The following is a 72,089-nucleotide window of genomic DNA, read 5'->3' on the forward strand; positions in this document are numbered from 1 at the left end:
TTTTATAAAATATTTTTAAAAAAAAAAATTATGGTTCACCTCCTCCCCCACCCCTTCCTAAAAAATGTTATTATTTTTTAAAAAAAATAGTTATTATTTTATTTTTTAAAAACAAAGGTTATTATTTTATTTTTTAAAATAAATTATTCCCACCCCATCTAACCTTCTGCTCTTAATTTTATTTTATTTTATTTTTTTACATTTTTCTCATTTTCTTTTAGATATGTACATATATTTTTAGAAAAATATTTTTTCTACTTACATACCGAATATAACAACAATAAAAGTCTTGCGGTAAGTAAAAAGTATTTTCCTAAAATCATGTGTATATATCTATGTGTATATATCTATCATAAAACGAGAAAAAAATTTGGAAGTAGAGGGTTAGGTGATTTGGGGTAGAATTGTTTTTAAAATATTTAAAATAATATCTAAATTATTATTTGAGAGGGGGGAAGATGAAGTAAAAATATTTTTTCAAATAAAAAACTTTTATTTTTTTAAAAACAAAAACTAAAAAATTTGGGGGGAGGGGGGAGGCTACGGTGAGAGAAAGTGGTGGAATGGGAGAAAAAAATATTTTGTATTTTATTTTATAATTTTTTTTTGGGGGGGTGGGGGGTGGGGGAGGTGGAATAATAATATAATCTTTAATTTTAACTAATTCTAATAATTTATTTAATTTTTGTTTTTGTCCATGTAGAGTGTGATGTCACAAAAAAAATTACATGAAAGAGAAAGTGTAGTAATACACACACCATGATGAGAGTAAGAGAGGTGTGTTTCTCATACTTTTAATAATTTAGGTATGAAATTCAAAAAACAATATAGTTTAAATGTATCTTTGATATTTATCTCTTAAAAAATCATGGATCAGTCCAAATCTTATTGTTGTTTCCATCTCTAACTCTTCACCTAGTTCCTAGTTTCATTAAATCACTTTTCCAAATAATGCCTTTTCAAATCTAAAAACTCGAACGGGGACACCCCGCATTAAGAAAAAAAAACAATTTCTTTTTAGCATCTTAAGAATTAATTCTTTTTCTTGTGTTAAATTTCTTCACGCACATTTAGCTAGTATAGGCCTTGATTAATTATTATATTTTAGATCTCTAAAAATGAAGACCTTTCTTAGATTTCGTCTCACAAAGCTTCTATCTATTTTTATAACATACTAGTGTCCATGAACGCGATTTGCACGTTACTTTCTATCAATTATCATATAAAAAAACAAAACTTTGATGACTAATTTGGAGTCCCATCCCGACACCCAATTTCAAACTCGACCTTGACATCTGACCTCGACACCTGAATTTGGACTCTACTTCCGAATCAAGATTTGACCCTGACTCCCAATCCATTTCCCTGTTCAACACTTTTTCCAAAACTCGACCCGAGACCCGACTTCTGACTCGAGATTTGATCTCGATATTCGACTCTGGACCCGACTCAAAACTCGACTCCGATATTTGACCTCGTCACCTTACACCCGACACTGATTCGAAACCGCATTTTCGACACTAACTCCTGATCTAAGACCCAATTTGAATCTCAGATCGGGATCCGACCTCCAACCTGAGAATCGACTCTACACCCGATTTTCAAATTGGGATCTGACCCGACCAGACTCTAACATCCGACACAAGATCGATCCTGACTTTCGACTTGAGATTCGAACCCGATATCATACCCCGAATCTGACTTGCAAATTAGGATCTAACCCCGAATCTAACCTAGGACCCGATCCCGACTTTCAACATTGGACTCGACTCCAACTTTTTATTTGGGGCCTGATTTTTGAATTAGGACCCGACCACGAGATCCAACTTTCGAACCAAGATTTGATCCCGACACTTGACCCCGATGATCAATTAAGAACCCACTCTGATACTTGACCTGGATCTGACCTCGACTCTCGATCTGAAAGACGACTCCGACACCCGACATGAAACCCTCACACTGACACCTAACTCGGGATCCAACCTTGACACTCGGGATCCAACCTTGACACGCCAAAATCCTACCTCGATTTCTGATTTGGAATCCGATACTCAAATTGAGATCCAACCCGGGATTCAGAAGTTAGGTCTCGAATCATCTTGAATTTAGGAAAAAAAATTAATGACAGAAGGTTGTATCTCATTGAGTTGTTGATTGAACATTACATTTAATAGATAAAATTATCATTTACTATTTTTCTACAAGATACAAAATTGTCATTTATTTTTTTAAAAAATAATTTTTATTTAATTATTATGCAAATATGTTGAACTTTAAAATTAATTAAAGTTATAACTATTAAATATTTACTACTTAAGGATATAAAATTCATTCAATATTTTAATGAATATTTTGGTAGACCAGTATTATTAAATGTGTAGAAATTTTTTACTCATAGTTTATTTGAAATAGATTTAATGTTAAGATCCTAGTATTAATAGGATAATATGTATCCTATAATAAACTTAGTCATAATAGAAATACTAGTAAAACTATTCCCGCTTTGCGCGGTTATACGAAAAATATTAAATTAATATATTTCATTGTTTATATACATACATACATGTGTGTGTGTTGATAGTTTTTATTTTAAATGAAGTATTATGCAATATTTATATTTAGGTTAGTGGCAGAAAATACAATATAGATCTTTGTCTTCATTCTTGAATATGATAGTTCACTCATTTTGTGTGTGTGTGTGTGTGTGTATTGATAGTTTTTATTTTTAAATGAAGTATTATGCAATATTTATATTTAGGTTAGTGGCAGAAAATACAATATAGATCTTTATCTTCATTCTTGAATATGATAGTTCACTCATTTTGTGTGTGTGTGTGTATTGATAGTTTTTATTTTAAATGAAGTATTATGCAATATTTATATTTAGGTTAGTGGCAGAAAATACAATATAGATCTTTGTCTTCATGCTTGAATATGATAGTTCACTCATTTTTCTTTAATATGTAAAATATAATTTTTTTTGATTTTTTTTGTAGTATAAATCTTTCATATGTACATAATAAAATAAAAAATTAGAATATGTGAGTGGTGAAGTAAATGAAATAATTAGAGGTTATATTTTGTAATAATAATCTACTGTATTAAGTTGAAAATATTATTTTTTATTTTCATTTTTTGGAAAAATTACCTACAAATACTACTTTATTTACCATATCTTCAAATAATTTCTACCATTTCAAAATATTTCAAAAATTTCTTCTTTTACACCCAAAATTTATTTTTTCAGATACATAATTTCTACTCTCTTTATCCGAATTAATGTATCTGGATACCACAGAATGTATCCGGATGGTCTATTTTTCCAAATTAATGTATTCAAAATAATTTTTTCAGATACATAATTGCTACTCTCTTTATCCAAATTAATGTATCCGGATACCACAAGATGTATATGTACTATTTTTTGAATTAATGTATCTGAATTAATATATCCAGATAATTGCTACTCTCTTTTCTTTTTTTGGCTCAACTGATTTGTTAATTAATGTATCCGAATTAATGTATCCGGATACATAAGATGTATCCGGATACATAATTCTTTTTTTAGCTCAACTGATTTGTTAATTATTGTATCTGAATTTATCAGAATATATGTCATTTGCTGCCTACACTATATAATTTATGTAAGTTATACTATATTTTTTTTTATCTTTTGTAGGAGTATGATCCTTTATGCAAACATTAAAAAAATCCTCTATGCAAACACTGATTCTTTTTTAAAAAAAAACTTTTGAACTTTTACATTGTGACTTTATTAATACATATGTTTACTATAGTCTTTTACACACTAAATAAATATTTTTAAAATTTATGAAAATAAAATAAATAGGAGTTATGAATAATATTTAAGAGTAGAAGTTATAAAGAAGATAAATAGATATGAATTACTAACAACTTGAACGTATAATATTATTAGACATTAAATACATTAATTATTATGTATTAATATTTTTTGTAAAAATAAATATGGACAACAAAAATAATGGAGGAAATTAAATAAAACAAAAAAAGGATAAACAATTTGTTTGTACAAGAGATGTGTTACATGGCTACAATAATCACAATTAAATAATATATAAACATAGATTCTTATAGTTACGTAGTTAAGACATACAAAAAAACAATCTATACTATTACATTCATAACGTAATAAAAAGGAAAAAAATAACATTACAAATACATTTCAACCAAGAAAAGAATAGCTATAAAAATAAATTACATACGTAAAAGAATACACAGTGATATTATAGAATAAATTATTTCATCTTTAATTTTTTTAATGAGAAATATAAATATAAAACTGATCATCATAATTCTTTTGGTTGAAATAAGATAATTATATAAATTATGCTTCATAATAAAAATAGGATTGATGAGAACTAAAAAAGTAGTGTTGTCGTTAGGTGTAGCTATATTACTATTATAAGCCAAAGTAAAAAAAATGTCTAGAAAAAATAATATAATTTTTAATTATGCTTCAAAAAAAATTCTTCTTCCAGATCGCATCATCTTTCTCTCTCTACAATATCTCTCTAGCAAAAAGCTCCCAATAAGGGCACTTAAGTCACAAATACGAAAATGGGGGGGGGGACCCACCTCCCAATGCTGAAACATTTCGTTCGAAAGATAGGATCGTAGATCCTGTCGATACGAACGTAACGCAAGTTACGACGACCCGAGGGTCCAAACACAGCTCCTCCAATTCACCAAACACTGATGCGATCACTGTACACATATCTGAGGAGGAGCTGCGAGCAGCACACAAAATCATTGCTTTGCACAAAGATGGATTGATTCGAGTCTCAAGAGTGGGTGCAAATGATTCATCATCACTTGGACTACATATAATCGAAAAATTAGAACAAATTACATCACCAGTTGTGAGCACTGAATTTTCAAAATTTGAGCTGAAGAACACAGTCTCGCCGGACAAGCGAATTGAAATTATGCTTCATAATAAAAATAGGATTGATGAAAACTAAAAAAGTAGTGTTGTCGTTAGGTGTAGCTATATTACTATTACAAGCCAAAGTAAAAAAATGTCTAGAAAAAATAATATAATTTTTAATGATGCTTCAAAAAAAATTCTTCTTCCAGATCGCATCATCTTTCTCTCTCTACAATATCTCTCTAGAAAAAAGCTCCCAATAAGGGCACTTAAGTCATAAATACAAAAATGGAGGAGGACCCACCTCCCAATGCTAAAACATTTCGTTCGAAAAATAGGATCGTAGATCCTGTCGATACGAACGTAACGCAAGTTACGATGACCCGAGGGTCCAAACACAACTCCTCCAATTCACCAAACACTGATGCGATCACTGTACACATATTTGAGGAGGAGCTGCGAGCAGCACACAAAATCATTGCTTTGCACAAAGATGGATTGATTCGAGTCTCAAGAGTGGGTGCAAATGATTCATCATCACTTGGACTACATACAATCGAAAAATTAGAACAAATTACATCACTAGTTGTGAGCACTGAATTTTCAAAATTTGAGCTGAAGAACACAGTCTCGCCGGACAAGTGAATTGAAATTTGAACAAGTTCCGGCGATATTCGAGACGTCGGACCCACTGGGGTTTGTTCTCCTGGTCAAGACGTGTCTAATGGTACAAGTTTCACCGACGATTGAATCGCCGGCGAAAACTTTGATGTCGGCGCCGGAGCTCCAGCAAGTATATCCCATCAAAATCAATGCCAACATGCTAAGCTCGATGAGGAGAACCTTTCAGGCATCAAGAACCAGCTCGAATTTCAACCACATGCTTCGAATATCCATTTCGCTACTGAACGAGAAGAGGTCGCCGGACCTCCGGTTAACCAATTGAGCCAAGACCAATGCCAAAAGGTGCGCGACAGTGTAGAGAAGCTTCCTAGCTATATGGCTAGTCTCGAATCACTACCAAAAGATTCAAATTTGAAAAGTCGTCAAGGTGACAATCGTGATAAGACTGCCGGAGCTCCGGTGAACAAAATGCTGAGACACCAATGCCAAAATGTTCCCAAGGATGTTGTGACGCTTCCTACACAAACCACTGACCCCAAATTATCTTTAAAAAGTTCAAATTCAAAAAGTCGTCAAGACTTTTCCGAAGGAGATTATCACAATCACAGTGGTATTCGAATTGAGGAACCTACATTGGCTAATGATCACCATCAGTACCTTGATGATTGTAGTCAATCCCACAATAATCAAATAACTTGCAATGATCCAATGCCAAAACACTTAAACCATATCTGCAGCACTAGTTCGATCACAGGAGCACAAGGTAAGTTTTCTCCTTCTCTTGATTTCAATATGCAGGGTCAGTATGTGTGTTCTCCTAATGACATTCAACTATCTCCTAATCATATTGATCTTCCTAATAATCGTGGGCAAGGTTTGGAAAATAATTTGGTGCCTAGTGCTGATGTGCATCATTATCATACTAATAAGAATAGTACAGCTGGGCATAATTCTACTTCTATGAATGTTGATGTTAATTTGTTGAAATCCAATGGAGTAAATACACTCCTTGGTACTGCTTCTAACAATCTTATGCAGGGTAATGAGCATAACACTACCAAGCCTAATTCTAATGCTGAGACCCTGACCACCACCATACTCCAAACTCACAAAACTACAAGTACTCCAAGTACCTTCCCAAAAATATCCTCCAACTTTGATAAGCCTAGCCCCAACAATCAAGTCCCTAAACCTGTTAGTACCCAACCTTAACAACCTGAAAACAATAATAGAAATCCTCAGAGAAATCAGTTCCCCAATAGAAAGGAACAGGTCCCTCACCCTGCCCCCTACACTGTGATCCAAACCTTTGCGTCTAAGCTTAGATTAAACCAAGCTAAGAATGACACCCCTCTTGAACTATCTACTCCTATCTATACTACTAGACAAGGGTTACCAGTTGTGATATATGACAATGATGACTTCATGATTAAATTGGCTCAAAGATGCAAATATACTCTTGTTGGGAAATTTAGTAACACCATGCCAAAGGTGGAACTCATAAGGAGAAGTTTCATCCTCCAAACACAGCTTGTGGGATGTGTTAAAATTGCCCATTTTAATACAAGGCATGTATACATTGACCTTGACAATGAAATGGATTACACAATTGTGTGGACCAGGCAAAGGATGACCATTGAAGGGCAAGTTATGAGGATACAAACTTGGACACCAACCTTTAGGCCTGAGGAGGAAACTCTTATAGTTCCTGTGTGGGTAGCACTGCCAGAACTCCCATGGCATTGCTATGAAAAGGAGTTTGTTACTACACTATTGTCCCCTGTTGGAAAAGTCCTCTTTATGGATGCTGCCTCTATCCAAAAGACAAGAGGAAGTACTGCCAAGGTGAGAATTCAAATCAACCTTACCCAAGAGAGGCCTCATCATGTCTGGCTTGGCTATGACAAAAGAGATCCAACTATTGGAAGATGGCAAGAACTACTATATGAGAATGTCCCTGAATATTGCATGTATTACAAGCATCAGGGGCATATGGTGCATGTCTACAACATAAGAAAAAGAGATGAAGAACAAAAGAACAGGAAAGAAGCAGAAAATGAAAAGAAAACCAAGATCCATGATGAGAAAGACAAAAGAGAACAAGTTCATCCACCACCTGCCAACCTATAGATGCACAACAATCCTTCAACAACCAAAGTACCACAACAGCCACAAAACACTATGACTAGCAAGGAGGACAATGGCTGGCAAACTCAAAGAAGAAAACAGAACAAAGGACCTACCAATGTGCAGCAGCACCAGGACATCAGAACCACAAGAGCACTACTCAAAGGTAAGTATGTACCAGTGCAGCAAGTCAATGCTGATTCAGGTAAGAATGCTACTCCTACTACTATTTCCAATGTTCATGTTGATCTTGTTATGCAAGATCAACCCACTAACCAAGGTGCAGGAGATACAAACAACCAAAGGAACCCAATAGTGAAGAGTTCATCAGTAAGGCAAGCAAGTACTACAACTCAGAGACAAGGTATTGACTTATCTCTCCCACAAACCCATTCCCCTCATATTGGATGTACAAGTAATATCTTAACAGGTACTACTCAAAGGACCAATGTTGCAAAGGACTCAGGTATTGACTCTACTAGCCCAATCCCCAGGATGCCCCTAATTTTTAATGTTGTTGATATTATTGATACTGAAGTTGTTGGGGGGCAGGATGGAAGTGAAAAGGAGGCACACTCTAACCTGCAGGAAGGGATAACCATAAGGGGAAGGGATTTGTCTCATGTTTTGCATGAGAACCAAAGAACTGACCCTAGGAGTGACTCTAGAGCCACTGCAACCACTGAGCACAACAATATCAATGATCCAGCCCAGCCTGAAAATGCTAAAGGAAATGGTACTGCACAAGATTCTACTTTGCCAACTCCTAAAGGCTCTATGGCTAAAGACTTGGGGTCACTTGCTAGCACCAGTGCCAAGTACTCTACTGCAAAGAGGAACAAGTTAAGTAAGAAAAGAAGGGATGCTATCAAGAAGAAAATTGATGAAAAAAATCATGCTGAGGGAGTTCCTAAGTTTTGTCACAGCATGACTATGCAACAAACTCATCAGCCTTGCCAACAATTTATAATTGATGATGATCAAGTGGGAATGGATATCACTACCCTCCAAGCCCATTGTATTCTCACAACTCCCATTCAGTCAGCAGGTGTCAATACTGAAACACATACTAATGTAGCCAAGGCCAACTATACTCTCAACACTGAGGTTGATGAATATACAGTGTGTGTATCTGAGAATGAAGAAGATAGTGATTATCAACCAATGACTGACTATGAGGATGAGGATGCTGTGAGTGAACAATTGATTAAGGCTTTAAGCCCATCCAGGGACAAGGTGTATGAGGATGAAGTCCCATAGGTTGCTAAGTCCCAGGGATTCTCTGATGAATATAGGGTCACTCATTCTGAAGATGAGGAAGACTATGACCATTGGAAAAAGTCACAAAAAGAAGATCAACCGGAGGCATTCAGATCCACAATGACAGCTTTATTGCAGAGGAAAAGTCAGCAAGACAAGGAGGAGAATGATCCACCCTCTAAAAGTAAGCAAACAAAGAAGAAGACTAAGAAAAGTATCATCAGCAGTTCTGATAAGGTTGTTCTCAACAGCAACATCAACACTAGGTCCAAAGCTCACAAACCTTAATGATTAGTACAATTTGCTGGAATGCAAGGAGTATTAATACTCAAAGGGCCCTTGACAGGCTACAAAAGTTGAAAGATCTCCATAAGTTGTCTATTATAGCAGTCCTGGAACCATTCTCCAACAAATCCCAAATTGAATTCCACAGAATTCAACTAGGTATGGATAATGTTATGTCCAACTCCAACAGCAAAATCTGGTTATTCTGGAACAAAGATATTGTATACAATATTATTGACCAGGATGAACAGCAAATGACTTGTGACATTACTCATGTGGCTTGTCCTAATACCTACCTCATTGCCTTTGTATATGCAAAATGCAAGGACTATATGAGAAGAGACTTATGGGATAAGATGCTGCAATTCTCCAGTAAGGAGAAGCCTTGGTGCACCATTGGAGACTTCAATATTATTACAGATGTTGAAGAAAAGATGGGGGGCCAGCCATACAATGTGACCAAGAGCTTTGAGTTTATTAGTGTGATAGAAGCTTGTGGACTCACTGATCTGGGGTTCTGTGGGCAGAAGTTCACCTGGTGCAACAATAGAGACAAAGATGCTAGGATTTGGAAAAGACTTGACAGGGCCATGGTTAATGAATCTTGGTTAGAAGTCATGCCTGTAACAACTTTCAATCACTTGGCCTCCACAGTATCTGACCATTGTCCTCTACTACTTGAAAGCATGGCAAAATAAGGTAATGTTATAAAGTATTTCAAATTTCTAAACTGCTGGACAGACAATGTTAATTTCCTTAACACTGTAAAAGCATGTTGGGACAATCCTGTGGAAGGAAATCCAATGAGAACCTTCAAACAAAGGCTGAAAAGAGTTTCTAATACTCTTAGTAAGTGGTCAAGAAATGAGTTTGGGGACATCTTTGCTTCAGTAAAAGAATATGAAGAGCAGGTGAGACAAGCTGAAGAAAAAATAATCAGTGACAATACTGAAGAGAACAGGTCCAAGCTACATCAGATCAATGCTCAGTACATCAAATACCTGAAGATGGAGAAGGCTATCTTAAAGCAAAAAACTCAACTTCATTGGTTCAAAGATAGAGATGTCAATACCAGCTATTTTCATGCTATTATCAGAGGAAGAATAAGAAAGTTATTCATCCATCAGATTAGTGATGAACATGGCAATACTATTCAAGGTGAAGATAATATTGCAAGAGCATCCACATCACACTTTGAAAAAATATTCAGTGGATAAGAGAGACTGATCAGGGAAGATGTTCTTAAATGCATTCCAAAGATGGTTACAGAGGATCAGAATGAGAGCCTGCAATCCTTACCTACTATAGATGAGCTGAAGAAAGTTGTATTGTCTATGAGACCTACATCAGCTGCTGGACCAGATGGAATGAATGGGAAATTCTTTCATTCATGCTGGGATATTATCTGTGAAGACCTACTGAGATTAGTCCAGTATTTCTTCAATGGACATGGTATTCCCAAGTTTATTTCTCATGCATGCTTAGCTCTACTTCCTAAGAATGAGCATCCTAACAGCCTCTCAGAATACAGGCCTATTTCTCTCAGCAATTTCAATAATAAGATCATTTCTAAGTTGATAAGCCTCAGAATTGCTCCAATATTGCCTCAGCTAATCTCAGATAATCAATCTGGATTTGTTAAAGGTAGGAGTATTTCTGAGAACATAATGTTAGCTCAAGAAATCATCCACAATATTAAGAGACCAAAGGCTGGGGATAATGTGGTGATAAAGCTAGATATGGCCAAGGCCTATGATAGGGTCTCTTGGTCATTCATTTGTATGGTCATGAGGAAAATGAGGTTTGGAGAAGTGTTGATTGATATGGTTTGGAGGATTATGTCAAACAATTGGTACTCAGTCATCATTAATGGTGCAAGGCATGGCTTCTTCCACTCTACAAGAGGACTCAAGCAAGGAGACCCTCTATCCCCTACTTTATTCATCATTGGAGCTGAAGTTTTGTCTAGACTTCTCAACAATCTTCATCACCATTATTTATATATAGGATTCCAGATGGAAAGAAGAGGTCCTCAAGTAAATCACTTGAGCTTTGCAGATGATGTGATCATTTTCACATCTACCAGTAACTTCTCACTTACATTGATTACCAAAACTCTTAAACTGTATGAAGCTATTTCAGGACAACTTATCAATAAAGATAAGAGTCAAACCATGATGCCACTAAATACTCCCTCTGATGTGGTGGAAAGGGTCAGCAAGATCACAGGATACAATTACACTCATGGCCCAATCACTTACTTAGGCTGTCCCCTATATATAGGAAGACAAAGGATCATATATTTCTCTAGTATGGTTTCTAAGGTTCTAAGCACGATTAGGGGATGGCAGACTAAAATGTTAAGCTATGGAGGTAGAGTCACCTAGGTGAAATCAGTGCTGCAATCCATTCCTATACACCTGCTGTCAGCTATCAGTCCTACCAAGACCACCATGAATCAAATCAAAAGACTAATTGCTGACTTCTTTTAGGGATGGGAAACTGAAAGAAGAAAATATCACTGGGCCTCTTGGGATACTCTCAGTTATCCTTATGAGGAGGGTGGTATAGGTGTTAAAAAATTAGAGGATGTGTGCTTATCCTTCCAATATAAACAGTGGTGGACTTTTAGATCAAAGAAGACACTATGGGGGGAATTCCTTAAAGTAAAATACTGCCAAAGGGCTCATCCAGTCATAAAGAAGTGGAACACAGGACAGTCCCTCATGTGGAAGTACATAATGAGCAATAAAAGATATATTGAGCCTCATATACAATGGAGAATTAAGTCTGGAACAAGCAGCTTTTGGTGGGATGATTGGCTAGGGGTAGGTCCATTAGCTTACCACAATGAAAGTCTCCCTAGATTGAATAACACTACTGTCTCTGAACTAATGGAGAATGGAGGATGGAAGGCAGAGGAAGTAAGGAAACATGCACCCCCTCAGCTGGTGTGTAAAATTCTCAGCACTCTCATCAGCTATATTCCAAATATGCAAGTGGAAGCCTAACTCTCATGGAAACTTCACTTGTGCATCAGCTTGGGAGTTAGTAAGAAAGAAAAAGACAAGATCTCTCACTAACAGCAACATATGGCACAATAACATTCCTTTCAAGGTCTCTTTTCTTTTGTGGAGAGCTTTCAGACTTAAGCTACCCACAAATGACAGAATTGTGGCCTTTGGACAGGAGCCTGCTGCATGCTCTTGCTGCTATAGAGCAGGTCTTGATGATGTAGACCATATCCTTGTTTCAGGCTACTTTGCACAACATATTTGGAAGCACTTCTCAGGGTACTGGGATCTACAACGCAACAACACTCCTCTAAAAAACCTATTGATGAGGTGGTGGCTAATCAAAACTAACAATGAGCTTCATAAGTTAGTAATTCAAGCCATCCCCATTTTTGTGTGCTGGAATCTATGGAAGAATAGATGTGCATGCAAGTATGGAGGCAAGAAGTCTAATGCTACTAGAGTAATATTCTCAATATCCAAAGATCTATATATGCTTATCTCTATTTTGTATCCATATATTGATTTGGGAAGTAAGTGGGCAGATTTGGTTACCATGGTTGAAAAAAACCAACATGAGTTGAGAATAACGAAAGTATGTTGGACTAAACCACAGCCTACAATGATCAAGCTCAACACAGATGGGAGTGCCCTTAACAATCTAGGAAAGATAGGGGCAGGGGGCATTCTTAGGGACCATAATGGAGTGCTGATATATGCCTTTGCATCTCCACTAGGCTTTGGTTCTAATAACCAAGCTGAAGTACAAGCAGCTCTTATTGGTATTCAATGGTGTCTACAACATGGCCACAGTAGGGTAGCCCTGGAAGTAGACTCTGAGCTACTGATCAAGTGGCTCAAACAAGAGATGAAACCACCATGGAATATTCACACCTATCTCACTAAGCTGCAGTTATTGATTAGTAAGATGGAAAGCTTCCACTGTAGACATATCTTTAGGGAAGCTAATTTCCCTGCAGATACACTCTCAAAAGAAAGCCACATGAAGGACCATACACAACACTACTACAGTTTTCAACAACTTCCAAGAGAGACCAAGGGATATTACAAAATGGACAAAGCTGGCATGGCTAGCTTTAGGAGAACAAAGATGAAGAAGATCCACCAACCACCTTGAAGGATATCACTAATCATGCTCTAGTGTTAGTTTCCATTCAAGTACATTTATTCACACTTTTTTAATACTGGCTGATATATATAATGATATCGAGGACCATTGTAAAAGGGAGAGTCTCCCTAGTTTACTGCTTTCCTAGAATAATTACCATACCACTAGATATAAGGGATAGAGTAGCTATCTTCTCTTCTATTGTCCTTTTGTTTATGCAGGTAGTTGTAGATATGGAAAATGTCAACTAGCAATATAACAGCATACAAGAATCCACAGCAATAACTGTCCAAACCAGCAACACAACATCCACCACATGGAACTCCATTCAACAGCAATCAAAAAGGAAACTCTGGTTCTATTATTGTTTTCTGTTGTGTGTCTCATTGTGCAGGTTTAATGCTACTTTGAGCCTGGGGTTGGAGTTGCAGCAGCTGAGTTTGAAGTTCTTGCACCAGCATATCAACAACATCATATATAGATGCTACAGCAGTAGCAACTACATTACAGAGATGCAACAACAACAACATAAGAATGCTGTAGAGATGCAGCACAGGAATCAGCAATGGGATTTCTTCTTTTGTTTGTCTATCTTGTGCAGGTACTCTGAAGAGCTGATCCTGATCATAAGGAAGGGTCTCTTCTTAGGAGTAGCTTGCAACAATAAGCATCTTAACCCCCTCTACTATGGAAGTAACATGGAGATACCCAAGGACCTGCAGCAGACTATGACCAAAATGCAGCAGGGTATGATGTGCAGGGTGATTTGGACCATGTGGACCTGCACCAAGGTCTCCAAAATTTACAGGAATGCATCAAATACTATAGGAGCAAGACCCAATAAGTCTCATCTCAAACGGATAATTGGAGATGTTAGGCGAGCGACCTTGAAAAAGTCAGCTGTCTTAAGCTTAAAGAGGGAGCATTTTGCTATTTGGAAGTTCCAAACTGTGCAAAATGCCTCAAAATCTTGCAGGACAAAAGAAAAGCATGTTTTTTCAAGTCTCGAGGAGTTTCAGCTCAATTGGATAATTAGAGACGTTAGGGGAGCGACCTTGAAAAAGCAAACAAGCTCCAAAATACTATTAGAGGAGTTCTTTCTTTCTTTTGTTTGTTTGTTGTATTGTTGCAGGTTGCTGGAGTGCTACATCAACATGAATTGACAACAACTATATGGAGGACATCAAAGATACAACCACCAAATCAAATAGAAACTCCAAGACTGCTACACAAGGCCCATCCTGGTTTTTCTGTCTGGTTGGCTGTTCGTTTTTCTTTGATGGTTTTTATGTACACCCCTGATCAGCTTCGACAGCACTGGAACTATGCAAAATGCAAGGCACACAATGGTGCACATCCAATCAGCTGCTCAAGTCAGGGAGGCATCACATACAAGTTGCACTACACAACTTCTCTATCTTTCATGATCCTCAATAACAACCCCAAGGCTACTGGCTGCTATAGCTCCATTTACTTCCTATCCTTTCATCCTACTTAACTACTCATCCTTATATTGATGTTGTTGCATATTTCCTTGAACTTACGTGGTATGACAAGACTAAAAAGGGCAAAGATGAAAAGAATTTTCCCATCCCATGCGAGATAGAAGTTTCATATACTTTTTCTTCTTCAATTTAGCTATGTCTGATACGTAGCATAGTTGAATAGGAATAGTGTAGGTTACTCTCTTTTTTCTCATAGAAGGGGAGAGTCTCCCTCATTTATGCTTTCCTAGTCGATTTGTATCGGGAGGAGTCCTCTTATAGGTTTACTTCTTTCTAGTTATAGTTAGCCTCTCTTTTGTATCGGGGATGAGTTAGCTGACCTTAATAGGTTAGCCGACTTATGAACCAACATAGGATCGGAGGTAAGGTTTATGTCCCCCTCCTTGTATTTTCATTTTGTTTATTTATGTTAAGGCTTGGGGTGCTGCTCAACCCCTGACTGTGCACGAGTGGTGGGAGCCTCGTGTAGGGTCTGTTCCCTAAAAAAAAAAAATCTTCTAGGCCTTCCTTTACAAGTAGATCCACCATCATGTTCCACTCCCTACAGTTATATCAAAGTCCTGATCATATGCTACTACTTAAAGAATTTATAAAATATAATTATGAATAAATAAAAAAAATTATATAATGATAATAACATAAAACACAAGAGAACTATATATAATTGTTAATATGATATTGCATTATATATGATATTTATAATATTTCTATTACAATCATACAATTCAAAAATAATTATATCAAAAAGAGGAAAGAAATTTAAACTATACAATACATCTGCAAAATAAAAATAAAAATCGAGTCTACTAACAATTCAAAATCATAATCTCTTGAAATATAACAAATATTATAATCGCTACACTTTATAATTATTAAATTAGTGTTAGAGAAAAATTGACTTTTCGACCAACCACACAAAAATAATGTATTAAAATTATCACCACTATCAAAATTACCTTAGTATGATTGTCATGAAGATTTTCTTGATCATATATACATACTTGCTTGGATGAGAATAAGTACAACCAAATACATAAAAATAAAAATAAAATTGAGAACGAAATATTTTTTTGTCTTCATATACTTTTTTCATGTTACATGTTATAATTCACAAGCCAAAGTGATTAGAAAAGAAAGACTAACTTTGAATGAGAGTCTTCATGAAACAAAATATGAGTTAAAATAAAATATAAGTTTATATAGGCATAATAGAGGAATACCATAAGGTATTACAAATTAAAGTTTAGGGGTTATGAATATGAAAATTATGGGAGTTATGAATATAATTAAGAGTAGAAATTGAAGAGATATGAGTTATGAGTGATTACTCCTTATAAATACATTAAATAAAAAACAAAGAAATGCTTAAAATGTAAAAAAAAATTGCCAATTTATAATTAGAAGAAGCCCAATAAAATAAAATAATTTTTTTGACCTAAAAAGATGTCACATCATTTTTTTTAATTTTAGTGTATATATCAGAAAAAATAAAATAGAAAGTGGAAAATTAAATAAAAAGTGTTGAAAGAAATTAGAAAAGGAGAAGACATGGAGTGGCCTTTTCAATTCTTTAATAATTTATATAATAATTAATATAATAACTTATTCACAATTAATTAATATGATTGTTAAAAAAATTGATGAAACTTCACAAATAGGATAGAATATGATTAATTCTTTAATTAAAAAATAAAAAAAATAGAGAAAAATGTCAAAAAAGGAGAAAAAAATAAATATGAATGGTGGTCTTAGAGAGATTCCACATCACTTTGTTTATATTTGGCTTTATATTATATATAGATGTTTTGTTTAGTTCTAGTACAAAGTTACATTTATACCCATTAGTAATTTTTTAGATGGAGGAAATTTTAACTTAAAAAGGCGAATAAGTAAATCAATTTTTAGTGAATATTTTTGTCAATCAACATTTATATTCGTGCTTTTATAATCATATCGATAGATATTCCCCCCACCCCCACCCCCATCCCACCCCACCCCATTTCGTCCCAACCAAAAATTAAAGAGAATAAAAGTAGGCTAATCTCCTTACATAAGCTATCTGAGACTTTTTTGGGTTAAATTTTGGTATTTTATTGATGAAGTAATGAGTATAAACATCATCTTACATCACTTCAGGCAAAGCTCATTCCCTATTAGGCCCAATCGACTAGGAAATAAATAAACAAACAACCAAAAAACAAAACACCTAACACTTTGAGCTTCCTTGTCCCCTCTATCCCTTTGCTGAAGTTACTCTCAAATAGGGACATTTTAGTTTATCATTGTTATGATATTTCTTCTTGCTACTTCCAAACTGCTGAAATCTTGGTAGTTGCACCCTTCTTTATCGATTGCACTATTTGCTAAGTAGTCTGCTAGTTGATTTCCTTTCCTGAGAATGTGTTGTAATGTATGTTGTTTGTCTTGTAAGGCTATTTTAATTTCTTTCACCATCTTTGTGATTATCCGGGACATGACCATTTTCCTTTTAGAATCTTGTACAATAGCATAGAGCCTGTTTGAATGATTATATTATTGTGTTGTTCCTGTCTGCTATGTTTATATGCTTCTAGAATCGCCTTCGCCTCTGCTATGGTGTTAGTGGTATTTTCAATAATAGCTTCCTCTACATACAATAAATCCCCTTCTTCATTCCTCAACAAAAGGCATAGGAGCTTATACCTAGATTTCCCCTCGAAGCCCCATATGTATTGTATTTTAGCCAGCCTACTGGTAGAAAATCCCACAATACTCTTGTTACCTTCATCTTAGGAATGTAACTTTCCAATTCTTTAATCATATCTGGCCAATTACTAGGACATTTCATATTAGGCTTCCTCATTTGTATCATCATGAAAATGTTCCTGGTAATATTATGAATAACTCTCTGAATTGATGTTTTCTTTCCCTTATGCTTCATTCATTCCTCCTTCTCCAAAGTTCTCATATTATAAAGCTAGGCATAGCTCTATAGTATGGTTTCATTCTTTTTTTAACATCTGTCTCCCACCATAGCATTATTGCTTCCCTCAAGTGCAGTCTTTCAATGTTAAAACCTGCAAAAGAATAAAAATAGGACCAAGTTCTGTTAGCTAAAAAAGATCTCAAGAACACATGAGCAAGTGTCTCCTAAGTAGGTTTTTCACAACATCAGCACCTAGATGGACCTTCCAGTCCCCATCTTCTCACTCTGTCATCTACAAGTAGTTTAAATTTTCATAATCTTTACAGTGTAAATGCCACTTTAAAAGGGATGCCTTTTGTCCAGATCCACTTGTATATTTTATTTTCTCCTTCTTTATGCCTTATATACTGCCAAACTGATTTCATAGAAAGGGTTCCTTTATTGTCCATCATCCATACTGATTTATCTGACTCAATCATTTGTCCAGGAGGTTGAATATTATGACTAATATACTCTACTAGCTTCTATGGCAGTATATCATTCAAAACTTCTATGTCTCATTTTTCCCTCTTTACTGATTCATCAACTCTTTTGTAATTGTCTTCCCATTCATAGTCTTCTCCTATAATAGTGTACAAGTTCTCCATTCATGTTCAGTTATCATGCCACATTGATGATGATTCCTTTCTTATTAGCCAAAAGATTTGATACTCAATAAGATCTCTGGCCTGTAGCATTTTCTTCCACGCTCCTCTATTTCCTATTCTCCACACAACTTCATTTGCATGCTCCTTTCGACAATACTTATTTCTAATGTACTCACTCCTTAATGATGTCGTTGTTCAAAAATTCCACCATATTTTACAAAATAGGACATTGATACATCTTTCATTAGTCTGAATCCTAGTCCCCCTTTCTTCTCTGACAAGCATAAATTACTCCACTTTGTCCAATATCTTCCTCTCTCTCCAACATAACTTCTTCAAAAAAATTGTGTCATCATTTTTTTTGAGCTTGATTCAGTACATTCATGGGAGGATTCATGACTGATATGCAATGAATGGGAGTGCTTTGGAGCACATGTTTTATTAGAATAACTCTTCCTTCATAGGATAATAATTTTCCTTTCCATGCCTAAATTTTTGAATCAATCCTTTGTAAAATCTGCTGATAATATGCTTTCTGCTTCCTTTTATAGAACATAGGGCATCCCATGTAAGTGAAAGGGAATTTCTTTCTTAGGATGCCTGTTACTACCTCAGCTATCACTACTTCTCCTCCTGCTACAGAATGATGCATATAAATAGCACTCTTCTCCTTGTTTATTTTTTGCCCAGAAGTATTTTTATATCTTTTCAAAGTATCTGTAATCATCTGCATTGTTCTCACTTCTTTCTTGCACATTATAATAATATCATCTGCAATTGCTAAATGATTCACTTTGAGACTACCTCTTGACATTCCAAACCTCTTAAAGTCCTTCTTCATAAGAGCATTTAGGAATCTAGACATAACTTCAGCTGCCAATATAAATAGGATAGGTGAGAGAGAATCACCCTGTTTAAGTCCTCTAGATGATTTAAAGAATCCCTTTGGTTGTCCATTTAGTAGAACCGAGTACCAGTTGTTACTGATTAGTCTGAACACCATATCAATAACCCTTTTCCCAAAACCTATTCTTCTTAATACCTTAGTCATGAATATCCATTCTACCCTGTCATAAGCTTTCATCATACCCAGTTTTATAACTAGATTTGGTGGCTTTCCTCTCTTTCTAATTTCAACAATGATTTCTTGAACTATTAACACATTCTCTTCTACACTTCTTTCTTGCACAAATCCTGCTTTTTCCGGAGAAATAATCTTAGGTAACACTGCCTTAAGTCGTTCATGAATAATTCTTGAAAAGATTTTATTTACGAAATTACTTAAAGAGATAAGTCTAAGATATGAGAAAGTATTCACATTAACTTTCTTAGGAACGAGCACTAAATTCGTATGGGTTATAAACCTCAACAGCTCTGCCCCTCCAAAGAAATCCCTAACCATACTGTAAATGTTCTCTCCAGTGACGTTCCATGTTTGCTGATAGAAAGCTCTTGTCATTCCATCCGGCCCTCCTGTACTATCCTTATTTAGTCCCATGACTTCCTCTTTGACTTCGTCTACTAAAAACATTCCCTGAAGTTGCTCTTTTTCTTCCTCACTAATCACCATTGGTAGTTCAATCAACATTTCAAATTTATCCCTATTTGCTTGTTTTGTAAACTGCTTTATGTAGAACTCTTCAACTGCCTTTGTATTGTCTTTTTGATCCTCTAACCATTTCCCATCATCATTATGGATTTTGTTCACTCTAAGTCTGTTTCTTTTCCCCTTAACTATTGTATGGAAGAACTTTGTGTTTCTCTCCCTGTCCTTGAACCATTCCATCCCTGCTTTCTATTTCCAGAATTCCTCCTCCCTAGAAAGTTGTTTTTTAAGCTCCACTTGAGTTTTGTGAAGCTTTTCTCTGTTGGCTTCGAATGGGTCTATCTCAAATTGAGTTTTCTGAACTTTAATGACTTCCTCCAAAGTAATTATCTCCTAAAATATATTTTCAAAAGCATCTTTACTCCATTTGGCCAAAGCTTTCTTTAATTTTTTTAGTTTATGATGCGATAAAATAAAAGGATACCCTTCAAAATTTGCTTTCCAGTGTTGGTTTACCACCTCCTTAAAAGAACTCTTAACCAGAAATTAAGAAATTTAAACGGTCTCACTATTATATCCTCAGTGGTTTTGAGGGTAATTAGAAGAGGTGTGTGATCTAATCCATTTCTCACTAAGTGCTCCATCTCCAGTACTTGGAAGAGATCTTGTATTTTTTCATTGCCCATTGCCCTATCTAGCTTTTAAAAAATGCACTCTGCATCTGTTCTACTATTCCACCAAGTGTATTTACCTTATTTAAATCCCTTATCCTTCAAATTACACACATTAATACAATGATTGAAGTTCCTAACTTTCCTTTCGAAAACTGGTAGACCCCCTAGCTTCTCCTCATCATTGCTTATTACATTGAAATCTCCCCCTATCAGCCAAGGGGCATTGATACTATCTGCCAACTCCTTCATGGATTTTCATAGTCTTTGTCGTTCACCTTGCGTATATTTAGCATATACAATTGATATTTTATGCCTAACTCTTGATTCGGAAGTTTGAGTGTTAGCATTTGCTCTTCATCTCCTTCTATAGAGTATTCCAGTGCTTCATCAATGAATACCCAAATTTTGCCATTCATATTTTCCACTGCATTTTCATCCCTAGCCTCTTACTAAAAACCTCTAGTTCTTGCCTCTCCTCAAATGGTTCTGAAAGACCCACAAAGTAAAATTAGTTTCTTTTATGAAGATTAATAAGCCTAGTAAACGCCTTTTGAGTGTTTACTGATCTAATGTTCCAAATTAGAGCTCTTATTGATATTTAGTAGTTTTGATAATCGTTCTCTTAGATCTTGAATAAGGTTGTGCCGCATTGAGTTCTCCTCCCTCTTGCTTCTTTGGCTTGGTATGTGATCCTTTTAGCTTGCTTATCTGTTTAGGGAATAAATTCCCTTCTATAGCTACCTTCTTTATGTTTTGTACCATATCTTCCTTTTCATTATTCAACTATGTTGATTCATTATGTCCCTCCTAATTATCCTTCTAGATTTCTAGGGACATTACTTCCTCATTACTTGGTTCATAAATCACCATGGTTCCAGCCATTTCCTCTTTTTCATTGTTTTGTCCCTCTTTTACATCTTATTCTTCTTTATTTTGTTTTACATCAACTTCCCCTTCCTCTTGTTCCTCTACAATTATCTCTTTGTCATTTTAATTTTCTGATTGTGTCTCAGTCTGCCTTGTATCAGATTCCTCTTCCTCTTGTTCCTTTGTAGTTATCACCTGTTGCCCCTCATGTCACCCATACTTTCGTTCTTCCGTCAAACTTATTTGTATTATCAGTTTCATCGTGCTGTTCTTTCTCTTCTCTCAATGCAGCAAAAGAATTGTCATCTTATATGTCCTTCCTCCCTTCTATATGCCCATATTTATCCTTCTTATATTTGTTCCTCCTTCGAACCAACCACTCCTGTTTGTTGTGTTTTAACCCCACAATCTTTCCACTTGTCAACGTTCTTCTTTCTTCCCCTTTCGCTCCTTGCTTATTTCTGAGTTCTTTTTTCCTCCTGATTCTGCTCTTCTTCATTTCTTGAATCATATAATTCTAGATGGATTGACCAACAACTATATTTGTCATATCCTTGTAAGCAACATTCCTTACAGTATTTGGGCATATAGTCATATTGCACTTTAATCCACTAAAATGTTATAACCCCTGTCACATCATCTTCTTTCATTATTATAACCCTTTGTGGCAACTTCGCAGTCAAATCTACCTCTATTTTGACTTTAGCATAACTAGGTCTCGTCTGATTCCTTGTTTCCATATCTACCATTAGTGGCTTACCTATTGCTGCAGCTAGGGCTGTACAGGGAAAACCGATAAACCGCACCAAACCGACAAATCGAATCAAACCGGAAAAAAAACCCGACTAGTGGTTTGGTTTGACTTGGTTTGGTGTTTGAAAAAAACCCGACCATTATAGGGTTGGTTTGGTTTTAACTAAAAAAAGTCAAACCGAACCCAAACCAACCCGATTATAGATATACTACTTTTAAATTATGTTATACATAAAAATATTTATTAAAATGTAATTTATAAATATTTTTTTAATTTTTTTCATAATTTGGTTTTTTTTCTTACATTTAGATTTGGACTTGAGAAGCTCATCTAAATAATATACAAAAAAAGCCCATCTTATAAAGTTATATTATAAAGTTAAAACTTCAAACAGTGTTCTGCCTCCATCTTTTATGTTGATATTTTGTATTAGAACTCTTTTTAAGAAGCACTGCTCTGTGCTTTTTATTAGATATTATGAAAAATACGAGAAACTCGAAAAAACCCGAAAAACCAAAAAAAAATCGAAAAACCCGAGAAAAATTGATATCGAAAAACCCGACTTTTATTGGTTTGGTTTGGTTTATAGATTTTATAACCCGACACAAATAGTTTGGTTTGGTTTGTAAAAAAATCCGAACCAACCTGGTCCATGTACACCCCTAGCTGCAGCTATAGAGAAAATTGCCTCCTTCGCAAAAAAGTTAGGTGGAAGATATGGAAAGAATATTCATGCTACTCCTATCGTTGTTTCAATATTTGGTTCAAACCAAGGGTCCTATTTTAGTGTTCTCATATGTCAACAATTCTCTCTCGCTTTCACATAGAAAGCTGATGTTGAAAGAAGATGCACATAGTCCTCAAAACTTGTGAGTTTGATTAAGATATGTCTTGTGTCCAAAACGCCTATCGTGCTCTCACTTTTAATTCCACATTCACTCGATATTGTTTGCCTGAACTCCATTATATCAGGTTTACCATACGAGAATTTGCCAATAATGGTGAATTGTAGGTTTTCCTAAATGATAAGAGATCTGACTTCCGATGCTTTCCAAGTGATATTCGGTTCTCCATGAATCATTACTATGATCTTGGGGGGAACACTAATCTATGGTGTGGTGGTCAATTTTAATTTAAGAATATTGACAAACTGGGCATTATTTGGTTCTTTAGACTTAGTATTTTGTGAATCTGGATTGCTTTTCAGAGGTAAGGGTGGAAACTCCTCCGGTGGGGTAGTACCACCAGCGATGGCTGCGGCCCTGACGTCCTAATCAGTAAGGCTAAATAGCTTACAACTCCTCAAACTAAAACCCAGCAAATAAATAGAACAAAGAAATATTGCAGGATAACAGATATCATAAAAGTAGCAACAAAGAAAATATACCAAAATATGTTGTCTTAATCTTGTGGTGGTGTGACAAGCTCTGCTGGCGCAGCTTTCTCTGTGTCATGCCGAAAACTTTTATGCCACTAGATCTGATGAATGTGGTTGATCTTGATCTCTAATCAGCAAGCTTAAATGATGAACCGCCGAGAAGACTACACAGATGAGTTGTTGTTGGATATGGTAGATCTAAGTTAAATCTACCAAATCTAACTTAAACTTAACTTTCTACTATTGAAGACTCGCCGGTGCCAGCCACACACGCCGTCGTATTCAGCACCTTGGTTTTCGTCTCTAACTCTTTTGTTTTTGGCTCTGCTGTTAACACTATTAACTTGATGAATCGTAGTATGAAGGAGGAGCCATTGGCTTTGGTGAAAGCGGATCTATTTTTCGAAAATGGCACAGATAGTGTTAAGAAAGGTGTTGACGGTGGCAACCGTCGGTGGATAGTAAGGCCACAGTTGTCGTTGGCTGGGCCATTGTGAGTGAATTTAAGAAATGTTGAGCTAATTTGATATCTGAGACTTGAAAATAGGGAAAAGGCATAAGTTTACCCTGAACTTGTCCCGAGAAGTCAGTTATACGCTTAAACTATCATGGCGATCTATTACATACATATTCTTGTTGAAAGTGTAATTAATACCACCCCAGAATTGATATAAAAATAAAATTAAATATAAAAGAAAAATAGACGCGTTTGAGTCAAAACTAAAGTCAAAATATATTTTAAATATACCCCCACCCCCTCTGTTTCTTCTTCTTCATGCTGTCCTTCTCTTATTCTCCTTCACACTTCTTCTCCTCCATTTTTTTCTTTTCACAATTCTATAATCTCTCACTTAATTTGATCACTACCTGATAAATTCCCCATTGATTTTGATGAATTTCATGATCTGAATTAACTTTCCAACCTTTTATCCATCCGTCAAAACTCAATCGAAAAAATCATTCCTGCATATTTCTCTGAACCAAATAATCAATTTATGGTTTTTGATAAGCTTTTAACTCTCGAAGATCAATTACATGGTATTTTTCTTCAACTTTAGGGAAAAACAACAATCGAAAAGGCATTAATATTTGTTGATATAGAATTAACTGTTGAATTAGTTGCTAGAGTGGTAAAAAGGAGAATTTATATGCTACTTCAATGGCTTCAATTGGGTTAACAAAGAAGACTAAATTGGATAAAGTTATTGATTGGCTTTGCTAATTTATGTATCAATAATGAAGGAAGAAGAGAATGATATGTGGGTGGTTTTCTTGAAAACAAAAATGAAGTTATTCAGGTGAGAAAGATGAGAGAAAATAAAGGCAGAAATGGAGTTATTCAAGTGAGGAAGAGAGAAGATAGAGGCAAAAATGGTTGGGAAAAAAGTAAAAAAAATATTAAACAAAATAACACATGTAGGCTTGGACAGATGTGGCAGGCGCATGTATACCACGCTATATTGTGTGATTGGTTTTGTATGTGTGAAGGTGGTATTAATTATACTTTCAACAAGAAAAGGTGTATAATAAATCGTCATGATAATTTAAACATGTAACTAACTTTTCGAAATAAGTTCAAGGGTAAATTTATGTCTTTTCCCGTTGAAAATACGACAATACATATGAAAGAGTAGCAAAAAAATATAGGTTTAAATATTTCTTCTTTGCCCACGGTATTTTAAAAAGTACTTTTTCCATCCCTTTATTTTAGATTCCTCCATAAGAACTAACTATATAAACAATAAGGGTGACTAAAAATATTTTAGAAAATTCTGCCTCTTTGGTGAATATTCCAATACATGTGAAGCTACAAAAGGCCATTGCAAGAGATTACCTACTTTTCACTTGCACACAATTACTACTTCATAACGTAACAAAATTGAACACAAATAAGGATCTCTCTTAGCCTCGGATCGTCCGCAGTTGTATTTAGGTTTCTTCTTCTTTTTGGGTAATTTGGATCCTTTTTCATTTATTTTCTTGTGAATTAATGGAAGAGAATTCGATGAATTTTATATATTTATAATACTAAATTTTGTGTCTTGGGTAAGTTAAAATGATGCGTGAATGTTATTCTGGAATTTAAAAGTATTTAGCATTTCCACTTTGTTCATGTTTTACATTGTGGTATGGGGAACAAGTATTTCGTCTGAATGAGTTTCTTTTTGTTTAATTGCCTATTCTCGATTTGATGGGAGAAGCCTTTGTTATATCTGCATAAAGAAAAAAACCATTTCTAGTAAAGATGAAGGATTGAATTGTTTTATCTATTTTTCTAGATGAGTTTGGTGGTCCAGGATCAACATATAAAGAATCTAATTTTAGATTCAGAAAAAGATCTTGCCTATTTTGTTTCAACTTTCTAGTCATTTAAATGACAGTAATGCACAACTACTTGTAATTTGGGAATCATTATCTTATCTATATCCAAGTTTCCCTTATCCCGTTCGAGTTAATAATATTGATATGTTCCTAGTTCTGAGGCTCTATTGTTTACTTTATCATTTTCAGAGCATCACTGAAAGCAATATATTTGGGATGCACAAAGATGGGGTTGAGCAACAACTCTTGGCTCTTAGATGCCTCTGCTTTTCCATCTGCATTGGGATTATTCTGTTTTCTACACGATGATTTCAAATTTGCAGCTCATAGAGCATTTAAGTTCTCATGCCAAATGCACAATGAAGCAACAGTGATTAAGAATCTTGTCGTGCTGAAGCATGGCCTTGTTGCAGATGGTTGAACACTGAAACAAGGCCTCCTATCCGTAAAAAGAGAATCATTACATCAACAGGAGTATTATTAATAGTATAAAGTAGGGTGGTTGGTTGAAAATAGAGAAGAAAGAAAATGTATTGATGCAAAAATATGAATTGGGGAGACTATTAGGTCAAGGCAACTTTGGTAAGGTTTATAATGGAAGGAATCTAAAAGGCGGACATAGTGTAGCCATTAAGATAATTGATAAAGAGAAGGTTCAGAAGGCTGGACTGATTGAACAAACCAAACGAGAGATATATGTTATGGCACTGGTCAAACACCCACATGTTGTGCAGCTATATGAGGTCATGGCAACTAAGACTAAGATTTACTTTGTGATCGAACATGCCAAAGGTGGCGAGCTTTTCAACAAGCTTACAAAGGGGAGGCTCAAGGAAGATGTTGCTAGAAAATTCTTTCAACAACTAATCAGTGCCGTTGTCTTTTGCCACAGCCGAAATGTTTATCACCGTGATCTCAAATCGGAAAATATCTTGTTGGATGAGAATGGAAACATAAAGCTCTCAGATTTGAGATTGAGTGCATTGGCCGAGTCTAAGCAGCAAGATGGGTTACTCCACACAACTTGTGGTACACCAGCATATGTTGCTCCTGAGGTGATTGGTAGAAAAGGTTATGATGGTGCCCAAGCTGACAGCTGGTCTTGTGGGGTGATCTTATTTGTCTTGTTGTCTAGTTATCATCCATTCCATGACTCAAATCTTATGAATATGTATAAGAAGATAAGCAGAGCGCAGTACAAATGCCCTAATTGGTTCCCACTAGAAGTGCGTAAACTTTTCTCTAGGATCCTCGACCCAAACCCTTATACAAGGATTTCAATAGCCAAAATTAAGGAAAGCTCCTGGTTTAAGAAAGGATCCGAATCCAGACATGTGGGAACAAAACAAGTAGTGAAACAAAATGTTGTTCCAGATTGCGATGCTATTTCCCGTTCAAATTTGGAGAATAGTACCTCTTTCTCCGACACCAAGCTAGAGTTGAAAAAACCTGCAAACGTTAATGCATTTGATATCATCTCTTTCTCAAGAGGGTTTGACTTGTCTGGTTTATTCACAAGAAATGATCAAAAGGAGGAGCTGCAATTCACATCAGTGAAGCCTGCCCCAGTCATCTTATCCAAGCTTGAGAAAGTTGGCAGAAATCTGAACCTAGAAATAAAGAAGACAGAGGGTGGATTTTTTAGATTAGAGGGATTAAATAAGAGAAAATATGTAACTTTGTGCATTGATGTGCATATATTTGAAATTACTGAATCCTATTACTTGATTGAGCTGAGAAGGTCAAGTGGTGATGCGATTGAGTACCAAAACATGTTGAAGCAAACTATCTAACTAGCTCTTGAGGAAATTGTTTGGGCTTGGCAAGGTGTCCAATCTCATCATTAGTAAGTAGAATCTCTAAAATGAAGCTTCTGATTTCCATATGCTCACTCTATCTGCTGATCAGACTTTGTATTAGTATTTAAAGTTATTCTGTTTGTTTGTTGTGCTAGTTATAATTTTCATTTTAACTATGTTTCAGCACCTGTGGTACGAGCTCTTTGACTGTAACTTTGACATTATAAATATAATTTATCATAGAAATGACCTTGACTTGTTGGCTATCTTGCTTGAGAAAAATAGAGAAAACCTAAATAATATTGTATATTTATTTCTGAATTTATAAAAAAGGAATATATGAATCCATTTTACTGTGCATTCAATTTGGTTACTTTCTCCCCTCTCTTGTCTCAATCCATCTTGTTTTGGACCTGACACTCTCTATGTACTTTATTGAAAATTTAGGTTAAATAGTGTGTGCTCTAACTGTTCGAGTTTTTACTCTACATATATACAAGTGCAAAGTTCATTATTTATTAACTAATGCTAAATAAGTAATGCAATTAAACCTCTAGATCTAGCCTCTGAGATGACATAAATGATATTTCTGGGCCTCTTCAATCAAATAAAGAAAGAGATTTCAAATGTAGCACTGTTCAAGTGTGCTCTGAAGTGTAGGATTTCAAATGGAGCAACCTTGAATATTGGGAAAATCTTTCAGAGTAAAGTACTTCAGGTTCCTGTTTGATGTTATCAGAAAAGAAAGGGGTGGTTATTGCTGTTCATAGAAGAATGTAAAGCGAGGGACAAAAGAAAGATGGAAATTGATGGAGAAATGGAATTAAGACTGATTCAGTGGGAGAAAGCAAGTTTAAGGGAATCCGTCTTTTTACTTTACATATCGCACCTTACAGAATAAGTTTAGAAGTTGAAACAAAGTTTTATGATTGCCGTTTGCCTCATTTCTTCTTCTTTTTTTCCTCATTAGGAACCAAAGACAACTATACCTCTATGTCTTTACCACTAAGGCGCTGGCCACCTTTCCGATTCTAAGGGCCGGAATGCATGTTTCTACATACCAATCTGTTTAGGGGAAAATTGGGGTTTTGCTCTTAAAAATTTGTTTGACATGTTCGTACAACTCTAAGTCAATCTGCCCCCATTCCTTGGAAGAAGAACAAAAAGGCTGATGAAACTGTGACAAGCCTTGTTGTGCATGTTTCATAATGTGAGCTCAAAAAGTTGGAAGTGGCATCAAGGTAAAAGTAGCACATTCCTCATTTTTACTGGTGACAGATGTTAAACCCTAATTATTATTTTTTATGACATTTTATCCTTATAGGAGTATCACCGAAAGCATGAGTAATGTACATTTATTGGAAGGACCAAAATTGATTAGTTCAGTCAGATCATGTTTTATTGTTAAAGAAAGCATTTTGATAGTAGCTTATTATCTATCAATTGATGTTACAATGTTGTCAATTGTCATTGCTACTTTAGATACTTCATGCGCTTCTTCTTCAAAAGTTTGCAACCTCAATAGATGATCTGTTACCATGCTGATAATGGAGCTCAAATAGTTCAGATCTTTGATTCATGGGCCACTAAGCTAAGCCCAGTCGACTTTGAAGAGTTTGGTATGCCTTATTTAAAACAGATAGTGGATTCAGTGAAACTAACCCATCCTGATCTCCCTCTGGTTCTTTATGCAAGCGGAATAGCGGATTTGGTAGCTTGCTTGAGAGACTACCCTTGACAGGTATTGATGTAGTAAGCTAGGATTGGACAGTTGATATGGCTGATGGAAGGAGACGACTTGGTCCTAATGTGTTTGTACAAGGTAATGTGGATCCTGGAATCCTTTTTGGCTCAAAGGAATTTATCACCAATCAAATAAATGATACTGTCAAGAAAGTTGGTAAAGGGAAACATATTTTGAACTTTGGACATGGCATCAAAGTAGGTACAGCTGATGTGTGATATTGAAAGTTGTGTGATACTTCAACTTCAACAATTTTACACATTTATTTTTTTAGTAACTGAGCTTAAACATTGAAAGAAGTTAGTTGGTTCAACATATTGAAAGTTGTGATACTTCAACTTTACCTTCCTTGCGTTACAATGGGAAATCTGATTTCTTTATCTTTTGGTGGTTGTTGTTTCTTTAACCTTTCTTCTCTGTTATTCACTGATTTGTTTTCCATCTGCCACGCATTCCTTTAGGATGGAGATGAAATAGTTAAATATCATTAGTGTTGTCTTCTATAAAACGAGTATGCTAAGTATTGGCCAATGGCCATTAAAATATTTTTCATATTTTCAATAATGGAGCTGGTAGGTGTTTCTGGAGTACCAGACAGGTGGTGGGCTTATAAAACTGATGGTACGAATTTGTACTTGTTAAATTTCTTGGTAGATAAAAAAATATTTTTTTAACTTTGGTGACCATAATCAAATAATGGACAAACAAGAGTGCGAAGATGAACAATCTGTCAATGAGTCTTGACCAATACCAGACCCTACTTCTTTTAACTATGTTTCCCTTTTTGTGTGTTTTTTTTTTTTTCTTTTAAATCTCTATTCATTTGGCGTGAATAGAAAATGACCCCTCTTACCAAATCTCCACCAACCCATGCCCACACCAATAAGAAAATACAGTGGAGTAAAGCAAATTATTTGTATTCAATGTGTCTGTATGTCATGTAAAATCAGGGCCAATAGACAAATTTGGATAATGACACATTACGATGGGTACTACTAAATTAATTGACGCTTAAATAGATGCATGAAAGAGTTGAAGACTCACTGGTTTAAATGTACATAAATAGTTTCTGTAAAAAAGAAGAAAAAAACTGACTCCTTCATGTACTTGTAAAGATATTACCTCAATGATAATGGAAAACCTTAGAGGGGTAACTATTTGAATTTAGCACAAGAAAAACAATAGTTGCTAGGATTTCACAATTCTTTGTGTGCCCCCTTCACCTAAATTTTATTGGGAATGTGGGGGGGGGGGGGGGGGAGGGAAGTATTACATATAGAATTGGTTCTGGATATGGATGGATGTTAGTTTGAAAAATCATTGAGCTATCGAACAAAGTTTGAGGTAATGAAAGAGCCTAGGAGCCTATTTGAATTGACTTATTTTAAATGTTTTTAAGTCGAAATAACTTGTAAATATTTTTATAGTGTTTAGATAAAATAAAAAATGTTTGTAAGCATTTATTTTTAAGTCAAAAAAACAAAAATAACAAAAGTCATAAGTTAGAATTTCTAACTTTTGGCTTATAAGCCCATCCAAATAGGCTCTAAAAGAATTTTAAAATCATGGCTCATATTGTACTCCCTCCATCTCAATTTATATGAGATAGTTTGACTTGATATGAAGTTTAAGAAAGAAAGAAATTTGAAATCTGTAGTCTAAAATAAGTCATAGATATTTGTGTGGCTATAAATTATTTTATTAAAGGTAAAATAGACATTTTAAAGTTAAATTGTTATAAAATATAAGAACTTGTTATTTTTTTATAAAATTGACTAAAAAAATGAGTCATATAAATTGAGACAAATGAAATATTATTTTGATATTGCTTACATTTAATTTTGATTCAAGTATCAGTTGGACTTGCCTTAAATTGTACAAATGTTCTTCATTTTTAGAGAAATTTTCTCCAATAGCAATAGTTTGGTGTATTACCATATATAGCAGTTATTTTGATAATTATCATATGTAGCTGCACTTTCATTAGAAGAGGACGTGGTACATTGTGTCATTGATTAAGGAGAAAATCACACATAAAAAATTTTAAAATTTTCGGACAAAATATAGTGGACGTTTCATTTTCATTAGTGGAACTCATTAAATGGCAAATTGTCATTTTTCTCTTACCTATCATCTGATTTCCTTGACTATAAATATCCTTGGAAATCAAAGAATGAATATACACAAATACACTGATCTTTTCAACTCTCATTTCTCTTACTCTCTTTCTAATTTTTGCTAAGTTAGTTTGTTTTATAATATATTATCAACACGGGTCTCTATCACTTTGAGCTATTTTAAAAAGATAACAAAAGGGTAAGAATTTTATTTTCTTAAAATGTCTAATATTTCTAAACTTGAATTTGTTGCTCTTGATATATCTGGAAAAAGTTACTCATCATAGGCACTAGATGCCGAAATACACCTAGAATCGATGGATCTAGCATACACCATCAAAGATGACAATATGACATCTAGACAAGTGTCAAAGCCATGATATTTCTCTGTCATCATCTTGACGAGGGGTTAAAATTATAGTACCTCACATTAAAAGACCCCCTTAAACTGTGGAAGAATCTAAAAGAAAGATATGACCACCTGAAGTTGGTCATCCTTCCATAGGTACATCATGATTGGTTTAATCTGAGATTAATGGATTTTAAAAATATAACTAAATATAATTCTGCCTTGTTTAGAATTATAGCTCAGTTAAATTTATGCGGAGAAGAAATCATTGAGCAAGACAAACTTGAAAATATATACTTCACATTTTCACCCGCGAATATGCTCCTGCAGCAGCAATATCGCAAAAATGGTTTTAAAAAATATTTTGAATTACTTTCTCACCTTCTTATTGCTGAAAGTCATAACGAACTGTTAATGAAAAATTATGATAGTCGGCCTGTTGGTTCTTTGTCACTCCCTAAAGTGAATCAAGCAAATTATAACCAATGAGAAATAGGTCATGGCCCCAATCGTGATTGTGGTCGAAGAAGAAATTATAATCATGATGCTCGATTGGCACCGAGAAATGATCAGCAATATAAAAAGAAGAGTGAAAAGCAAAAAGATATACCAAAGAAAAATTCAGAAAGTATATTTCATAGATGTAGAGGTATGGGGCACTGGTCACGGACCTGTCGGTCATCAAAATATCTGGTTCAGCTATATCAAGCATATTTGAAGAGAGCAGAAAATGATCCAGAGACAAACTTTATCTCTGAAGATAATATTGAGCCTATGCATTTGAATGTAGATGATTTCTTCAATTTCTCAAAAGAAAATATGAATATTGATAACCCAGGTAATATTTAAATAATTTTCTTTTCATTTTGTTTGTACTAAATAATATGTTTGTATTTTTCTAATTCATGTAAATAAATAAAATTTGTATGATGAGCCATTTATTAATTATAATATTTACTTTATTTCTTTTTGAAAAAAAATATGGATTTGCCTCAAATTTTATTTGGATCAATAATCAATCACGAGGATATTTGTGTAATTTATAGTGGAATGACTCATGCCATTTTTAAAGACGAGAAATATTTTTCCTACTTGCTTAGAAGAAAAGCAAATGTTACTACAATTTCTGGTAATTCAAAAATTATTGAAGGCTCCGGAAGAGTTACTATATTTCTGCTTAAGTGGACAAAGATTGTTATAGAAGATGCACTATTCTCTTCTAAATCCCCAAAAAACTTATTACATTTTAAAGATAACCGCAAAAATGGATATCATGTTGAGACACTAAATGAAATGAATATTGAATACCTTGGCATAACCAAGAGTGTCTCCAGCCAGAAATATATTTTGAAAAAATTATCAACTTTGTCGTCTGGCCTATATTATGCAAAAATTAGTGCGATTGAAGTATATTTGATCATGGAACAAAAGTTTATTGATCTAAATACATCTGTGGTATGACATGATCGAATAGCTCATCCTGGATCAATAATAATGAGACGAATTCTTCAAAATTCAACTGAACATTCGTTAAAGAACTTGAAGATTCTTACGAATGATAAATTTTCATGTGTTCATTGTTATCAAGGCAAATTAATTGCCAGACCATCAATCCTAAAGGTTGTCATCAAATCTCCTGGCTTTTTAGAGCGTATACATAGGGATATATGTGGACCTATTCATCTACCTAGTGGATTGTTTAGATATTTTATGGTCCTAATAGATGCATCATCAAGATGGTCTCATGTGTGCCTGTTATCATCTCGCAACCTGGCGTTTGCAAAGTTATTAGCACAAATAATAAGATTAAGGGCGCAATTTTCAGATTATCCAATTAAGGCTATTCGCCTTGATAATGCTGGAGAATTTACATCCCAAACTTTTGATGATTATTGCTTATCAATTGTGATAAAAATTGAACATCCAATTGCTCATGTTCATACTCAAAATGGCCTTATAGAGTCATTTATTAAGCATCTACAATTGATATCAAGACCTCTACTTATGAAAATAAAATTGTCGATTACTGTTTGGGGTCATGCTATCTTACATGCAACAGCACTTGTACGTCTTAGACCGATAAATTATAAAAAATACTCTCCATCACAATTAGTATTTGGTCATGAACTAAATATATCCCATCTAAGAATTTTTAATTGTGCGGTATACGTGCCTATAGCACCACCACAACGTACAAAGATGGACTCTCAACAAATGTTGGGCATATATATTGGGTTTGACTCACCCTCCATAATTCGCTATCTTGAACCGTTGATAGAATACTTATTTACTGTTCGCTTTGCCGATTGTCGGTTTGATGAAATAACTTTTTCGCAATTAGGAGGAGAGAAAAAGGAACCCAAAAGACAAATTGCATGGAAAGTTTTATCACTATCTCATTTTAATCCACGTATCCGCATATGTGAGCAGGAGGTTCAGAAGATCATCCACTTACAGAAAATAGCAAATCAAATGCCAGATGCATATACTGATTTGAAACGGATAACTAAGTCACATATTCCTGTAGTGAATATGTCTATCCGGATTGATGTCCCAAAAGGACCATCTACTAGTATCATAGCTTCTGAATCTCAAAGACGCCTGAAGTGTGGTAGACAATTGGGTTCAAAGGATAAAAATCCTAGAAAGAGAAGCATGAGAAATAATAAAAATGATACTACAAAAGAACCTCCTGAAGAAGGTCAAGATTTGAGTAATCCTGATATTTTTGAAGAAATCAGTGAACTCGAGACTCAAGTGAATAAAGAACTTTCAATAAGTTCTACCAGTGATGAGACAAATTTAGATCAAAAATTATGATGGATGATGTTTTTTCATATAATGTTGCACTTAACCTCATGCAAGATAGTGAAAATCTTGAGCCTAAATCCGTCGAAGAATGTCGACGTAGATGTGATTGGCCAGAATGATAAAAGACAACTCAATCAGAATTAGACTCACTTGTTAAATATGAGGTTTTTGGACCTTTAGTCCAAACCCTTGAAGGTGTAAAACCAATTGGCTATAAATGAGTTTTTGTGCAAAAATGAAATGAGATAAATGAAATAATAAGATACAAGGCACGCCTTGTTGCACAATGATTCTCTCAAAGACCCGGGGTCAATTATGAAGAAACATATTAACCTGTTATCGATAGAATAACTTTTCAATATCTCATTAGTTCAGATGTACATAAAAATCTTGAAATATATCTAATGGATATAGTTACAACTTACCTTTATGGTTCACTTGATAATGAAATTTACATAAAAATTTAGAAGGATTAAAATTGCTTGAAGCATGTACTAAGTCTCGGGAGATGTACTCAATCAAATTGCAAAGATCATTATATGCTCTGAAACAATCAGGGCGTATGTGGTATAATGTCCTTAGTGAGTACTTGATAAATGAAGGTTATATAAATGATGTCATTTGTCCATGTGTTTTTATTAAGAAAACAGAATCAGAGTTTGTTATACTCGCTGTTTATGTTGATTACATAAATCTCATTGGAACCCCTGAAGAGGTCCAAAAGGCGATTGAATATCTAAAGAAAGAATTTGAGATGAAAGACCTTGGAAAGACAAAACTTTTTTTGGGTCTGCAAATTGAATATTTAGCAGACGGGGTCTTTGTCCACCAATTTGCCTACATTGAAAAAATCTTAAAACGATTTTACATGGACAAAGCGCATCCATTAAGTATTCCAATAGTTGTTCGATCACTTGAAGTGAAAAAAAATTCATTTCGACCTCTAGAAGAGAATGAAGAACTTCTTGGTCCTGAAGTACCATATCTCAGTGTTATTGACGCACTTATGTATCTTGCTAACGTAATCAGACCTGATATAATATTTTCTGTTAATTTGCTTGAAAGGTATATTTTATCCCCAACGTGAATACATTGGAACGGTATCAAGCATATTTTGCGATAACTAAAGTGTACCATTGATATGGGTTTGGTTTATTCTGACAAAGGTTGTGCAGACCTTATTGGTTATGCAGATGTATGTTATTTATCAGATCCACATAAAGCTCAATCTCAAATAGGCTATCTATTTACATACGGAGGAACTCCTATATCATGGCGATCTATAAAGTAGTCTATTGTTGCTACTTCTTCAAATCATGCTGAAATAATAGCAATTCATGAAGCAAGTAGAGAATGTGTGATTGAGATCGATGATACAGTTCATCAAAGAAAGATGCGGCCTAGAAAATGATGACAAAGTACCACAATTATATTCGAAGACAATGTCGTAGGCATAACTCAATTGAAAGGTGGCTTCATAAAAGGAGACAGAACGAAATATATTTTACCAAAATTACTCTTCACACATGATTTCCAGAAGAATGATGATATTGATGTACAACAAGTTCGTTCGAGTGATAATCTTGCAGATTTATTCACAAATGCATTACCAACATCAACTATTGAGAAGATAAGGGATAAGATTGGAATGCGTCGTTTCCAAAATATCAAATGAAGTTTTCATCAAGGGGAGTAAAATACGTGTTGTACTCTTTTTCCCTTAACCAAGTTTTTGTTTCACTGGGTTTTTTAGATAAGATTTTTAATGAGGCAATACTCAAGGCGTATTATCAGATGTGTGTACTCTTTTTTCATCATTAGGTTTTTTTCACTGGATTTTTCCTAAGGTTTTAACGAGACACAACATCTATGAGTGTTCAGAATAACTATGTATATTGTTTCTTGTAAATTTTTTAACAAGGCACATTACAAGTGGGCATCCAAGGGGGAGTGTTAGGACAAAACATAGTAGATGTTCCACTTTTATTAGTGGAACCCACTAAATGGCAAATTGTCATTTCTCTCTTACCTATCATCTGATTTCCTTGGCTATAAATAGCCTTGAAAAATCAGAAAATGAATATACATAGATACAGTGATCTTCTCAACTCTCTTTTCTCTAACTCTCTTTTTCTAATTTTTGCTAAATTAGTTTGTTTTATAATAAAAATAGCAAAATTCAATAAATATGGGAGAAAACCTCGCATCCCCATTAATTAGGTGCATTCATATCATTATTACAAAAATAAAACACATAATATGAATTCTTTCTTCTTTCTTCTTGGACGATTTTTTAAACTTTAATGGAAACAAAAAATTCAAAATTAGTCAAAATTTCCATTCAAAGATACTGTATCAATACATCTAAATAAAAAATAAAATTTTACATTACTGTATTAAAGTATATGTATCTAAAGTATGGGGTGTATCACTATATCTTAAGTATGATGCGTATCAATGTTTCTAGCTTTTTATTTATCCCTTATATCACTAAATAAAGAATGAAATATCGTATCACTGTATTTAGGATGTAATACAATTTACTGTTTGTACTATATAATTATATATGGATCAAAGTATTGAGTGTATCATCTCACTATTGGGGATACGAGAATCCACCATTGATAATCTCTAAAAGCTTGACAAAAATCTTTAAAAAATAATTTGCCCGCTTACGAGCTAAGAATCAGATGAAGAAATAATTAAATACACTTATCTAACATATGTTTATGTGAAATCTTTACCTGCTATGAAAATTACGAACCTACAATTAGCGAAAAAACTAAATCATGTTTAATTGATAGACATTGGAAGAAAATCATGTGCAATGTAGAGAGAGAAGAGGAGAAAATTAAGGATATAACTGTCTGATACACTTTCAGGCATGAAATAAGGTAGTGTTCTAACGGTAGGAATTTGTCACGAAATTAATAAGCATAATACATAAATAGGACCTTAAATTTGGCTTCAAATTTTAAGTTGGACCTCCAACTTTTATAGTGCACAAGTAGGCACTTTAACTATCCCACTCTTAATAAAAATACACTTGAATCCGACCTAACATAATGCGTGATCGGGATGTAACTCAGGCGCGCTCGGAGTAAAATTTGAGGCCAACAACAATAAAAAAAAATAATTGGAAATGACACTTATGCCCTTATGAATCCCTTTTATATATATATCCTTTATTAATTCAAATCAAAATTCCATTTCCTCCCCTCTTCTTTCTAATTTTATACTCAAGCTTTTTTTGCTCTCTTTTTTCACCATTTCTGATCTTTTTTTAATGAAAATGACTTCAATTTTTTTTTTGTCATTATGAAAAAAGAGTTATAATGAAGATGACCCATATGACCAAAGTTGTAAAAAGGAACGAATTTATAGTCATGGTCTTAAAAAGATTCTGCAATCTATCATTAATAAACTTTCAAAAGGAAAAAATTAATTATACCTGGACTAAATTAATGAAGAAGAAAAGGCAAACGTTCAAGAATATCAACTGAAAGCACAAATCTTGAACAAATTTTTCTTTGATTTGCAAAGAAATTGTAGCTAGGGTTAGCGATTTTGAGAAAATAGTGAGTGAAAAAGTGAATTAGTTGGCTATTTTATTTTTAAATTTTAAAATCTACGTGTAAATTAGTTGGCAACCATTGAATGGCTAATAAATCCACTTCACAACATTTGCCTTACACACATATAGGCTGCAGGTGTCGAATATTTTTTTGTTTGAGCGTGGAATAGTTAAAGTGTCTACTTGTACACTATAAAAATTCAAGGTTCAACTTAAATTTTGAAATAAGGTTTAAGGTCTTATTCATGTATTATGCCAAATTAATAATCTTACTACGTTGGATAATTATTTTAAACTATCAATAAAAAGGGTAATTATGAGGCTTAAGTTTGAGTCTTCAATGCAATATGAAGTTTAGAAAAAGAAGAAAAATGTGAGACTATGAGGCTTAAGTTTGAGTCTTCAATGCAATATGAAGTTTGACCAAACTTTTAAAATAAACTTATTTTAAAAGGTTTTTAAAAAAATACTTTTTGGTGACAATTTTTTTGTGTATAATCAATAAATTTAAAAAATATTTTTAAGCATCAATTATTGTTTGACTGAATTTTATAAAAGTCATAACGTTCAAATCGATCAATACTATCATAATCTGATAAATCAGATCAAATAGATTTACTAATGTGATGTTCTAATACGGTGTAAAAGTGTGTGTTTTAGCTAATAATCCAATTAAAAAAGATAATTGAAAGAAGGGTATTAAACTTTTTAATTGCATTATTGCTTAGAAATGAACTTTCTAACATTTGACTTGTTAGACACACTCTTGAAAAATTGCACATAAAGTCACAAAAATGGTTGAATAATTGATTTATATGAATACTTCCTGTGAAAGCACATAGAAAAATGGCATTACGACAGGTAAAATTTTTATTAATTTATTAAAAGAAACACCTCTTTTGAAGTCAGAATTAATTTTCCTTCATACCTAACATAATGCATGAAATGATCCTTGAATAACCATAGTGTAACCTGAAAATTCTTAGAAAGACTTCTACAAACATTCTATTTTTTTGTAGAAATATATTCGTTCAAGAAGAGTTTCAATAGATATTGATTGTAAATGATTAGAATGGTTTTGTGAAAAGACGAAAATTGATTCGCATTCATATATACATAAAAATTCTATAAGAAGGAGAACAATCGTTTTTTTTTAAAAAAAAGAGTAACAAAACTTCTTTGAAGACATAAGACTATTTAAATTATAGTATTTGTGAAGCAGGAATCATAATAGATATAAAAAAAAGACATATTTTACCCAAAAACAAAAAGTTTGAACCAAGATTTTTAAATAGACGGGATAGTATATTAATAAATCTAATACATAATCTAGATATGAAAATTGTCATCTAAAGAGAAAATGTTGAATAAATCAATCGTAAATTATGAGATTTGATTTTTTTTTTGTCTTCAAAAGAAGATAAAGAAGATGTTAACCGTAGAGAAAATGAATTCTCCACAATAAATGTGAATCTCTCAGATATTATTTGAGAATACAAATTTTTGTTGCACTCCAAAAGTGTTTTTTGTTAGAATTATTAGTAGAAATAAGAAAATAATTATATTGATACATTCGAGTAATTAAATGTTTTATAATTGGAAAATTAAATATATTGTTATAACCTGTTTTTTTCAACAAAATCAACGTATTTTTATTTAAATCATGATCACGTGCAAGTGCATAAATATACTTTTGAAAAATAAGTGAATATAAAAAATTGTGTTGTTGCGAGCTATTTAGCTATAAATATCTTTGAATTTTTTTTTTATCTATAAAAGATTTTGAGGGTTATCGAATGATATATAGTGTGATACAGTTAAAACACAAAATTACAGTAAGAATAAATACTTTGAATACAGTTAAACTTATTCAACAAATTTTCTATCATCTTTTTTTTTTTCATTTCATTTAATTAGTCTATGGTATAGTGTTATGGATAATAAAATGGTTAGAAGTTCTTTATTTTCAACATAATTGTTCTGTTGACTTTGAAAAAACTTTCTTTATCAATATATTGTTTCTTCTAAACACATCTCCATAATTGAAAATAATAATAATTAGGATTCATTAAAGAAAAATTAAGAACCCACTCATGGAATAAGAAATTCTTTCCGAATCAGGCATTAATAAATTTCTTACGTCTAATTAGATTGAAAATTATTCAAATTAAGAATAAAGCTCGTTGCTTTTTTTTTTCAATAATTTAATTGAAGCTGCAATTCTATCCATTTATTTATTCAATCCGAAATTTATTTTGTTTCGTTTCAAAAATCTAACACAATTTTATATCTTCGACACAAAGAAATATGCGGTGGAAAGGAAGCAACTCTCCGACAGATCATTCAGCCGACATCTCACATTTTTGCTCCCTATTTAACTATCGCTTGAGGATGTAGTTATAGATAAGTTAGTTTTAGTGGGTCAAAATTAAATAGATTTCAGTCTGTAACCAATATTAGTGGGTCACGGTTTTGAAAGCTTTCAGATTAAAAAAAGAAAACATGACTAAAAATAATTCATTTTAAAGCTCTCGCATCTTTCCCAATAAGCTGTTCAAAAAACATTTGAAAAAAAAGGATTTGTTTGTATTATTCTTTTCCCTCCTAGGCCGCTAGCCTTTTAAGGAATAAACGTACATAGATGCGTGGGACATAACATAAGTTATAAGAAATCTTGTGATTAATTATTTTATAGGAGATATAATATGTAATGAGCATTTTCAGAGTGGATTAAGAGTAATTAAAGACTAAAAAGTCCTTATATTATTATTATTATTATTTATTGTGTAAACAATTTTGTACAGGTGTCCAGTAGGTGTAAAATACAATTGCTTTATTTTGTCAGATTGCAGAAGCTTACATACTTTTCACTTGCAGACAATTAGTAATTAAGGCAACAAATTTTGAAGATTACAAATTATAATTAGTCACAGCTTTATTGGTTTCCTATACAAACAAAATACAGCTTCACGAGATTAAACATTTTTACCAACACACCTTGCATTTTCCTCCTCGGATCGTCCCTACTTGTTGTATTCAGGTTTCTTTCTTTAATCAGTTTTAGGTTTAATTTTTGGTAATTTGGATCCGTTTGTGAATTTTAATTATTTATGGTAGAGAATGAATTCGATGAATTTTGTTTAGAATCTGGGTATATGATGCGTGAATGTTTCACCTTGTGTTCTGGAAATTTACAAGTATTTAGCATTACCACTTTGTTCATGTTTTCCTTTTGTGGTATGGGTAGCAAGTATTTCGTCTGAATGGTTTCATTTTTGTTTAAATGCCTATTCTCGATTTGATCGGAGAAGTCTTTGTTATATCTGCATAAAAAATCTACTTTTAGATTGAGAAAAAAAAAAAACCCTTTTCTGGTAAAGAAGGGGGATTGAATTGGTTTTTCTATTTTCACCCTCATTCCTGATAGGTATGGTGGTCCAGGATCAAGATATAAAGAATCTAATTTTAGATTCAGAAACAGATCTTGCCTATGAATAGCTATGAACATGATACCTATTGTTTGAACTTTGTTGTCGTATAAATGGAAGCAACATTTCTCTGTAATGACAGTTTAACCTGCATTGGTGGTATGGCTTTTTGGAAAATTTCCAAATGAACAATTTCAACTAAATCTTTTCATTTCCTATTTTACTATTACTTGTAATTTGCGCATCATTTTCTTATCTACTTCCCAAGGTAAGGGTAAAGTCTGCGTACACTCTACCCTCCCTAGACTTGTTGGATTACATTGGAAACATTATTGTTGTTGTTATTGTTGTATTTTCTTATCTATCTATATTTTCCCTTTTGTGTTTAAGTTAATAAATAGTAAGCTCATATTGATATGTTCTGAGTTTTGAGGTTCTTTTACTTATCTGGTAATTTTCAGAGCTCTGCGACATATCACTGAAAGCAATATATTTGGGATGCAGAAAGATGGGGTTAAACAACAGCTCTTGGCTCTTAGACGCCTCTGAGTTTCCATCTGCATTGGGGTTATTCTGTTTTCTACATCATGTTTCCAAATTTGCAGCTCATAGAGCATTTAAGTTCTCGTACCAGATGCACACTGAAGCAACAGTGATTAAGAATCTTGGCGTGCTGAAGCACAGCCTTGTTGCAGACGGTTGAACACTGAAACAAGGTCTCCTGCCTGTAAAAAGAGAATTACCATATCAGCAGGAGTGTTATTTATAGTATAAGTAGAATTGTTTGTTGAAAATGGAGAAAAAAGGAAATGTATTGATGCAAAAATATGAGTTGGGGAGATTATTAGGTCAAGGCAACTTTGGTAAGGTTTATTATGGAAGGGATCTAAATAGCGGAGAGAGTGTAGCCATTAAAGTAATTGATAAAGAGAAGGTTCAGAAGGCTGGACTGATCGAACAAACCAAACGAGAGATATCGGTTATGGCACTGGTCAAACACCCACATGTTGTGCAGCTATACGAGGTCATGGCAACTAAGACAAAGATTTACTTTGTGATCGAACATGCCAAAGGCGGCGAACTTTTCAACAAGCTGGTAAAGGGGAGGCTCAAGGAAGATGTTGCTAGAAAGTTCTTTCAGCAACTGATCAGCGCTGTTGAATTTTGCCACAGCCGAGATGTTTATCACCGTGATCTCAAGCCGGAAAATCTCCTGCTGGATGAGAATGGAAACCTAAAGGTCTCAGACTTTGGATTGAGTGCATTGGCAGAGTCTAAGAGGCAAGATGGGTTACTCCACACAACCTGTGGTACGCCAGCATATGTTGCTCCTGAGGTGATTGGTAGAAAAGGATATGATGGTGCCAAGGCTGACATCTGGTCTTGTGGGGTGATCTTATTTGTCTTGTTGGCTGGTTATCTTCCATTCCATGACTCAAATCTCATGAATATGTATAGGAAGATAATCAGGGCGGAGTACAAATGCCCTAATTGGTTCCCACCAGAAGTGCGTAAACTTCTCTCTAGGATCCTCGACCCGAACCCTCATACAAGGATTTCAATAGACAAAATTAAGGAAGGCTCCTGGTTTAAGAAAGGGTCAGAATCCAGACATGTGGGAACCAAACAATTAGTGAACCAAAATGTTATTGCAGATGGTGGTGCTGTTTCCAGTTCAAATTTGGAGAATAGAACCTCTTCCTCCTACACCAAGCTAGAGTTGGAGAATAGTACCTCTTCCTCCGACATCAAGCTAGAGTCGGAGAATTGTACCTCTTCGTCCGACACCAAGCTAGAGTTGGCAAAACCTGCAAACATCAATGCATTTGATATCATATCTCTTTCAAGCGGGTTTGACTTGTCTGGTTTATTCATAAGAAATGATCAAAAGGAGGAACTGCAATTCACATCAAAGAAGCCTGCCCCAGTCATCATATCCAAGCTTGAGGAAGTTGGCAGGAGTCTGAACCTAGAAATAAAGAAGAAAGATGGTGGATATTTTAGATTAGAGGGATTAAATGAGAGAAGATATGGAACTCTGTGCATTGACGTGCAAATATTTGAAATTACTGAATCCTATTACTTGATTGAGCTGAGAAGGTCCTGTGGTGATGCGATTGAGTACCAAAACATGTTGACGCAAACTTTCAGACCAGCTCTTGAGGAAATTGTTTGGGCTTGGCAAGGTGTGCAGTCCCATCCATAGCAAGTAGAATCACTAAAATGAACTTCTGATTTCCAGATGCTCAGTCTTGTCTGTTGATCATACTTTGTATTAGTATTTAAACTAATTATGTTTGTTTGGTGCGCTAGTTCTAATTGTCATTTTAACTTAAGTATCAGCACCTGTCTAAGAAAGCATGTTACTGCAAACTTCAATTATTTTCCCAGAGTTGTCTTCATGAATATTTCTGCCGTATGCTATCTCCAAGAAATGCTGCAATAGCACTAGTTTTCATGCTTGCATGGGTTAAATCGTGGAGGTTGTGTTGTATTTCTATTTGGAAATTTGTTCTCAAGACCAGACAGAATCAGTGTAACAGCAACAGGGTATGTCGATTCTACTAGCCAAGATATCATAGTGTAGTTTAATCCTTTGGTCTTTGAATTATTTAACTTTGACATGATTCAGATAGTCTCTCATAGAAATGACCTCGACTTGTTGGCTATCTTGCTTGAGGAAATTTGACAAAACCTAAATATTAATGCTGTATATTTGTTTCTGGATTTATAAGAAAGGGACCGTTTTGCTGTGCATTCAATTTGCTTACCTTTCTTTAAGTTGTCCACCTTGTTTTGGACCTGACACTCTCTATGTACTTTATTGGAAATTTAGGTGAAACATCCAATAATAAAACAAGCGTGTGTGTGTTCTAACTTGTACATATTTACAAGGGCAAAGTTTCATTATTTACTAACTAAAGATAAATAAGTAATGCAATTAAACCTCCAAGATAACATAAAAGATATTTCTGGACCGCTTCAATCAAATAAAGTGAGAGTGCTCTTCAAGTTTGTGTAGGATTTCAAATTCAAACTCCATGGACAACTAGATGTGTGCATGCATGAAGTTTGTTGGAACCTTTTTGAAGTTCCTATATAGCTAATTATGAGATTTGAGGATTTCCCGTTTGGCAAAGCAAAACAAAGAAAAAGTTGTGGGACTGGTTTTCCATCTTATTTATAATTCGTCTATAAAGTAGACAGGAATAAAGGGAGGAAGAAGAAAAGATGAAAAACAGCTGGAGTCACCTTCTTTTTTTCAAAAAATATTACTTGTAGGAAAAGTATGAAGTATTTTATATGGCATAATGAGATGGTATGAAAGGGGAATTAGAGTAATAAAACAATAGTCTTTCTTTTTGTGCAACATCCACAATATAGTGTTTTATCATATTGTATAAGTAGAAAATAAGCCTGCTGTATGGCACTAGAGTTGAAGAATAAGGAACAAAATGTTATAAATTAACTTACTTGACAATTTTATAAAGGAAGAAGAACAAGAGAATAATATAGAAAGTATTAATAGAGAGAGTAGTAATATAGAGAGAGTAATAGTAATTCTCTTCTTTTATATGTTTTGTGTGTTTTTACATTGAAGTTTAAGGCTATATTTATAGCCATATTTACAAGTGGAGGAAAATATTAGTGGGCAATTTACCCACTTAAAAAGTAAATGGACTATCCACCATTTTAAGTGGACAACCATTTTACTTGGTTGATAATACTCCCCCTTGGATGTCCACGAGAAATGTGCCTCGTTAAAACCTTATTAAGAAAAACCCAGTGAGAAAAAGCCTAATGAAGGAAAAAGAGTACACATATCTGATAATACGCCTTGAGTGCTGCCTCATTAAAAACCTTATCAGGAAAACCCAGTGGGACAAAACCTTGACTAAGGAAAAAAGAGTACAGCGCGTATTTTGCTCCCCCTGATGAAAATATCACTTAGTATCTCGAAAACGACGCATTCCAATTTTGTATCTCATTTTCTCAAAGGTTGAAGTTGGCAATGCTTTGGTGAACATATCCGCCAAATTGTCACTTGAACGAATTTGTTGGACATCTATTTCACCCTTCTTTTGAAGATCATGAGTGAAAAAGAATTTTGGTGAAATATGTTTTGTTCTGTCTCCTTTGATGTATCCTCCCTTCAGTTGAGCTATACATGCAGCATTGTCTTCATACAATATTGTTGGAGCGTCTTTTGTCAAAGAAAGACCACATGTTTCTTGAATGTGTTCAGTTATTGATCTTAACCAAACACATTCTCGACTTGCTTCATGAATGGCTATTATCTCTGCATGATTTGAGGAAGTGGAAACCATAGTTTGCTTTGTTGAACGCCATGATATAGCTGTACCACCACATGTAAATAAATAGCCTGTTTGCGATCGACCTTTATGGGGATCAGATAAATATCCCGCATCTGCATAACCGATCAATTGTGACGTGGAATCATTTGAGTAAAACACTTCCATATCAATGGTACCTCGAAGGTATCTGAATATATACTTAATTCCATTCCAGTGTCTGCGTGTTGGTGAAGAACTAAATCTTGCTAACAAGTTTACTGAGAAAGCTATATCTGGTCTAGAATTGTTGGCAAGATACATTAATGCACCAATTGCACTAAGGTATGGTATTTCAGCACCAATAAGTTCTTCATCATTTTCATAAGGCCGAAACGGATCTGTATTAATATCAAGAGATCTCACAACCATTGGAGTACTCAATGGGTGTGCTTTATCCATATAAAATCTCTTTAAAATATTTTCAGTATATGTTGACTGATGGACAAATATCCCATTTGTAAAATGTTCAATTTGTAGACCAAGACAAAATTTTGTCTTTCCAAGGTCTTTCATTTCAAACTCCTTTTTCAGACATTTTACTGCCTTTGAAAGTTCTTCTGGAGTTCCAATAATATTCAAATCATCAACATATACTGCTATTATGACAAATTCAGATCTAGACCTTCTCATAAAGACACAAGGGCAAATTGGATCATTTTTATATCCTTCTTTTAGTAAATATTCGCTAAGACGATTGTACCACATTCGCCCTGATTGTTTCAACCCGTACAAGGATTTTTGAAGTTTTATTGAGCAATTTTCTCGAGAATCCTTGTATGCTTCAGGCACTTTGAACCCTTCGGGAATTTTCATAAAAATGTCGTGGTCCAATGAGCCATATAAATAGGCAGTGACCACGTCCATTAAGTGCATTTCAAGCTTTTCATGAACTGCCAAATTCATTAGATACCTGAAAGTAATTGCATCCACCACAGGGGAATATGTTTCCATATAGTCAATGCCAGGTCTTTGCGAAAAACCTTGGGCTACAAGTCGTGCTTTATATCTTACAACTTCACCCTTTTCATTTCGTTTACGCACAAAAACCCATTTGTGCCCTACTGGCTTGGCACCTTCAGGTGTTCGAACTATTGATCCGAAAACTTCACGTTTTTCAAGTGAAGTTAACTCTGCTTGAATTGCATCCTTCCATCTTGGCCAATCATTTCTCTGTCTGCATTCATCGACAGATTTTGGTTCAAGATCCTTATCTTGTTGCATTATTTCAATGGCAACATTATAAGCAAAAATATTATCGACCACAATATCATTTCGGTTCCACCGTTTTCCTGTCGAGACATAACTTATTGAGATTTCTTCATTCTCATTATTTTCAGGTACTTGGACCTCCTCGGTGGTATCACCATTTGTTGTGTCTCTGGGCTCTTCTTGAGCACTCGTCTCCAAATTATGATCATCTTGATCATTTATTTCTTTCCTTTTTCGAGGATTTTTATCTTTGGAACCAAATGGTCTTCCACGTTTTAAGCGCGGTCTAGACTCATTTGCCTGAACAAGTTGTCCTACCGGGACATCAACTCGAACTTGAGCATTAGCAGCTGGGATATGCGATTTAGTAACCCGTGGAAGGTTAGTAAATGCATCCGACAGTTGATTTGTAATATTCTGCAAATAAATCATCTTTTGAACTTCTTGCTCACATTGATTTGTTCGAGGATCTAAATGAGATAGTGACAATGAATTCCAATCTATCTCATTTTTCAACTGCTTATGTTTTCCCCTTAATGTTGGGTATACTGATTCATCAAAATGACAATCAGCGAATCTTGCCGTAAATAAATCTCCAGTCATAGGTTCCAGATATTTTATAATAGAAGGAGATTCATACCCAACATATATTCCCAACCTTCTTTGGGGATCCATCTTTGTGCGGTGCGGTGGAGCAATTGGGACATATACCGCACACCCAAATATTCTAAGATGGGATATATTTGGCTCCCTTCCAAACGCCAACTGTAATGAGGAAAATTCATGATAATTTGTTGGCCTTATGCGCACAAGTGCTGCTGCATGCAAAATAGCATGCCCCCATACTGAAATAGGAAGTTTTGTCCTCATTAGCAATGGTCTAGCTATCAATTGGAGGCGTTTAATCAATGATTCTGCTAGACCATTTTGAGTATGTACATGAGCGACCGGATGCTCAACTTTTATTCCAATCGACATACAATAATCATTAAATGATTGAGATGTGAATTCACCAGCATTATCAAGACGAATTGTCTTTATTGCATAATCTGGAAATTGTGCTCTTAACCTTATAATTTGAGCTAACAATCTCGCAAAAGCCATGTTGCGAGTTGATAATAAGCACACATGTGACCATCTTGTAGATGCATCTATCAAGACCATATAATATTTAAAGGGTCCACATGAAGGGTGAATTGGCCCACATATATCACCCTGTATACGTTCCAGAAACGCAGGGGATTCAATCCCAACCTTAGTTGCTGATGGTTTGATAATCAGTTTTCCTTGGGAACAAGCAACACAAGAGAATTCCTTAGATTGAAGAATTTTCTGATTCTTCAAAGTGTGTCCATGTGAATTCTCAATAATTCTGCGCATCATATTATAACCGGGATGGCCCAACCGGTCATGCCAAATGATAAAATTATTAGAATCAGTAAACCTTTTATTTACAATGGCATGTGATTCAACATTACCAATATTTGTATGGTACAACCCAGAAGAAAGTGCAGGTAATTTTTCGTGCACAATTTTCTTCTCCATATTTATTGTAGTAATATAAAGGTATTCAACCTTTCCTTCATTTGCAATCTCAATATGATAGTCATTTTGGCGAATAACCTTGAAACTTAACAAGTTTCTTTGAGACTTACTACAATATAATGCATTATCAATTACCAATATCGTTTCTCCAGGTAGTAATAAGGCTGCTTTTCCAGAGCCTTCAATTAATTTTGTACTACCAGATATTGTATTGACATAGGCCTTTTTCATAATCAAATGACAAAAATATTTCTTTTCTTTTAATATCGTATGAGTTGTGGCACTATCCAAAATGCACATATCTCCATTATTCATCTTGAATCCAATTGAAGACTGATAAATTTATTTATCTTCATAAAAAAAATACATTGTAAGAAATAAAATAAGTAACAATTTTGCTAGAAAAACATAAGTCCCTTTTTTTTAAAGTTAAATTATGGTAATTTAGAATTTAAAAAATTATATGATTCAATTATGATGAATGTTACAATAATTTAGTTTATGGAATTATATACTTATTAATCTTAAATAAATATTATACACAAGTATTAAAAACAAATATAAAATATTATAAAACATTAATATAATATTATTCATCATGTAAAGATAATTTGTTTATTGACAAAAATAATACAATCATTATATATTATTAATGTCTAAAACATTAACAAGAATAAACAGTTAGTATAATGACATTAAATAAGGCGAATATTATTTTTAGTAACAATATGATATTAAGATTAAATAATAGCACACTAATAGTAATTAATTACAACATTGTAAAATAGCACAATGTAATAAACAATATACAATTATCATAAAAATGTGACCTTGATTATTATTATTATTTTTTTCTTCAAATACATAAACGTAAAAATACAATAATTCGAAGTACATGATAACATATTGAAAAACATGAAATTAAACATCAATTAAGATCCTTAAAAAAATCTTCAACCTCCAAATGAGTAATATCATTGAGGTCATTAAAATCATCATCCCTTAAGGCCAGATTTGTTTCAATATTATCATTATTCAAAGGCCTTGCCTCAACATTATTTTCGAACGCCAAGTGTGACTCTATCCGAGCATTAGAAGAAGGGGCACCACCTCTATTTGCCTTTCTTTTAAAAGAATTTTGATAAAGTCTTACAAAATGTTCAGGCGTCCGACATTCATTTTTCCAGTGGCCTTTCATGCCACAACGATGACAGTTACTTTTTGAAGGGCCATTTTGAGAACTGATAATGTTCTCCCTTTTATGTTGACCACCACCTCGACGATTATTAAATCGTCTTCTGTCATTGCCACGTCCACGCACATTATTGTGGCCATAATTTTTATTTTGTCTTCTTTCAGACTGGCCATGTGCCTTTACCATATTTACCTCAGGTAACGGAGCAGTTCTAGTGGGACGGGCTTCATGATTTTTTATTAAAAGGGCATTATGTTGTTCAGCCACCAGAAGGCATGATATCAATTCAGAGTATTTTTTAAAACCCTTTTCACGGTATTGCTGCTGTAATATTACATTAGAGGCATGAAAAGTAGTTAGTGTCTTTTCTAACATGTCCTCATCATTTATATTTTCCCCACATAATTTTAATTGGGAAGTTATTCTAAATACAGCAGAATTATACTCAATTACGGTTTTAAAATCTTGAAACCGTAAGTGCATCCACTCATAACGAGCCCTTGGCAATATCGTTGCCCTGAGGTGGTCATACCTCCCTTTTAAGTTTTTCCACAATTCAAGTGGATCTTTCACTGTCAAGTATTCCATTTTTAGGCTTTCATCTAGATGATGACGAAGGAAAATCATAGCCTTTGCTTTATCCTAACTTGATGTTGTATTTCCTTCAATTATAACATCACCAAGACCCTTAGCGGTAAGGTGAATTTCAGCATCAAGTACCCATGACAAATAATTTTTACCAGAAATATCAAGTGCCACAAATTCCAATTTTGACAAGTTTGACATGATGAAAATTAATTTGAAAGTAACAAAGATAACTTAAAAATTAAATTTCTTTAGTAGATATACCTGATATAGAAGTTAATTTTCTGAAAAATTAGAGCTTCGTGCTGATAACGTGTTATAAATTAACTTACTTGACAATTTTATAAAGGAAGAAGAACAAGAGAATAATATAGAAAGTATTAATAGAGAGAGTAGTAATATAGAGAGAGTAATAGTAATTCTCTTCTTTTATATGTTTTGTGTGTTTTTACATTGAAGTTTAAGGCTATATTTATAGCCATATTTACAAGTGGAGGAAAATATTAGTGGGCAATTTACCCACTTAAAAAGTAAATGGACTATCCACCATTTTAAGTGGACAACCATTTTACTTGGTTGATAATACAAAATCATTTATAGCTTCTCTTAACGAAATTATTAACAAGCTCCCTAAGAAACCAAGTTAACAAAATCAATTATTCCATTGTATTTTTGTTATATATATGATGAACCCATTCTTATGCATGGATGCCCCATGTCGGCCGTAAACTTTAATTTTAATTTTCTTTTTTTTTGGGTTCGCCATCAATATTTAAATAACAATAGTTTGAGGTCTAATTATCTGATGTTTCTAGTCTCCACATATGGAAGCTAAGTCCAAAATAGATTGTATTTTCGTGCTGGCCCAAGTTGAAGAAGAAATTAAAAGTGAGAATAACAGCAATATCATGTTTTATTTTTTCAAAACATGACAAATTTTTCTTTTAAACCGTGACGTAGCAAAATATATTATATCTGGGTGCATGAAATATTTAATTCGAACAGAAATCACGCGAATACGATATCTAAAATACTGTATGTGTATGTATGCCTTTTCAAATCAGAAGCTGCATGTGAAGATATCAACTATACGTATGGCTAACTGAATGCAATATACGAGTATATAACTGTATGTGCAAGTGAGAAGGATATGTGAAGTGTGTGTTCTATGTTTGTCATATGTACGTGTATGTCAGGATCTTAGGATTATTAGATATATACTAAGATATATGTGTATCTTGTGTATATCTGCTACACATAATGTCGCAATGTTTTATATATCTTTTAAAAAAGTAGCACTATAGAGAATTATCAATGATACTAAACTATAGTTTAGGCAGGAAAAAAATGTATGATAAAGTAGCACAACAGTGAATATAAGTATGCATCCAATTAAAGTAGTGGTTGTGAGTATGGATAATGATAAGATGTTGCATATGATATGACTACTTTCTTGCTAGTAAATGAAGAAAATTAACTATGAGAAGGATGAAATGATAATGTAAGTTTTGTCCAAGAAGTAAATGCCTCGCTTCTTAATTATTATTGCGTTTGTATAAAACAACAAGGAATGTGCTTATTAATACTGGTATTGTTATAAAACAAACTAACTTAGCAAATTAGTCAGAAAGAGAGACAGTAAAACAAAGAGAGAGAATTGAGAGATTTCTGTGTGTGTTCTTCATTGTTGAAAATATGGCTATATTTATAGCCAATTGACAAAGACAAAAGGTGGGTAACTTGGCCATTTAAGTGTTCCATTTAATTAATGGAACATCCACTAATAATACTTAATAATACTTCCCCTTGGATGTCCATGTAAAAGAAAAATTCTAGTAAAAGAAAAAATATCCTGAACACCCATAGATATTGTGCCTCGTTAAAACTTTACTAGAAAAAACTCAGTGGAAAAAAGCCCAATGAAGAAAAAAGAGTACACACATCTGATAATACGCCGTGACTGCTGCCTCATTAAAAACCTTACCAGGAAAATCTAGTGGGACAAAATCTTGATTAAGGGAAAAAGAGTACCGTGCGTATTTTACTCCCCTGATGAAAACTTCATTTGATATTTTGGAGAAGGCCCATTCCAATCTTATACCTTAGCTTCTCAAAAGTAGTTTTTGGTAATGCCTTTGTGAATAAATCTGCAAGATTATTACTCGAACGAACTTGTTGTACATCAATATCACAATTCTTCTGGAGATCATGTTGAAGAATAATTTTAGTGAAATATGTTTTGTTTTGTCTTCTTTGATGAAGTCACCTTTCAATTGAGCTATGCACGCGATATTTTCTTTGAATATAACTGTGGGTACTTTGACATCATTTTTCAGGCCACATCTTTTTTTGATGAACTGTATCATCGATCTCAACCACACACATTCTCTACTTGTTTCATGAATTGCTATTATTTCAGCATGATTTGAAGAAGCAGCAAAATAGACTATTTTGTAGATCATCATGATATAACAGTTCCTCTATATGTAAATAAATAGCCTGTCTGAGATCGAGCTTTATGTGGGTCTGATAAATAACCTTCATCTGCATAACCAATAAGGTCTGTACAACCTTTGTTAGTATAAAACAAACCCATATCAATGGTACCTTTTAGGTATCGCAAAATATGCTTGATACCATTTTAATGTCTTCGCGTTGAGGATGAACTATACCTTGCCAGTATATTAACAAAAAATATTATATCAGCTCTAGTTGCGTTAGCAATATACATAAGTGCACCAATAGCACTGAGATATGGTACTTCAGGACCAAGAAGTTCTTCATTCTCTTCTGGAGGTTGAAATATATCTTTTTCCACTTCAAGTAATCGAACAACCATTGGAGTACTTAATGAATGTGCTTTGTCCATGTAAAATCATTTTAAGATTTTTTCAGTATAGGCAGATTGGTGGACAAAGACCCCGTTTGCTAAATGTTCAATTTGCAGACCCAGATAAAATTTTGTCTTTTCAAGATCTTTCATCTCAAATTCTTTCTTTAGATAGTCAATCGCCTTTTGGACCTCTTCAGAGGTTCCAATGATATTTATGTCATCAACATAAACGACGAGTATAACAAACTCTGATTCTATTTTCTTAATAAAAACACATGGACAAATGATATTATTTATATAACCTTCATTAATCAAGTACTCACTAAGACGATTATACCACATGCGCTCTGATTATTTCAGATCATATAATGATATTTGCAATTTGATTGAGTACATCTTCCGAGATTTAATATATGTTTCAGGCAATTTTAATTCTTCTAGGAATTTCATGTAAATTTTATTATCAAGTGAACCATAAAGGTAAGCTGTAATTACATCAATTAGATGTATTTCAAGATTTTTATGTACAACTAAACTAATGAGATATCGAAAAGTTATTCCATCCATAACAAGTGAATATGTTTCTTCATAGTTGACCCTGGATCTTTGAGTGAATCCTTGTGCAACAAGGCGTGCCTTGTATCTTACAATTTCATTTCTCTCATTTCGTTTTCGCATAAAAATCCATTGATAACCAACTGAATTTACACCTTTAGGGATTTGGACTACAAGTCCAAAAACCACACATTTAGCAAGCGAGTCTAATTCTGATTGAATTTCCTTTTGCCATTCTGTCCAATCACATCTACATCGATATTCTTCGACGGATTTAGGCTCAAGACTTTCACTATCTTGATAAAGTTAAGTGCAATATTATATGCAAAAATATTATCCATTATAATTTTCGATCGATCTAAATTTATCTCATCACCGGTAGAACGTATTGAAAGTTCTTTATTCACTTGAATCTCAGGTTCACTGATTTCTTCAGGAATATCAGGATCACTCAAATTTTGACCTTCTTCAGGAGGTTCTTTTATAGTATCATCTTTATTATTTCTCACGCTTCTCTTTCTAGGATTCTTATCCTTTGAACCCAATGGTCTACCACACTTCAGGCGTATTTGGGATTTAGAAGATATGGTACTAGTAGATGGTCTTTTGGGGACATCAATCCGGATAGGTACACTCATTGCAGGAATATGTGACTTAGTTATCCGTTTCAAATCAGTAAATGCATCTGCATTTGATTTGCTATTTTCTATAAGTGTATGATCTTCTGGACCTCCTGCTCATATGTGCGGGTACGTGGATCAAAATGAGATAGTGATGAAAATTTTCACGCAATTTTTCTTTCGGGTTCCTTTTTCTCTCTCCCTAATTACGGAAAATTTATTTTATCAAACCGACAATCTGTAAATCGAGCAGTAAATAAGTCTTCTATCAATGGTTCAAAATAGCGAATTATGGAGGGTGAGTCAAACCCAAGATATATGCCCAACCTTCGTTGAGGGCCCATCTTTGTACGTTGTGGTGGTTCTATAGGCACGTATACAACACAACCAAAATTCGTAGATGGGCTATATTTGGCTCATGAACAAATACTAATTGTGATGGAGAGTATTTATTACAATTTTATCACGATCCAATTTCTTAGGTCATAATGACACCTAGTATAATCCACCAATAGGTAAGCCAACCCATCAACCCAAAACTTCAAGTAATGGGTTTGAGTGCAAAAACTAAATAAGAGTGGCAAATTATAAAGATAGGTAGAAAGAATAAGCGGAAGTAAACCAAAACATGATATAAACAACTAAAGATCCCTTCCAAAATCTAGAAGTCATAAATATAGAGCTGCTACAAAATAAAAGACGAGTACAAATCCCAAAAGTCGACCAAAAATATATACAACAACTAGATAGTCTCAAAAGGAAAAAGACGGGCTATCTATACTAAAGAAGACATGAATGATCTAAAAATGCCAAGTGCTCACCCTAGTCTTCGAGGCTGACTACAATAGGCCCGATCTATCCACGGTGGTAACTGGTGCTCGGTCCTGCATCACGAAAGTAGATGCACAGTGTAGTATGAGTACCAAGACAACAGGTACCCAGTATGCATCATAGGTCGAATGAGCAGAAAAAGTAAAAACAATATGAAAAAGAGGAATAGCCTAAATAGGAGTCAACATAAGTATCAAAAGGGAAAAGAGTATGAGAAATACAGCTAACTATACCCAACTGGGTCCCCATAAGCCCAGTCGGGACACTCGTGTGCAAGTTAAATAAAAACCCGGATGAACCCCCATAAGCCCACCGAGTACACAGAATAGTTATAACTACCAAGGCTAGGAACCAAGAATCTGCGATGTCAGGAACCGAAGTACTGTATCATTTCCAAACCCAGAATCTCCAAGAGTCAATCGATCTAGGGGTGCCTTAGGGGTTGAGGCCGAGAATGGATCCAGATGCTCGCCCGATTGTTTAAAGTGGCCAAGGTCGGGACTGGATATCTGGATGCTTGCTATAATACATAAGTGCGATCGAAGTCGGGACTGGGTACCCGAATGCTCACCATAATACATCGGTATAATCGAGGCCAAGACTGGATATCCGGATGCTCGTCATACTAGTAAGCCGGTAGAGGTCGGGGCTGAGTACCTCGATGCTCCCCGATAATTCAGAACGAAGGCCGAAACTTGGTATCTGAATGCTCACAGATAATTTATCCCATGATGCCAAATATTCTACTTCCCAACTAGAATATAAAAGTACCAAAATCTCCTTCCCAATGAGTCAACCGATATGCCGCCAAAATTGGAACCGGAGTCAAAGTCAATGATCACAAAATCTAATATTGCCGACGCATCACAAAAGTCACGATTATACCGATTTATGGATGAAGATATTTTTAATAGCAAGGGTAACACCTAACTAAGGCCAAACTACCAGACACTAACCCGCTACACCATTCTACAAGAATCTAAGTCCACCGGAGTGACGTCGGGGCATCTAAAGAAAGTTTACATCCCATACTAAGGCCAACATACTCTACAGTATCAACAACATGCTCATTCAACTCTCTTTATATACTAACAAATAATGACAAGATACACATGCTTCTAAATATCCGAAAAAACCGATAACAAGCCTAAAACATGATTTCTAACACCTAAAATATACAATCAAACTACCCAACCCAAATTCTAACTATTTCAACATGCTTTCACATATTCCATCTCAATCTAATGAAAGGAAAACCGTAGCATATCTATAGGCTAAACACGCGAGCTCCAAATCACAGTGCCGGAGCTTTTCCCTTCTGAACTGCCTCAGAATGCTGCCACGTTGTCAAAAATAGAACCACGGCGTCGATACGGTCGTTTAAACACTAATTTCATAATTTTTGAAGATGGACCAATTTTGAGGTTTAAAACAGAAAATGTGGGACCCACATATGGAATTCCGGATTTGACCCCCAAAATAGGTTTGAAACGTCACCCAAAGCTCATAAATCAGATTTATAACATAATTTGGGGTGGAAAACTACGCGGGACGAGCATGGAACCAAAACTCATAAATTTCAACTAAAAGATCAAAAATGGCAGCATCAAAATCAGTTAATTCTGAAGAAATGAGACTCTTTCAACCCAAAAAAATTATACTATAACGATCCTTGTGGAAAACCCCACAATCTAGCCTCAAGAATTACTCAAAACGGAGTTATATAGATCATGATACACTTTTCTAAAATTCAATAAAATTTCATTCCGAAAAAGATTAAATCAGTAACTAAACATACATATATTTTTACCTTAAACGAAGCTTTCCCTCGCATTTTTGAGTTCACCAAGAGATTCCTCACGAAATTTTCTTGAATTTAAACCCTTGAATCACCAAAATAGGATTTACATAGGTCAAGAAATAATTTCTCAAAGTTCTCAAAAAATCATTCCGAAAATGGACACTGCTGTAAATAAGATCATGAATTTTACCTGAATCAAATGCTCCAAATCAATTTTTAAGCTCTTCAATGTGTTCTCCATAAAAAATCTCACAAGTTTCCCTTTTGAATCACCCGATTTGGAGCTCTATAGCCCAAGATAAAAGGTTTTAAAGTTGAGACAAAATTCAAAAAAGAAAAAAAAAGGGCTGCTGTGCTGCGATTGCTACAGATTTTTGCAAAAATTCAAAATCTCCGATGGGGTGCTCGGGATTCGTTCAGAATTCGATAAAAATAAAATAAATATGCTATCCCACTAAATTAGACGTTTCGGACTCAATGACGCATTCTGAATTCCCATACGAGATCATTTTAATAAAAAGTGGATCCCACATCCAAGTGTCATTTTAAGTGACATTCCACAATGGGCCTCGACATTAGATCAGAAGCCTCAGAAAGCGAACGAAAGGTCGCTCTAGACCAAAATCAACATTTCGAAACTAACTGCGCTGTCAAAATTTTCATCCGAGCGCCTTTTCCAAGAATGTTGACCAAAGTCAACCATAAGCTAACTTTCAAAGTCAAAAGCCCCAAATGGCCCCAAACTCATATCGATTGCCTCGATAGTCATGCCAACAATGCTACTAGCCTAATTTGGCCATTTCGGAGCTGATGAAATTATTAGGATTTGAATTTAAGGTCTTCTTGACCCAAAATTCGAAAAATAATAACTAAACCAACTTAGGCCTTCAAAATACCAAAATGAGCTCGGGACCTCTAAAAATTCAACCAATATTTCTTCTAGACAAAAAGTCATCTCCCGAACCCAATGGAGTTGTCGGAATTCCATTCCGAGCAACAGAACTCTAAAAGTTGACCAAAATCAAACCTTGACTTAAAATTCCTCAAATTCTCAACTCAAGGCGTCAAATATTCGTTATAACTCCAAAACTGATTCCGTAAAGTCTCCTAAGCCAATCTCGACATTTCGGAGCTGCTGGAATCGACGGAATTCCATTCCGAGACCTGTAGCTCCAATTGACCCCAAATACCACTTTTTAATACTTAAAACTTATGAAAACGCAAAATTTTCAAAGACTTAACTTTTCATAGGATTTTCTAAAAATCAACATCCAGTACCAATCAAAAATGATTCAGAGAAACTAAAGGGAGGGGTAAAATAGTTATTTTACAAAAATTCCAAAAATAACCTTGAGGGTCATTACAAATTTATCGATCTAAGACATACAAATACTATTGCATATAAATAGCATGACCCCAAACAGTAATTGACAATTTTGTTTTCATAAGTAAATGTCTTGCTATCAATTGCATATGCTTAATACATGACTCTGCAAGGATATTTTAGTATGAACATGAGCAACATGATGCTCAATTTTTATCCCAATTGATAAGCAATAATCATCAAAAGCTTGAGATGTTAATTATTCAGCATTATCAAGGTGAATAGATTTAATTGGATAATTTGGGAATTGCACCCTTAATCTTATTATTTGTGCTAATAACTTCGCAAACGCCAGGTTGCGAGATGATAAAAGACATACATGAGATCATCTTGATGATGCATTTATTAGGACCATAAAATATCAAAACAATCCACTAGGTGGATGAATATGTCCACATACATCCTATGTATATCCTCTAAAAAGCTAGTAGATTCTATGCCAACTTTCAGGGTTGATGGTATGGTAATTAATTTGCCTTGATAACAAGCAGCACATGAAAATTCATCATTCGTAAGAATCTTTAGGTTCTCTAACGGATGTCCGGTTGAATTTTCAAGAATTCGTCTCATCATTATTGATACAAGATGACATATTCGATCATGCCATAACACAAATATATTTAGATCAGTAAACTTCTGGTTTACGATCAAATATGCTTCAATTGCACTAATTTATGCATAATATAGGCAGATGTCAAAGTTGGTAATTTTTAAAAAATATATCTCTAGCCTGAGACACTCTTGGTTATACCAAGATAATCAGTATTTATTTTATTTAGTGACTCAACACGATATCCATTTCTGTGGATATCTTTAAAACTTAACAAGTTTCTTGAAAATTTAGAAGAGAGCAGTGCATCTTCTATAACAATCTTTGTCCCCTTAGGCAGTAATATAGTAGCTCTTCTGGAACCTTCAATAATTTTTGAATTACCAAAAATTGTAGTAACATTTGCTATTCTTCTAAGCAAGTAGGAAAAATATTTCTCGACCTTGAAAATGGTATGAGTCATTCCACTATCAATTACACAAATATCCTCGTGATTGATCATTGATCCAAATAAAATTTAAGGCATATTCATATTTTTCTTCAAAAAAATAAAGTAAACATTATAATTAAAACATGACTCATTATACAAATTTTATTTATTTACTTGAATTAGAAAAATATAAACATATTATTTAGTACAGACAAATGAAAAGAAAATTATTTAACTATTATCAGGCTTATCAATATTCATATTTCCTTTTAGAAAATTGAAGAAATTAGTTACATCCAGATGCATAGGCTCAATATTGTCTTCAGAGATAAAGTTTATCTCTAGATAATTTGTTGCTCTCTTCAAGAATGCTTGATATAGCTGAACTATACGTTTTGATGACCAACAGATTCGTGACAAGTGCCCCATACCTCCACATCTATGATATATACTTTCTGAATTTTTCTTTGGTATAGCTTCTTGCTTTTCACTCTTCTTTATATATTGTTGATCATTTCTCGGTGCCAATCGAGTACCATGATTATAATTTCTTCTTCGACCATGACCATGACTGCGATTGGGGGCATGACCTCTTTTTTGTTGGTTATAGTTTGCCTAATTCACTTCAGGGAGTGGCAAAGAACCAACGGGCCGACTATTATGACTTTTCATTAACAGTTCGTTGTGGCGTTCACCAATAAGAAGGTGAAAAAGTAATTCCGAATATTTTTTAAATTTTTTTTCGCGATATTGCTGCTGCAGGAGCATATCCGCGGGTGGAAATATGGAGTATATTTTTTTAAATTTGTCTTGCTCAGTGCTTTCTTTTTCGCATAAATTTAACTGTGCTATAATTCTAAACAAGACAGAATTATATTCAGTTATGTTTTTAAAATTTATTAATCTCAAATTGAGTCAATCATGACATGCTTGTGGAAGGATGACCAACTTAAGGTAGTCATATCTTTATTTTAGATTCTTCCACAGTTTAAGGGGGTCTTTTAATGTGATGTACTGTAATTTTAACCCCTCGTCAAGATGGTGACAAAAAAATATCATGGCTTTGACACGATCTTGACTAGATGCTATATTGTCATCTTTTATGGTGTCTGCCAGACCCATCGATTCTAGGTGTATTTCGGCATCTAGTGCAATGATGAATAACCTTTTCCAGATATATAAAGAGCAATAAATTTAAGTTTAGAGATATTTGACATTTTAAGAAAATTAAATTCTTACCCTTTTGTTATCGTTTTAAAATAGTTCAAAGTGATGGAGGCTCGTGCAAATAATGTGTTATAAAATAAATTAACTTAGCAAATTAATAAGAAAGAGAAACAGTAAGAGAAAGAGAGAGAATTGAGAGATTTCTGTGTGTGTTCTTCATTGTTAAAAGTATGGCTATATTTATAGCCAATTGACAAAAACAAAAGGTGGGCAACTTGGCCATTTAAGTGGTCCATTTAATTAATGAAACATCCACTAATAATACTTTATAATAAATACTATATTTTTGTTTTATTTGGTAAACAAAGAGAGCGACCTATTAATTAATTATAACAGACTGTCCTCTTAAGAAGCAAAAAAGTATTTTAAAAAGAGATATTTTCATTTGAGGGGGAGTGTTAGTACAATTCTATTTTTCTCCATTTATATGAATTATTTCCTTTGTCTCAGTTTATATAATTCATTTTTTTAAAGTTATTTTTAAAAAAAATATTTTTTTTATAATTAGTGACAATTTAATTTTAAAATGTCAATTATAACCTTAATGAAATCATTTGCAATCATATAAATATCTATTACTTATTTTAGATCATAAATTTTAATTTTTTTTTTCTTAAACTTTATGTCATGTCAAACTTATAAAATGAGACGAAAGTAATATGATTGGTCAAATAGAGTCCACTAGGCTCAAGGAAAATTCACCAAAGGAGAAGGTATATATCCTCTCACTCAAAGGTGATTGTGACACTACCCTAAAGCTTGTGGATACCCAATATGCCCTTATATCAATCTAAACTCTCCTATTCTTCTTCATACTCACAGTTATTCTTTTTGTTCTAATTTATCTTTGATTTTGATATAAAATTTCAGAAAAAAAACTAAAATTTATAGCCTAAAATAAATTTTAGACATTTGTATGGTGTAGATCATTTCATTAAGATAAGAGAAATTTTTTAAAATAAAGTTGTCTCTAATAATAGAAACATAACATTCTTTTTGGAACTAACTAAAATAAAAGGATATCACGTAAACTGAAATAAAAAGAGTAATAATTCTTAGGGTGTGTTTGGTATGGATTTCTGATTCCTTACGTTTGATTGGTCAAAATATTTTTAAAAATATTTTCTCTAGTAAAACAAATTCCTTAAAAATGAGGAAAATGACTTTCAAATGGAAACAGAGAAAACAAGTCTCATAAGTAACATTTCACGGTTATTGTCTCCTCTCCACTCACTCAACCCCCATTGGCCTTGATCATTCCAGCTCCCGTCACTCTCATAGTGTTTTGTTAGATTACATATAAAAACTGTTGGAATGATACTTTTTTGCTTATTTACCAAACTCTAGAAAATAAATAAGAAACCTACTTTATTTTCACAAAAAATATTTTTCTTTGTACCAAACACACCCTTCATGATCTCCTTTATTTTTCCAATTAATTGAAGAGTGAAGTATCAAAAACACACCTAAACTATTATTTTTTTTGAGTTTTATAGCACACCTAAATTATCTTATATTTTTTGAGTTTCATACATAAACAGTTGGAAGTGGAGTTTCATACCTAAACAGTTGGAAGTGGAGTTTCATACCTAAACTATCACTCATTAGTTTGAGAAACACAACTCTCTCTTGTTTTACACTCTCCTGATGGTGTGTGGACTACACAGTACACTCTCTGTTTTTTTTTTAAAAATTACTATATTAATATTAGTTAAAAGTTAAAGATTAAAGTATCATTATCTACAACAAAAATTAAATTTAAAATATTTTTCTTACCCACTCTACACCGTCTCCTACTCCACACCCAAAAAAAAAAAATTTATTTAGATATTATTATTTTTTTTAAAAAAGAAAATCTACCCCACCCCACTAAACCTTCATTATATATATATTTTCTTTTTTTATTATTTTTTTTAAGAAAATATTTTTTTCTATTGCGCACCGAACATAACAGAATTGAAAATTTTGGTTTAAAAACAATTTTGCGGCAAGTAGAAAATACTTTCTCAAAGACAATGTATATATCTAACACAAAATGAAAAAAATTGTAAGAAAAATATTTGGGAACGAAGGGTTAGATGAATGGGCGAGGGAGGGGGGGGGGGTTGTCGAAGGGTACTGGGGAAGAAGGTGGTGGAGTAGGGTAAGAAAAATATTTTAAATTTTATTTTTTTCAAAAATAATTTCTTTTTTTTTGAGAACAATGATACTTTAATCTTTAATTTTAACTAATACTAAATTATTTCTTTAGGTGAAATGTTTTATCCATGATGTAATTTTTTTTTTAAAATAAAAGAGAGACCACTGGAGTGTGTTGTTGACTGATAGTTAAAATATGAAATTAAAAAAAAAATTAAATATATTTTTGACACTTCACTCTTAATTTAACTATTTATCATCCAGAAATTTAAATTCGTTCCAAATAATTCGATTTACTAAGAGGGGTAAAGGCATGCACTTTCTCTGACAAAAGTTTCAGTTTGTAAGTGAGACAAATATTTAATTAGTTTTATTAACAATTAGAGCAGAGCTGTCAATATTAATCTTATCCTCAAGACCGCTGCTAGTGTTGCTCTTTAGTACATGAGCTTGCAAAGGATAAGAGCTCTAATAAAGTGAATTTAATTTTCTTCCCTAAATTTTCAGGTAAGGAAATAGGGGTGGGCATAAAATACCGAAAACCGAATTACCGAACCGAACCGGCTATTTCGGTATTTCGGTATTCGGTATTCGGTACTTGGGTCCGGTATTCGGTACCGGAATATTAAATTTCGGTATTTCGGGTTCGGTTTCGGTATTTATTAATTATCCCGTTCGGTATTCGGGATTTACCGAATACCGAATTATTTCTGTTGGGCCTCCTAAAAATTCCTTTTAATTTTTAAACATAAAGGGCTATAGGCCCATTCCTATAATTTAATCCAGTCCAATTGTTTTCAACATACCCTAACAACACTTAACCTATTCACTTTCAGTATAACCTATTCATCTCAATACTTCACTACTACAATTGAAGTTCTGCTTCTGCGGTTCTGCCCTTCACGCCGCCTTCGCCCTTCAGCCCTTCACGCCGCCTTCGCCCTTCAGCCCTTCACGCCGCCTTCAGCCCTTCAGCTTCACCGTGCCTTCACGTCGCCTTCAGCCATTCAACCGAAGTTCTGATGACTCGAATCTTGTATCACAAGGGTTGAGAGCGGATCCTAGAGAGTTGATTTGGCTGACTCTAATCTTCCCGACTCATATTCAGGAAGATTAAAAGTAAGATTTTGCAACAAATCAACTATTTAGGGTAGGGGTCCAGCCATATTCAAGTCATCTGGCGTCCAGGTTCAAGATTCAGCTTCCCTCTATTTTTACTGCTAACAATAATAATAACAACTCAACTCGCAGAATACTATCATTGTACTCTTACAATATCAATATGGTACATCTTTCCACCTTTGTGAAGGAACTCTGAACTTTACTAACCTTTTTTTTTCTTTACCCTGATTATGAACAATGATTTCGCTAATTGTACTTAGGGTTTTTTTAATTATTTGTTTTTTGTGACTGGTCATATTATATATACTTGTATAGCCAAACAGTTTATATTGTGGCTTTACGGGTTCAGATTTTGACCTCTTTCTTTGAGGTTGTTATGGTGTTATACTTGTGAAATAAAAGGGAAATGGTTGTTATTTTCTCCTCTTCAAAATTTAGCCCATAAAAATAAAAATCGCTCAATCTTTGTTGCTTTGTTTCTTGCTTCCTTTCTTTCAAATGAAAATGATTGTTAATTTATGTCTTATAACATTTGTATTCTCTTCAATGTTTAGATGGAAGATGAAACAAGTCGAACGACCAATGTCATTGGAAGCGCACCTTTGGCTCTTACCGAGTCTCTTGATTCAACAATGGAAGTTCAACAACATGCATTGACGGTGAAGAGAAAAGCTATAGAATCAAGATCTGCTGCTTGGCCGCATTATGAGAAGCTCATAGAAGATGGAATTAATAAAGCTAAGTGCAGGTATTGTGGTAAAGTTCTCTTAGCTGATTCAACTAAAAATGGAACAAGTGGACTGAATAAACATTTGAAAACTTGTCCTAAAAATCCAAATAAGGTTAACAATTTCAATTCCAAGTACAAACAATCAAATTTAAACTTTCCCTTAGAAGGTGAAATGTGTGATGGGGCAATTTGGACTTTTGATCAAGAGGCATCTCGGAGGGCTTTAGTTGAGATGTTAATCCTTGATGAACTTCCTTTTCGTTTTGTTGAAAAGGAAGGTTTTAAGAATTTTATGAAAAAAACCCAACCTTTATTTCGAGTTCCCTCCCGTAGAACAGTGACTAGGGATTGTTATCAAGTTTTTGGTGAAGAGAGACAAAAGTTTATGAAGTATTTGAAAGAAACATCACCGAGAGTTTGTCTAACCACAGACACATGGACATCTATTCAAAGAATAAATTATATGTGTTTGACAGTACACTTTATTGATAGTGATTGGCTTTTGCATAAAAGAATTTTAAACTTTCAGGTTGTTACTAGTCATAAGGGTGACGAAATGGCCCGTTGTATTAGTAAGTGTTTGCTTGATTGGAAATTGGAGAAAATAATCACTATAACTGTAGATAATGCTTCTTCTAATGATGTCATGGTGAAAGAGTTACACAAACAAATAGTTAATTGGGGATCTAACATGAAATGTGGTAACCATCTTCACGTGAGATGTATGGCTCACATTTTGAATCTTATTGTGCAAGATGGCATGAAAGAAGTTGGTCTATCGATCAAACGTGTTAGGCAAATGGTGAAATATGTTAGACAATCTCCCGCAAGGATTAGAAAATTTAAGGAATGTTGTGAACTAAAAAATATAAACAGTAAGAAGTCATTATGTTTAGATGTTCCAACCCGGTGGAATTCGACCTACTTGATGTTGGATGCCGCACAACATTTTGAGAGTGCATTTGATTACTTTGATCTCGAAGATGGTGGATTGTCAACTTATCTTGCTAATCATGTTTGTGAAGATGGAAGTGTTGCAGGTGTACTTGAAAGTGATGATTGGCAAAAGGTAAGTAATATGGTAATATTTCTTAAAAGATTTTATGATCTAACTGAAAAGGTTTCAGGTTCACTCTACGTCACTTCTGCTGGTCACTTTGAAGATATAGTTGAGCTTCACAATCATTTAAGAGAGTGTATGGAAGACAATGATCCTTCTTTGGCAAAAATGGGAGAAAAAATGAAACAAAAGTTTGTCAAGTATTGGGGTGCTCCTGAAAAAATGAATAAAGTGCTTTTTATTGCCTCTATCTTAGATCCTCGTAACAAACTAGAGTATGTTGGCGACGCACTTGAGGATATGTTTGGAGATGAAAAAGGGAGTGAAATAAAAGATGAAATGGTGACTTACATGAAATCTATGTTTGAAGAGTATGTAGCAAAATTCTCTAATGTATCTCGACGCCCATCTACTCTCTCTGATTTATCGGGTCAGACATCAGATTCATCTATCTCTAACACTAGCACAAAATCAACAAAAGTAAGAAATAGGATCCAAATGAAGAGGAACAAACTAGATGGTACAGGTTTGGGTAGTAAGTCGGAGTTGGAAAGGTATCTTAGTGAAGAACTAGAGCCGACTGATGATGACGACAATTTTGATATCTTGTCGTGGTGGAAAGTTCATTCTCCTAGATATAAAATTCTTTCCGAGATGGCTCGTGATGTGTTGGCAATTCCAATTTCTAGTGTGGCATCGGAATGTGCCTTTAGCACCGGAGGCCGTATTCTTGATTCATTTAGGAGTTCTTTGACTCCGAAATTGGTGCAAGCTGTTATTTGTCTTCAAGATTGGCGTCGAAATGAGTCTTATCCCATAAATGTTGAAGAAGATTTTAATGACCTTATGAAACTTGAACTTGGTATGTTTTTCAGCTTTGGTATTTTATTTTTATATTTTTTTACTTTGTTTAATTATTGACACATTTTAAATTCTTTTTAGCTATGGATGATATTGATTTGCATTGTTCAAGCTGAAGGTGTGTAGTGTGCTGCTGCTGCAGGTAGTGTTGCAGCTTATGTTGTTTGTTGTTGTTGTGTGTTGCAGCTGAATCATTTTGTTGTTGTTGTTGCATGTTGTATGCTGTTGCAGCTTATTGTTGTTGCTGGTTGATTGTGTTGCAGCTTATTGTTGCTGCAGTGCAGCCTGCAGCCTGCAGGTGTTGTAGTTTGTTGTTGCTGCTGGTTGTAGTGTGTGTAAGGAGCTGCTGCAGGTGTTGTTGCTGCTGGTTGTAGTGTAGGGAGCTGCTGAAGATGTTGAAAAGGAAGTAAGTTGTGATCTAGTTTGTTGGAATTGTTGATGCTGAAGAAGGTGCAACTTGTTGGAGATATGTTGCTTCTGAAGATGTGCTGAAGAATAGCCATGTAGTGCTCTAACAACTTCAGATTGGTTGTTGTTGACTTAATCTGAATTTGCTGCTGTTGGTTGTTGCTTGTTGTTGGCTCCAAGTAAATTGCATCCTTCAAGTTGCAAAATCATTTTGAGTGCATTAATTTGGTGGTAGTCTCTGCTGTTGTTGTGTGATGTTTCTGCATAGGAGAAAAATGGCTCCAGCAGTATTGTGATTGTCCTCCCCACAGCTGTAAGGTGAACTCTGAAGCCTCCAGTAATCTGCATTTTCAGAAATTGTTGGAGCTGTGAATTTGGTGCCTTGAGTTTCTGCACTTTGTTGGGGTTTTGTTGATGTTGGAGAGTGAGTTGGAGAGGGACCAGGGCATGTGCAACTACAGCTTGTTGGGATTTGCTGCTCCAGTAACCTGCATAAACACACAAACAAACAAATAAACAAGAGCAAGGGCCTCCAAGAGCTGGAGTTGTAGTTGTTGGAAGTTGCTGTTGCTCCTCCATGTTCAACTTCAGTTTGCAGATTGTAGTTGTTGTTGTGTGATGTTTGATGTGATATTAATGTTATTGAAATCCTTGAACCCTGATGGTGGTGCCATCCATAATGTGATGCAAGTGTTGATCTTATAAGATGCATAAATTTTGGTATTACCGAATACCGTACCGAACCGAATTTTTATTTACCGATTACCGAATTACCGAACCGAAGTTTGAAAGTTCGGTATTTGGTATATGCTTTGAATTACCGATTACCGAATTATCGAATCTAAATTTTGAAAATACCGAACCGAATACCGAACGCCCAGCCCTATAAGGAAACAAATTCATACACATGACTTTTCCTTATTTTTATTTAAATTTTGAAACGCTAATATCAATTTACCTTGTGCCTTCAGATAAATAAGGTGGCAGAGGGGGTGTGTTTGGGATAGGGAAAGAGATTGGGAGAATTGAATTTTGTACGGTTGTCCCCATTTGATAATAAACATATTCAATTTAAGCATAAGTTTGATATGTATATCGCTCACGTAGTTAAAGGAAAACATATTACTACAACTTAAATTTAAAAGGTTAGTATAAACAGAAAATATGTAGGGAGCGAGCGAAAAAAGAGAGAGGCGAGTGAGATAAGAGGGAGGCCACTGAGATAGTCTACATATTTTAGATACATGTGAATCACATTATATATATATGTATCCGGGATACCAAATACATGAAGAGAGGTGAGCAAGATAGGAGAGTGGCGAGCGAGATAGGAGAGAGGCGAGCGAGAGCGAGAGAGTCAGATACATGTGAATCCACTTGAATATAGTGTATCTTGAAAACAAAATACACCTAATTTGATTCCATGTATTCAAGATACATATATCTGAACGTATTTGGACGCGTCAAATACGTGATTCGAAGTAGTGAAATTTGTGTTGTTTACTCTTTAATTTTTAATTTAATAATAAAAATTAAGATCACTAAATAATGAGAATTTTAAAAAATATTATGTTAATCACTTAATCTTAAATTATCTTTAACCTATAATAATTATTCTGATATTGATGATTTAGATTTATATTTTGAATTAAAAATGTAAAAGGAAATAATACAAGTAGAAGATAATGATCTAATGAAAATACTCAATCAAATAAAAGATTTGATCCAAATACATATATTACTTATAGAATAATTAATGATTCTTATAACTGAATGATTGACTGTATTATCAATTGAAAAAAATTTATTAAAACAAATCAACTAAAACACAGTAATTAATAATTTCGCATCTAAAAAATTAGAAAAGTAGTAGACTTTAAATAAAAATATAAATGATAATTTTTTAAAAATAAATAAATAAATATTAGGATCTCTTTTTAAATTTTAACTTGAAGATCCAATCTTGTTGAGTTGACCCTACTTTCTGTCATATCCTCTCACACACATAAATCCATATTGATGCTCTTGTAACAGGAATTGAGTATTCACTCGAGTTGATCAAGCAAAAACTCATTAATTTGAAAGTATATCTCTTTAAATAAAAATATTTCCACATTTATTCGTGCGACATGATATCAAAATAATTGCATAAACTGTTTGATCATATTTCTGTATCATAAAATTACTCTCAAAATATATAACCAAATAGTTTATGGAAATATTTTGATACCGTCGAAGGACAAATGGAGAAAGTTTTTCACTTAACATGACATACTTTAAAGTTTATGGACTTTTATTGATCCCGAATCAAGCAAATACCTAATTTCTGTTACCATATTTCTATATGATAAGTTGTCATCAGCTCAAGCATAATGTATTATAAAGTTCTAATTCCTTGAAATTAGAAATTTTTATTTTTTTCTTCTCTTTTTTTTTTCTTTTTCTGTTTATACATAACCTGTTTTGTTTGGTTAATGGCAAGAAGGTAAAGGTAGGGTTCATCAGACTTCCATACATGATGAAGGTATACACAGTCCTTAGTTTTTAGTTGACTCTTAGTCTCTAATTTATTTTTAAAATATAACTAGTCATTCATTTTTTTTACTCTTATATATTTCATAGTTTTTTAATGTAAAAAGTTATTATATTTTATTGTATAATGAGAAAAAAAATCAAATTAATAAAATGATAGTTATTTGTTGCAATACAATACATTGATTTCTGTTCTCAAAAATCTTATTAATGAATAATAAATTTAAATAGTTTAATTCAAAGTTCTAAAATATGTAACAAAGTTCTTCTATCATTTAATAAAAAAATTTAAAATTTTTGTATCGAAATTTATTCATTCCACTTTATAAATAAGGAATGAACTTTTTAAATATTAACTGTAATACATATATAGTAGCATTTTTCTAGTGATTATAGAAAGTTTTTTTTCTTAGAAAATTATGATTATATTTTTTAGTGATCATAAAAAGACTTTTGCTGAAAAAATTAAAATTAATTATAATTTGAGATATTGAAATTAAAACTTGATAATACGGAAAGAAGATTTAATGCATTCCTATTTCATCATACAATAAACTTGATAATACGGAAAGAAGATTTAATGCATTCCTATTTCATCATACCATAAAGTTATAAATTTATATATTAAAAAGAGTTGAAAATGATATTTGACTCTATGAGCCCGTTTGGATAGGCTTAAAAAAAGTAACTTTTATGTATAAAGTGCTTTTAGAACTTTGAAGTGCTGAAAGTTATTTTTATAAATAAGCAGTTGAGTGTTTGGATAAAAGTGCTTATGATGTGAATTTTAGGGTTAAAAGAATAAAAAAAGGTAGTTTGAGAATTTAGTTAAAATATAAAGGATATAAAAGTAATTTCCATGGTCAAAGAAAATGACTTTAAGCACTTTGGAAAAAAAAGTTAGAAATCCTAACTTTTCATTTCTGACCGACTTTAAGAACTTTATGGCTTAAAGTCAGCATTAGGCAAACACGTCCAAAAGCTAAAAAGGGGTTTTAAATTGGTTTTGACCAACTTAAAGCCAATCCAAACGGGCTCTATATAATTAATAAATATATATTTTTTCAATTATAATAATTAAAAGATTTTATTTTTAAAAAATTGTGGTTTGAGTTATTCAAATAAATGAGCAAATTAAGTTATCCCCTTTGAGCTCTCTCCATTCGTTTTAATTGTCACTTTGTTTTCATGCATTGAAATACAACTATGGTGGGTTTTCGCTGAGAACGGAATAGTGTTCGTATTTAAATGTGAACAAAGTCCTAGCTTCTAGAGTTTGCTGCTTTTCTCAGGGTACGCTCACTTTTGCATTTTTGTTTAGGTTCTTGAGATTCTCAATCGTTCTTTTTAGTGGGGAGGAATAGTCCGTGAATGGCGGTTCTTAGACGAGGGAATCATTCCTCTCTAAAAAAAAGAAGCTAGAATCTTTCTATTGATAGAACTTTTACGTCTGCGCATAGAATCCTTTTTTGCCCTTCCAATTTCCCATAGAATCTCTGGAGCTTTCCTAGCCACTATAGTTTTTTTTTTTATCTTCTTTGTCTGAAAATAGGTTTGATTTGCTTCACCTATGAAAATTTCTACCGTGCTGGATAGTCACCCATCACACGGCTCTCAAACCCAACATGTGGTGGATCCCTGGAGACAAAGTTAAAACACAATATCCTTTGCCCCGCTGCGGGTTCACCAGGGTTGGAAGAGTCTGGGACCGGTTGGTTGAGACTGGCTTTGAAATTAGCAGGGGAACTGCTTCCAAATAACTTCGAAAATAAAGAAGTCCAACAGAAGGAACTTCTTCCAGCGCCCTCAACTGATCCTGAGCCAGAGGCCCTGAATCCCTGCTGGATCCACGCTATCACCTTTCGTCTCTAATTTTTAAAACGTAATCAATAAAATAAGATAATTATTTCACAGCTGCATGTACTTTTTTCCAACCATAATAGTATCCATGAAAGGACACTTCATCTTAAAGTATAATTTCCATACACTTCCAACCATTCGACCGGGCATGTTTTGGTGCGGGCCAATGCTTCCTAGTTAGTTTTATTTAAATTTTGAAATGCTTCAATTAGTAAACAATATTAATGTACCTTGTGCCTTCAGATAAATAAGGTGGCAAAGGAGGAGTGTTGGGATAGGGAAAGAGATTACGAGAATTGATTTTTGTACTGTCTTTGTCCATTTCATGTAATACCACTTGATCAGAAACAAACTCAATTTAAGCATAAGTTTATAAATATGCATATCGCATAAGTAGTTAAGGAAAAAATATTACTACAACTTATATCTAAAAGGTCACTATAAAAAGAGAATGTGTATCACTATTTAAAGTAGTGAAAGTTGTATAAT

The 72,089-nt window shown here is 33.9% G+C and overlaps 2 protein-coding genes across 2 annotated transcripts; both read left to right on the plus strand.

Moving 5' to 3' along the window:
- The first annotated feature begins 25,419 nt into the window (after positions 1–25,419).
- On the plus strand, positions 25,420–27,955 carry LOC129899698 (CBL-interacting protein kinase 18-like). The gene is made up of 2 exons (XM_055974725.1): positions 25,420–25,575; positions 26,136–27,955. Exon 2 carries the CDS (start codon positions 26,483–26,485, stop codon positions 27,737–27,739), a length of 1,257 nt encoding a protein of 418 aa, XP_055830700.1. The 5' UTR covers positions 25,420–25,575; positions 26,136–26,482; the 3' UTR covers positions 27,740–27,955.
- A 13,225-nt stretch (positions 27,956–41,180) lies between these two features.
- On the plus strand, positions 41,181–44,176 carry LOC129900228 (CBL-interacting protein kinase 2-like). Its single transcript, XM_055975151.1, has 2 exons — positions 41,181–41,380; positions 42,230–44,176. The coding sequence occupies exon 2, from the start codon at positions 42,562–42,564 to the stop codon at positions 43,972–43,974; it is 1,413 nt and encodes a 470-aa protein (XP_055831126.1). The 5' UTR covers positions 41,181–41,380; positions 42,230–42,561; the 3' UTR covers positions 43,975–44,176.
- Positions 44,177–72,089: the final 27,913 nt, after the last annotated feature.

The sequence above is a fragment of the Solanum dulcamara genome, chromosome 8, assembly GCF_947179165.1.
Source record: "Solanum dulcamara chromosome 8, daSolDulc1.2, whole genome shotgun sequence".
Lineage (NCBI taxonomy): Eukaryota > Viridiplantae > Streptophyta > Magnoliopsida > Solanales > Solanaceae > Solanum > Solanum dulcamara.

Coding starts and splice junctions, on each gene's coding strand:
- LOC129900228 (XM_055975151.1), top strand. CDS start 42,562: ATGGAGAAAAAAGGAAATGTATTGATGCAAAAATATGAGTTGGGGAGA.
- LOC129899698 (XM_055974725.1), top strand. CDS start 26,483: ATGCAAAAATATGAATTGGGGAGACTATTAGGTCAAGGCAACTTTGGT.